Raw genomic sequence first — 72,089 nt, forward strand, 5'->3', positions numbered from 1 at the left:
AAGCTTAAATCACATATCAAACCCTACACACTAATAGTGGGAGATTTCAATACCCTACTCTCATCAAATGACAAGGCATCCTGACAACAACTAATAGAATAATGAAAATAACATACATTATGAACATATGGATCTAACAGCTCTCTATAGAATATTTATAAAAACACAAAAGAACATACCTTCTTCTTAGCACCTTATGGTCTCTCTCCAAAATTGACCATATTATTAGTCCCAAAGCAAGTGTCAACAGATACAGGGAAATTGAAATAAAGCCTTGCATTATGTCAGGCTTCCACAGATTAAAGTGGACTACTACAACAACAGAAACACTGGAAACGTATATATGCATGGATATTGAACAATTGTCTGCACAGTGATCACTGGGTCAGGGAAGAAATAAAGAAAGAAAACACTTTTTAGAAATCAAAAAAATGAAGGCTCAGCATACTCAAAATGATGGGACTCAATGGAAAAAGTGCTAAGTAGAAACTTCATAGAACTAAGTTCATGTGTATAGATAAATCAGAACGTTCTCACACCAGCAATTTAAAATTACACATGAAAGCTCTAGTTAAAAGAAAGTAAGCAGACAAAAGAGGGGTAAAAGCTAGGAAAAAATCAAAATCAAGGGTGAAATCAATCAGAAGCAGAACAATAAAATAAATCAATGAAACTAAGAGCTTACTTCAAAAGTTTCTAATACACAAAATTAGAGAAGCTTAATGATATGGGTGATTTTCTACAAGACACTACTAACAAAATTTAAACCAAGGCCAGGTAAACTATTTAAACAGCCCTATAGTATCTAAAGGAATAGAAATTAAAATTCCCCCAACCAAAAGAAGCCCAAGGCTAGATGGTTTTAGTGCAAAATTCTACCAGAGTTTCAAAGAAGAGTTAATAACAAAAATCCTCAGACTATTCCAGGAAATAGAAGTAGAAGGAACACTGCCAAATTCATTGATGAACCAAAAGTCACCCTGTTACCCACACCACACAAGATTCAACAAAAAAGAGATCTTCAGACAATTTCTCTTACAAAGACTGATAAAAATACTCAATAAAAATTTTGCAAACAAAACAGAGTAACAGTTAAAAAACATCTTCCATGCGTTATCTGTGTCCCAGGTAACCCTGCGGCACAGCTCTCCATAGCAAAATCCCACCCAGAGAAAGGTGGTATCCCAGGGATACTGATAAACATAAGATAACAGGCTCACAGAGGGAACAGGTTCCAGTCAGAGACAGTAAGACCAACTAATACCAGAGATAACCAGACGGCAAGAGGCAAAGTTCAAGAACCTAAGCAACAGAAACCAAGGCTATTTGGCATCACCAGAACCCTGTTCTCCCACTAAAGCAAGTCCTGAAAACCCCAACACAACAGAACAACAAGATTAAAATTTAAAATCAAATCTCATGATGATGATAGAGGACATTAAGAAGGACATAAATAATTCCATTAAAAAATTTCAGGAGAACACAGGTAAACAGGTAGAAGCCCTGAAGGAGAAAACACAAAAATCCCTTAAAGAATTATAAGAAAACACACATAAAAAGGTGAAGGAATTGAACAAAATCATCCAGGATCTTAAAATGTAAATAGAAACAGAGAAGAAATCAAAAAGGGAGGTAACTCTGGAGAGATCAGGAGTCATAGACACAAGCATTACCAACAGAATACAGGAGATTGAGGAGAGAATCTCAAGGGCAGAATATATCATAGAAAACAGTGACACAACAGTCAAAGGAAATGCAAAATTTAAGAAGCTCCTAACCCAAAACATCCAGGAAATCCTGGACACAATGAGAAGATCAAACCTAAGGATAATAGGTACAGAAGAGAATGAAGATCCCCAACTTAAAGGGCCAGTAAGTATCTTAACAATTATAGAAGAAAACTTCCCTAACCTAAAGGAAGAGATGCCCATGAATATAAAAGAAGCCTAGAGAACTCAAAATAAACTGGGATCAAAAAAGAAATTCCTCTTGTCACATAATAATGAAAACACCAAATGCACAAAACAAAGAAAGAATATTAAAAGCAGTAAGGGAAAAACATCAATCAACATAGAATGGCAGACCTATCAGATTTACACCGGACTTCTCAAAAGAAACAGTGAAAGTCAGGAGATCCTGGAAAGATGTCATACAGATGCTAAGAGAATACAAATACCAGCCCAGGCTACTGTATTAGGCAAAACTGTCAACATAGATGGAGAAACCAAGATATTCCACGACAGAACCAAATTTACACAATATCTTTACAGCCCTACAAAGGATAATAGAAGAAAAACTCCAACACCAGGAGGGAAACTACAGCCTAGAAAAGCAAGAAAGTAATCCTCTTTCAATAAAACCAAATGAAGAGAAACAAATAAGCATAGTTCTACCTCTAACTAAGACTGGAAATAAATTTTCCAAGCAAATATTCACAAGACACAAGCTCAAGTAGTCATTCTAACATTGAATAAAATTGACATTTAAAAAACTTATCAAAACGTTAAGGAAAGACAAACACTTCATACTTATCAAAGGAAAAATCTACCAAGATGAAATCTCAATACTGAACATCCATGCTTCAAATGAAATTGTACCCACATTCAAAATATAAACTACACTAAAGTTCAAAGCACACATTTAATCTCACAAAATAATATTGGGAAACTTCAACAAGCTGCCTCATCAAAATAAACTAAATAAAGAAACAGTCAAACTAACAGAAGTTATGAACCAAATGGATTTAGCAGATATCTATAGAACATTTCATCCTAAAACAAAGGATACACCTTCTTCTCAGCACCACAGGTTACCTTCTCCATAACTGACCGTATAATTGGTCACAAAACAGGCCTTGACACATACAAGGAGATTGAAATAATTCCATGAATCCTATCAGATTACCATGGACTAAGGCAGATCTTCGATGACAACAAAAACACCAGAAAGTCCACACACACAAAGCTGAACAATGTTCTACTCAATGATAACTTGGTCAAAGAAACAATAAAGAGAGAAATTAAAGACCTTTTAGAATTTAATGAAAATGAAGGCACAGCATACCTAATCATGGGACAAAATTAAAGCGGTGTTAAGAGAAAAACTCATAGCTCTGAGAGTGCCTCCAAAAAGAAACTGGAGAGAGCATACCCTAGCAGCTTGACAGCACATCTGAAAGCTCTAGAATAAAAAGAAGCAAATACACCCAAGAAGAGTAAACAGCAGGAAATAATCAAACTTAGGGCTGAAATCAAACAAGTGGAAACAAATAGAACTATTTGAAGAATCAACAAAACCAAGAACTGGTTCTGTGAGGAAAATCAACAAGCTAGATAATCCCTTAGCCAGACTTACCAGAGGACACAGAGACAGTATCAAAATTAACAAAATCAGAAATGAAAAGGGAAACATAACAACAGAAACCAAGGAAGCTCAAAAAATTATCAGATACTACTGCAAAAGCCTGTACTCAAGAAAACTGGAAAATCGGCATATAATGGACAATTTTCTAGACAGATACCAGGTACCGAAGTTAAATTAGGATCAGCTAAACAGTTTAAACAGAACCATAACCCCCGAGGAAATAGAATCAGTCATTAAAAGTCTCCCTTCCCCCCCCCCAAAAAAAAAACCTCAGGACCAAATGTGTTTAGTGCAGAATTCTATCAGACCTTCAAAGAAGACCTAATACCAACACTCTTCAAATTATTTCACGAAATAGAAACAAAGGGAACACTATCCAGTTTGTCCTACAAAGCCATAGCTATGCTCATATTTAAACCACACAAATACCCAACAAGGAAAGAGAATTTCAGACCAATTTCCATTATGAGTAGATTCTATGCAAAAATGCTCAATAAATTCCTGTCAAACCGAACCTAAGAACACATCAAAATGATCATCCATCATGATCAAGTAGGCTTCATCCCAGAAATGCATGTATGGTTCAATATACGAAAATTCATTGTCATAATCTGCTATAGAAACAAATTCAAAGAAAAAAGCTACATTATCATCTTATTAGATGCTGAAAAAGCATTTGACAAAATTAAACACCACTTCATGATAAAACTCTTGGAAAGATAAAGAATTCAATGCCCATATTTAAACGTAGTAAAAGCAATATACAGTAAACCAGTAGCCAATATCAAACTAAATGGAGAGAAACTTGAAGCAATCCCACTAAAATCAGAGACTAGAAAAAGCTACCCACTCTCTCATTAACTATTTACTATAGTACTTGATGTCCTAGCCAGAGCAATTAGACAACAAAAAGAGGCCAAAAGGATATAAATGGGAAAGGAAGAAAACAAAATATCAGTACTTGCAGATGATATGATAGTATACTTAAGTGACACCAAAAATTTCACCAGACAACTCCTACCAGCTGATAAACTGCTTCAGCAAAGTGGATGGATATAAAATTAACTCAAACAAATCAGTAGCTGTCCTCTATTCAAAGGATAATACCACTTCTGGGCATATACAGTAAATGCTCAAACATCTATCAAAGACAGATGCTCCACTATGTTCATAGCCTTATTTATAATATTCAGAAGCTGGAAAAACCCAGATGTCCTTCAACAGAGGAATGGATAAAAAAAAACTGGTATATTTACACAATGGAGTACTACTCATCTATTAAAAACAATGACTTCATAAAATTCACAGGCAAATGGATGGAACTAGAAAATATACTGAGTGAGGTAACCCATGTACAAAATAACACACATGGTATGTACTCCCTGATAAGCAGATCTTGGAATACCCAAGATACAACTCCAGAACACATGAACCTTAAGAAGAAGGAAGATCAAAGAGTGGATGCTTTAGTTCTTAGAAGGGTGAACAAAATACCAAAGGGAGGAATACAGAGACAATGTGTGGAACAGAGACTGAGGGAAATGCCATCCAGAGGCTGCCCCACCTGGGGATCCATCTGATAACAGACACTAAATTCAGACATGATTGCTGATGCCAAGAAGTGCAGGCTGACAGGAATCCAATATAGGTGTCCCTTGAGAGGTTCTACCAGATTCTGACAAACATAAACGTGGAAACTTGCAGCCTACATTGGATTGAGCATGGGGTCCCCAGTGGTAGAATTAGAGCTGAAGGTGTTTGCAACCTCATAGGAAGAAAAGAAATATTAACCAACCAAACTTTCCAGATGTCACAGGTATTAAACTAACAACCAGAGTACCCATGAAGAGACCCATGACTCCAGCTGCTTATGTAGCAGAGGATGGCCTTTTATGACATCTATGAGAGGAAAGGCCCTTGGTCCTGTGAAGACTCAATACTCTAGGGTAGGATGCTATCATGGAAGGAAGGCACGAGTGGGTAGGTGAGTGGGGCAGACCCCTCACAGGAGCAGGGGGAGGGAGGATATGAGAGGGGTTTTCAGGAAGGGAAGCTGGGGAAGGGGATAACATTTGAAATGTAAATAAAAAAATATCAAATAAAAACTATGAAAAAAATCATCTCTTGTGATCCTTGTAGGCTTTATCCCAGGGATGCAGGGATGATTTACTATATGAAAATCCATCAATGTAAACTACAATATAATCAAACTGAAAGAAAAAAATGACAATATCATTCCATTTGATGCCAAAAACACCTTTAATGACATCCAATACCAATTCATATTAAAAGTATTAGAGGCATCATGAATACAAGGCACATTCCTAAACATAATCAAAGCAATATACAGCAAGCCAATAGCTAACATTAAGGTAAATGGAGAGGAACTTAAAGCAATTCCACTAAAATTAGGGAAGAGAAAAATCCATCCACTTTCTATTCAATATAGTACTTGAATTTCTAGTCAGAGCATTAAGAAAAGTAAAGGACATCAATGGATTCATACTGGAAAGTAAGACATTAAAGTATCACTCTTTCAGGATGATACAATAATATAATAATAAGCAGCCACAAAGGTTCAGTCAGAGAATGCAGACAGTTGATAAACACCTTCAGCAAAGTGGCTAGGTACAAAATTAACTCAAAGAACTCAGGAGCCCGTCTTTTTTTTTTTTTTTCCGGAGCTGGGGACCATAACCCAGGGCCTTGCACTTGCTAGGCAAAAGCTCTACCGCTGAGCTAAATCCCTAACTCAGGAGCCCTTCTTAATACAAATTATAAAAGGACCAAGGAGGATGTTACAAAAGAATAATAAATAAGAAAACAATGATGAAAATATTTTAAAAGGAAATACACATTCCATGGAAAAATCAACTAATTGGCAAATTTCAAAAATAGTTTTTAAGAAAAGGTTTATCATTTAGATATTCCACAGAAAATATTCTTCAGGACCTAATAGCTTCATAAGAAGTCACAAATATAATATCCCTGAATTTCTTTCCAGAATGGTGAAGGTGGCATTCTCCAAAATTCTAACAAGGATGCAAGTTTTCTAGTAGGACCAAGCAATGACAGAATTGGCATGAGCTATGTTTTCTCTATTATAAATTTTAATAAAAAATGTAGGGTTGTAGAGACAGTGAGGAAGATGTTGCAGTGAGAGTCTCTGGAGCATGGAACAATTACTCTTTTCTCTGTGTCACGAGTCTATTCAACTTTCCCCCCAATTGATATGTGTATTAGAAGCTGACTAAGTATTCCATACTGGACACCAATCTCCTGGTTGGGGGTCCTACATCCAAGTGCTTTTTTTAAATCATTATTAACTTGAGTATTTCTTATTTACATTTCGATTGTTATTCTCCTTCCCAGTTTGTCAGCCAACATCCCCCTAACCCTCCCCCTTCCCTTTTATGTGGGTGTTCCCCTTCCCACCCTCCCCCCATTACCACCCTCCTCCCAACAATCAAGTTCACTAGGAATTCAGTCTTGGCAGGACCAAGGGCTTCCCCTTCCACTGGTGCTCTTACTATTCATTGCTACCTATGATGTTGGAGCCCACGGTCAGTGTTAGTCTTTGGGTAGTGGCTTAGTCCCTGGAAGCTCTGGTTGCTTGGCATTGTTGTTCATATGGGGTCTCGAGCCACTTCAAGCTCTTCCAGTCCTTTCTCTGATTCCTTAAACGGGGGTCCCGTTCTCAGTTCAGTGGTTTGCTGCTGGCATTCGCCTATGCATTCTGGCTGTCTCTCAGGAGAGATCTACATCCGGTTCCTGTCGGCCTGCACTTCTTTGCTTCATCCATCTTGTCTAATTGGGTGGCTGAATATGTATGGGTCACATGTGGGACAGGCTCTGAATGGGTGTTCCTTCTGTGTCTGTTCTAAATGTTGCCTCCCTATTCCCTACCAAGGGTATTCTGGTTCCCCTTTTACAGAAGGAGTGAAACATTCACATTTCGGTCATCCTTCTTGAGTTTCATGTGCTCTGTGCATCTAGGGTAATTCAAGTATTTGGGCTAATAGTCACTTATCAATGAATGCATACCATGTGTGTTTTTCTGTGATTGGGTTACCCACTCAGGATGATATTTTCCAGTTCCATCCATTTGCCTATGGATTTCATAAAGTCATTGTTTTTGATAGCTGAGTAATATTCCATTGTGTAGATGTACCACATTTTCTGTATCCATTCCTCTGTTGAAGGGCATCTGGGTTCTTTCCTGCTTCTGGCTATTATAAATAAGGCTTCTATGAACATAGTGGAGCATTTGTCTTTGTTAAATGTTGGGGCATCTTTTGGGTATATGCCCAAGAGACGTATAGCTGGGTCCTCAGGTAGTTCAATGTCCAATTTTCTGAGGAACCTCCAGACTGATTTCCAGAATGGTTGTACCAGTCTGCAATCCCACCAACATTGGAGGAGTGTTCCTCTTTCTCCACATCCTCGCCAGCATTTGCTGTCACCTGAGTTTTGATCTTAGCCATTTTCACTGGAGTGAGGTGAAATCTCAGGGTTGTTTTGATTTGCATTTCCTTATGACTAAAGATGTTGAACATTTCTTTAGGTGTTTCTCAGCCATTCGGCATCCTCAGCTGTGAATTCTTTGTTTAGCTCTGAACCCCATTTTTAATAGGGTTGTTTGTCTCCTGCAGTCTCACTTCTTGAGTTCTTTTGTATATTTTGGATATAAGGCCTCTATCTGTTGTAGGATTGGTAAAGATCTTTTTCCCAATCTGTTGGTTGCCGTTTTGTCCTAACCACAGTGTCCTTTGCCTTACAGAAGCTTTGCAGTTTTATGAGATCCCATTTGTTGATTCTTGATCTTAGAGCATAAGCCATTGGTGTTTTGTTTAGGAAATTTTCTCCAGTGTCCATGTGTTCGAGATACTTCTCCACTTTTTCTTCTATTAGTTTGAGAGTGTCTGGTTTGATGTGGAGGTCCTTGATCCACTTGGACTTTAGCTTTGTACAGGGTGGTAAGCACGGATCGATCTGCATTCTTCTACATGTTGACTTCCAGTTGAACCAGCACCATTTGCTGAAAATGCTATCTTTTTTCCATTGGATGATTTTGGCTCCTTTGTCATAGGTGTGTGGGTTCATTGCTCGCTCTTCGATTCTATTCCTATGATCTTTCTGCCTGTCTCTGTACCAATACCATACAGTATTTATCACTATTGCTCTGTAATAACGCTTGAGTTCAGGGATAGTGATTCCCCCAGGAAGTCCTTTTATTGTTCAGGATAGTTTTAACTATCCTTGGTTTTTTGTTATTCAGATGAATTTGCAAATTGTTCTGTCTAACTCTATGAAGAATTGGATTGCAATTTTGATGGGAATTGCATTGAATATGTGGATCGCTTTTGGTAAAATGGCCATTTTTACTATATTAATCCTGCCAATCCAGGAGCACGGGAGATCTTTCCATCTTCTGAGGACTTCTTCAATTTCTTTCTTCAGAGGCTTGAAGTTCTTATCGTACAGATCTTTTACTTCCTTGGTTAAAGTCACACCGAGGTATGTTATATTATTTGGGACTATTATGAAGGGTGTCATTTCCCTAATTTCTTTCTTGGCTTGTTTCTCTTTTGGGTAGAGGAAGTCTACTGATTTATTTGAGTTAATTTTATACCCAGCCACTTTGCTGAAGTTGTTTATCAGGTTTAGTAGTTCTCTGGTGGAACTTTTGGGATCACTTAAATATACTATCATATCATCTGCAAATAGTCATATTTTAACTTCTTCCTTTCTAATCTGTATCCCCTTGATTTACTTTTGTTGTCTGATTGCTCTGGCTAGAACTTCAAGAACTCTATTGAGTAAATAAGGAGAGAGTTGGCAGCCTTGTCTAGTCCCTGATTTTAGTGGGATTGCTTCAAGTTTCTCTCCATTTAGTTCAATGTTAGTGACTGGTTTGCTGTATATCGCTTTTACTATGTTTAGGTATGGGCCTTGAATTCCTATTCTTTCCAGGACTTTTATCATGAAAGGGTCTTGAATTTTGTCAAATGCTTTCTCAGAATCTAATGAAATGATCATGTGGTTTTGTTCTTTCAGTTTGTTTATATAATGGATTATATTGATGGTTTTCCGTATATTAAACCATCGCTGCATGCCTGGGATGAAGCCTACTTGATCATGATGGATGATTGTTTTGAAGTGCTCTTGGATTCCGTTTCTCAGAATTTTATTGAGTATTTTTGCGTTGATATTCATAAGGGAAATTGGTCTGAAGTTCTATTTCTTTGTTGGGTCTTTGTGTGGTTTAAGTATAAGTGTAATTGTGGCTTCATAGAAGGAATTCAGTAGTACTCTATCCGTTTCAATTTTGTAGAATAATTTAGATAGTATTGGTATGAGGTCTTCTATGAAGATCTGATAGCATTCTACATTAAACCCGTTTGGACCTGAGCTCTTTTTGGTTGGGAGACCTTTAATGCCTACTTCTATTTTGTTAGTAGTTATGGGGTTGTTTAAATTGTTTGTCTGTTCCTGATTTAATTTGGTACCTGGTATCTGTCTAGGAAATTGTCCATTTCCTGCAGATTTTCAAGTTTTGTTGAATATAGGCTTTTGTAGTAGGACCTGATGATTTTTTGAATTTCCTCTGATTCTATAGTTATGTCTACCTTTTCATTTCTGATTTTGTTAATTTGTACACACTCTCTGTCCTCTAGTTAGTCTGGCTAAGGTTTTATCTATCATGTTGACTTTCTCAAAGAACCAACTTTTGGTTCTGTTGATTCTTTCTATGGTCCTTTTTATTTCTACTTGGTTGATTCCAGCTCTGAGTTTGATTATTTCCTGCCTTCTACTCCTCCTGGGTGTATTTGATTCTTTTTGTTTTAGAGCTTTTAGGTGTGCTGTCAAGCTGCTGACATATGCTCTCTCCTGTTTCTTTCTGCAAGCACTCAGCGCTATGAGTTTTCCTCTTAGCACAGATTTCATTGTGTCCCATAAGTTTGGGTATATTGTATCTTCATTTTCATTAAATTCTAAGAAGTCTTTAATTTCTTTCTTTATTTCTTCCCTGACCAGGTTATCATTGAGTAAAGCATTGTTCAACTTCCATGCATATGTGGACGTTCTTCCCATATTGTTATTAAAGACCAGGTTTAGGCCGTGGTAGTCTGATAACACACATGGGATCATTTCTATCTTTCTGTATCTGTTGAGGCCTGTTTAATGACCAATTATATAATCAATTTTGGAGAAAGTACCATGAGGTAGTGAGAAGAAGGTATATCCTTTTGCTTTAGGATAGAATGTTCTATAAATATCTGTTAAGTCCATTTGGTTCATGACTTCTCTTAGTCTGTCTATGTCTCTGTTTAATTTCTGTTTCCATGATCAGTCCATTGATGAGAGTGGAGTGTTGAAATCTCCTATTATTGTGTGAGGTGCAATGTGTGCTTTGAGCTTTAGTAAGGTTTCTTTTATGTATGTCGGAGCCCTTGCATTTGGAGCATAGATATTTAGGATTGAGAGTTCATCTTGGTGGATTTTTCCTTTGATGAATATGAAGTGTCCTTCCTTATCTTTTTTGATGACTTTTAGTTGAAAATTGATTTTATTCGATATTAGAATGCTACTCCAGCTTGCTTCTTCAGACCATTTGCCTAGAAAGTTGTTTTTCAGCCTTTCACCCTGAGGTAGTGTCTGTCTTTGTCTCTGAGGTGTGTTTCCTGTAGGCAGCAAGATGCAGGGTCCTTATTGTATATCCAGTTTGTTAATCTATGTCTTTTTATTGGGGAGATGAGTCCATTGATGTTGAGAGATATTAAGGAATAGTGATTATTGCTTCCTTTTATATTCATATTTGGATGTGAGATTATGTTTGTGCTTTTCTTCTCTTTGTTTTGTTGCCAAGACCATTCGCTTCTTGCTTTTTCTAGGGTGTAGCTTGCCTCCTTATGTTGGGCTTTACCATTTATTATCCTTTGTTAGGCTGGATTTATAGAAAGGTATTGGGTAAATTTGGTTTTGTCATGGAATATCTTGGTTTCTCCATCTATGTTAATTGAGAGTTTTGCAGGATACACTGACCTGGGATGGCATTTGTGTTCTCTTAGGGCCTGTATTACATCTGTCCAGGATCTTCTGGCTTTCATAGTCCCTGGCGAGAAGTCTGGTGTGATTCTGATAATGTCTGCCGTCATATGTTACTTGACCTTTTTCCCTTACTGCTTTTAATATTCTTTCTTTGTTTTGTGCATTTGGTGTTTTGACTATTATGTGATGGGAGGAGTTTGTTTTCTGGTCCAATCTATTTGGAGTTCTGTAGGCTTCTTGTATGCCTATGGGTATCTCTTTTTTTAGGTTAGGGAAGTTTTCTTCTATGATTTTGTTGAAGATATTTACTGGTCTTTTGAGCTGGGAGTCTTCACTCTCTTCTATACCTATTATCCTTAGGTTTGATCTTCTCATTGAGTCCTGGATTTCCTGTATGTTTTGGACCAGTAGCTTTTTCGTTTTACATTATCTTTGACAGTTGTGTCGTTCATTTCTATGGAATCTTCTGCTCCGGAGATTCTCTCTTCTATCTCTTGTATTCTGTTGGTGATGATTGTATCTACGGCTCCTTGTCTCTTCCTTTGGTTTTCTATATCCAGAGTTGTTTCCCTGTGCCCTTTCTTTATTGCTTCTATCCATTTTTAATTCCTTTAACCATTTGATTGTGTTTTCCTGTAATTCTTTCAGCGATTTTTGTGATTCCTCTCTATAGGCTTCTACCTGTTAATTCATGTTTTCCTGCGTTTCTCTAAGGGAGTTCTTCATGTCTTTCTTGAAGTCCTCCAGCATCATGATCAATTATGATTTCAAATCTAGATCTTGCTTTTCTGGTGTGTCTTCAGCTGTTCCTATGGGCCTGTGTCCTGAATCCACCAGGCAAGTCGCTTGGAGCAGAAAAGTTGGTCTTACCTGTGGACCCGCAGCTCAAGTTGCTCATGGGGGCTCCTTTTGAGCTCTTGGTGAAGGAGGCAACCAGGAGGGCCACATTTTCTGGGAGCCCCCGTGCACGGGGGTCCTAGATGGCATTGGGTGTTTTCCTCTGGAGTCAGAAATGTAGGCAGAGTGTAGTCTCTTCTGGCTTCCCAGGCGTGTCTGCTTCTCTGAAGGTTCAACTCTTTCCCACGGGATTTGGGTGCAGAAAACTGTTGATCCAGTCCCTTTAGGTCCAGGCGGTGCATGGAGCGCAGGGGACCTGCCACTTAAGTACAAGTGCATTTTTATATAAGAAAATCCAGTAGCAATATCTATCTTTCAGCAATGTATAGAAAAAAAAAGCAAACAGATTCCCCTTAGTACAAATTTTACAGGTATAAATATTGAATCTAATAAGTCCAGTTACAATGAATTTCTAGAGTCTGTTGCTAATCATAAAGGGGCATGGATGCTTGTGTGTATTCCCATGGAGACTTTATGGGAAATCCGATGATACATAATGTTCCTTTGGGACTTGACATGTGATTCTACTGAAGTGATCTTATAGTAAGATCTTGTTATTATGTGACTTATAGGCATAGGTAAAATTGTTGAGTAGTCACGGTCCTTTCTTTGTATGAATTCTCGTCTAACGCTAGCTGGATCTCTGAAGAAAATGCCAAAGGTCAATACCACCAATCACAGGTTCAAAATAGAGGAAATAATGCTACAACAGTGAAATTTATTTTGAAAATCTCAAAAAGAAAAATTACTGATAATATACATGCATATGTTAATCTAATTGTTCACATATATGCATATGATAAATTTTAGTTGTTTCCACACAATTCCTTTATGTTCTCCCCCTCCCTCTTTTGAAATCCTTTTTTCTTCCCTCAAGTACTCTTTTCCTCTCTCTCTCTCTCTCTCTCTTTTTCTCTCTCTGTTGTGTGTGTGTGTGTGTGTGTGTGTGTGTGTGTGTGTGTGTGTGTGTGTGTTAGTGTCCCACTGGGTTTAAATATGATTGCTTATGTGAATGTGAGTGTGAGTTAATTTGTTCAAGTATGGCCTACTTAATAGTAGTTACACTTCTGAAGAAATTCTAGCTTCTTTTAACTGATAATCATAACTCATAGAGGAGTGGGCTTCCTGAATCCTTTCCTCATCCAAATGAACGTTGTTGGGATCTTATATTTGGTAGTTCTATGTACCATGAGTTCATGAATTTAGTAGCTATGGTATATGCAGAAATACCATTTTGCCAAACATGCAAACACCTATATTCCAGTAAGTTCATATTCTGTGCTTTAGATTTTGTGAAGAAGTTCAATATTTATGTATAATTATAATAATAATATACATTAATAATGTATAATATGGTATAATCATAATGATAATAACAAAGGCTGGTTGGTTTGGGTTTCAAACGGGTTCATGTACACTATCTCTGCCTTTGGTTTCTGTCTTTAGAACAGATGGGTGTACACAGCAATGGCATTATTTCTCTGCTGAACACTTTCATGTCTGTAGTCATGAATACCCACTGCAGTGGTTAGTTTTCTCCAGCTGTTCTTGCAGTGGGTATGAGTTGGTTTCCCAACACACACATTGTGGCTAAAAAACATTTCTAACTACAGTTTCAGAAGACATGGCATCTGAGGCCTCTGCAGGCACTAGGCACATACATGGCAAACATATATACCTCCAGGAAAAATAACAATACATATTAAAATAAAAATAATAAATCTTAAAAAAGGAGTCAGTCCTTTTTGCTGGAACATGGGGAGGCCCAGGTGTCTAAGGGGATGACTGTAGCTGAAACTCCTAGCAATGGGGAATATGGACCAGGCAGGACTCCCAGTAAAGGGATAAGGACAGTCACCTACCCACAAAAACTTCCACTCAAAATGTGTCTATCTCTATGTGATGTGCAGCAACAAAGCAGAGACAGAGAAAATGGTCAATCAATGACTAATCCAATTTGAGACCCATGAACCAATGCTTAATGCTATTAATGGTACTCTGTAATGCTTGCAGACAGGAGTCTAGTATAACTGTCCTCTGAGAGGCTCTGCACATGCAGAGGCCAACAGTCAAACATTTGATGGAGCTCAGGGTGTCCTGTGGAAGAGTCAGGGGAAAGATTGAGTGCTGAGGTCCAGCATCAGAGTGAGGAGGATCCTGAGAAAGGGTTGAATGGGAGCAGTGCTGATTCAATAAAAACAGAGTCAATAGTGGACATAAGCTGTCAGTTCAAGCTCTTTCACTGTCCAACCATTCTCATCATTCTTCCTGACCAGAAAGCCTAAACTCAGGATTTGATTTACTAAAGCTAACCATCAAAGCTTAACCATTGTTAATAATTGTTTTAGAAATCATTTAATTTACATATTTTCTAAGAATATGACTCATTAACCCACCACCCCTGCCTTCTTAATACAAAGCAAAAGCACATTTCCTTATAGTACTTACACTGCCTGTTCTTCATGGGTAGCTGAGCACAGCTCTTGAGTTGTCCTAGTAGAAAACAGAGAAGTCTTTAGTAACTATTTTCATGTAAGAACAGAAAGGTCACAGATTACTAAAGTTAAAATAATTTCTTAGAAAGTTTGAAAATTTATGCAAGTAAAGCAGCCAGCTTCCTCTGAGCTCTCTTTAGGCATTGTCATGTCCAATCTCTCAACTAGCTAGGAGAACAAAGTACTAACTTTTTATGTGCTTGTATATCATCTTTTAATTATTTAATCTTTGTTTCCTTATCCTAGCAATTCCTGCGCCTCATGTCCAAAATTGACCTCTTGATAAACATTAATTCACTAGTCCACCATTCTTTTCCATTAAACCTTATTCTCCTAATTTGTTTTAGATAACATACAAGCTTTCCTACTGTAAGATTAACCCACTTATTATTTGCTTGTTTTTTATGCATTCCTCCTTTTTTTCCTATCCATGCCTTGTCTTCTTGAAACTACTTCAACTCTCTATCCTTCGTGTCCCCAAGTTCACCCTGGATAATTAATACAGCAGACATTGAACTGGAGGGTACACTTGTTTCCTCATATAATTCCAAGTTTGGCCAAGTCATGTAATGAATGATTTCTACAAAGGATCTTGTAGGTTTTTATGGTCTCTGTGGTTATGTTGTCTAGATCCTAAGTTGAAGGCCTGTTCCTTGTTCTGCACAGCCCCATGATTGCCTCCAATCATCATTTCTGAGAAAAATATCGGTTCAGTTTATTGTGGGAATGATAATCTATGAATAAAAGGGGGAGTATATGCCCCAGAAAAAGAGACTAAAAGTAAAACAGAAGAGAGAGCAGATAAGCTTCAGGGCAATAGCAATCATCAGCCCATGTGAAGGTCAATGACCTAGGGATGCTCCAGGGGCAGGAACTATGTCACACCACTTCTTACTCAGCCTTGTCAGATTGGCAACTGAAGGAACTGAATTGGGTAGGGACTCCTCAGGAAGACCAGCAGAGTCAACTAACCTGGACCCTTGGTAGCTCCCGGCGACTGAACCATTAAGCAAAGGGTGAGCATTGTCTAGACCTCGTCTCTAGCATAAATGAAGCCGATGTGCAGCTTGATTTTCATGGAGGTCTTCCAATAACTAGAGTGGGGACTATCCCTGAATCTGCTACTTGCCTATAGATCTCACTTCTAAAACTGGCCTGCCTTATCTGGCCTCAGTGAGAGAGGCCATGCCTAGTCCTGTAGTGACTTGATGTGCTGGAGGGTGAGGGGGGATTAGGAGACGACTTCTCAGAGGAAAAGGGAAAGGGGAAATGTGGGGAAGATCTATCTACTGGGGTACTGGGAGAAGAGAGGAGCTGACATTGAGATATAAAGCTGATAAATATATTTAAAAACAATTAATTAGTAATTAATTTAAAAGGCTCTTACTAAAAAATCTAAATAGTTTTGGTATTTGAGATGTTAAAATTCGTTGTAAATACATCCCAAATATGGCATAGTAATTGATGTCTCCCCATTGGAAACTAATACTTAAGTTTCTAAACATAGATTTGTATAGTAATACCCAGCAAATAATATTTTGATAACAGATGAATATGCAAGCTCTTTTTCCTCAACTCTAAATCCAGGAAAGAATGAAATACTCCAACAAGAGTTTTCATTTACTTCATTGGGAGATTACCACTATACTGAATAAAGATGAATTCGGTATAAATGAGCAGTTAAGATAAGACTTTTTAATGTTGCAACTCAAACTGTGGATTCATTGCACAATTGCTTTCACATATGAAGTGCCTGCACTTTTATATATGTATTCATATATAGGTAATAGTTATAATACACACAAATGACATTATTGTTAATACTATGGATAACCTATGAAGTGTAATTTTCTTACCCTCAGTGTTGATTCCTTCATTTAGAGTCCAGTCTTCTCTTTGGTCTGAAATCATCTGCACTTGGTGTTCCTTTTCGCTCCCAAGAGACAAATGCATATTGTTTCTTTTTTGATTGTCCAAAGAAGGTTAGATTCTCCCCTCATGTCATAGAAATATACTATCAAAATATGCACGAAGTACAGTACTGGATTGACCTGGATGACAAACAAAAAAGAATTTACAAGCTATGGACACTTAAAAAAATAAAATATTTTCTAAGTATAATCAATTCATACTTCAAAAACTGCGCGTTATCCCAAAATTAGACTTACTTAATAATTGGAGTGTTCAGTTCGGGTAATCATAATTTTGTAGTTTTATTTTCTTGTAAACAACTGAAACAATAGTTTCACATTCTAAAATTTTTTAAAACATTTAAGATCCATTTTAAATCTGAATTATAATATTGATTCTCATGATAGCACAATTTAAATATATTTTCTCTATATATGAAAGATATATATATATATAGATAGATAGATAGATTTTATATCTTTAAAATCTTTTGACTATTTAATAATTAACCTTTTTATTTTAATTATATTATTTTAAAAATTAACCTTGTGTAAACATGAAAATAAAAATAATTTGATTTTTAATCATCAGAGTGTATAGATTACTAATGAATGTGATAAAAGCAAATTTGTGGACTATAAATGTTAACCAGAACTTACTTACATATGTGTAATAGTTATCGTATAATTTGTTGTGTGACAATAATATATGCTTGTTTTTTTTCTGAACAGTGGTAACTTTCTTGCTATATCCTAATTAACCAAAAGAATGTTCATCAGGAAAAATGGAATAATTAACTAATGGACTATGTAACAGAGTCCATTAACATGAACCCACATGTTTACATCTGGGTTGAAACTTTCTAACAATCATGCATGAAATTATTTTTCTTCACTTTGAAGAACAGAAACACAAATCAGTAAGATATTATTTATGGCAAGAAGTAGTCTGTTAAAATATTGTGATATAAAGTAGAAATATTCTGTCCAAGGCTGGACCCCCAGTGTAGGGGAATGTTGGGGGTAGAGGAAGGGGGAGCAGTCGGGGAGGGGAACTCCTTTAGAGGACAGGAAGGGGATGGGATAGGGGGCTTCTGTCCGGGAAACTGGGAAAGAGAATATTCGAAATGTAAATAAAAAATATCCAATAAAAAATAAAGTAGAAACATGAAAATATTTTTCATAGTTTCTATAAGTGTAAAATAAAATATAATTGGATTTTTGAGTTAAATTTATGTGTAAGGAATGCTTACCTATGCAGAGTAATCTAACTTTTGGCACTTTTACATGTTTTACAAGACAAAACAGAATAGATCACACAATTTGCAAATAATATTACAGTTCTTATTTTTCTCATAGGAGATTGATACGTATTCCAAGTCTGGAGCATGAATATAGTGACAAGTTTCTCTGAGAAGGAGCATTCAAATATACAACATATGTTGACTTAGTTTGCAAGCCATTAGGTACCAAGAAAATTTGCATAGTTCAGATGGTATCTATTTCTCTCATCTCATTCCTATACACCTTCTTAGTGCTGGAGTATTGTTCCATTTCCTCCCACACAAAATGCTTATTGTCCCATTTGTCCAGTCATTTGCACTAGAATTCTTTCGTACAAAGAGCTGTGAGAGTTTACCTTATGTCTCAATGTGATTGAGCTAAAGGACATTTAGGAGATTGATAAAGTTCACAACTGTGAATTGCTGTAAGGAAGTGTCTAGAGATATAAAAAGGTGTTGCATTCTACCCTAAATGCAAGCAGCAGCATCCTATACTCTAAACCAAAGAAGGAGAAGGAGGAAACCAGTGTCGGGTATGTATGTTTCTTTCTTTTCCTGAACACCATAAAATGAGCAACTTGTGTCAACATGACAGGAAGGGGAGTGAGTGATTGAAACAGCTTCTTTGGGAAAAAAAGGGGCGGGGACTGCAATATGACTGAGCTATGTAAAGTGCTATTAGTGAACAGTAGTTCTTCTGTAAAGACGATATGCCACTAAAGAAACATAAAGTAAGCATCCCCCAAAATAGACTGAGCCACAAAATGAAGGATAACAGTTTAGGAATTGAAAGCTGAGTTAGAAGTAATTTTAATAGCATTCTCTATTGGGGTAATTCCTTTCAAAAGCCTCCTTAGTCTGAGAATCATTATGAAAACCATAGAACCATGTGGCAAGCTAGCCAGGAGTATGAAGACACTCAGAAGATTTTGAGGCCAGGAAGAGAGGAAGTGGTCATTAGAGTGCACAGATTTCTATAGTCAAAAGAAGTTTCCTTTCTTCACAAGCAACATTGGCCAAAGACATCAGTTGTGCATATAACAATGTCTGATTTCACCCAAAAGAATAGCATGAAAAAAAAACTATAATCACCGTCTGTGATCTTATGTAGGCAGGTGATCATTTTTTTTAATGGCTACAATAAAATGTTCATTTTCTGTGAGCAGTGGAATAAATAACAAAATTCTAAGGCATGATTCTAAGTGATGTTCTTCTCACCACAACTACAAGTATTTCAGAAATATATTTTGTGTTAATTTATTTCATCCTTAAGCTTGATACTGACAACCAAGGAGACTTCTTGAAAGTTGGTTAAATATTAATTTCAAAGATAAAAGGACTGGCACCAAATGAGTCAGGTGACATCTGTATATATGTGAGTTATTAGAGAAACACATTCACATGTCAAACAGATACTTGAGCCAGCTGTAGCAATATTCAGACAAATAAGTTAAAGGTTTCCTTAATACATGAACAAATGCAGGAAGTAAAGGTCGAAGATAATAAAAGTGAGTGCCAAATCAGTCTCTGGTTGACCTTTATGAGAAGAGGTAGACACAGGCACAAGGAGATTAGTGAAGATTCAGCAGAGATTTATATCTTTTTGTTATCCTGCAATGTTGTGTCATTTGGAACCAAGCCCAGGGAAGAGCAATCTGCCAATTTGTATGAAACTCAGCTTTTGTGTTGGGGATGGAAAGCCTGGGGTTTAGTGGTTTCTGGTGTGTTGCTCTAAGTTCCTTGTACTGGGATAAAATAATAAACAGTATAAAAATAGTTCTCTTCCTTCTGACTCATCTTCTTACTAACCAAAAACTGTCATTGTAATGTCAGTGGGGTCATATCATTACCTTCCTGTGTTTGAATTTATCTTTACCCTCCTGTGGATGAGAATTAAGTTCATCTCCAATCTGTCATGAAAACTACAGCGTTCAACATGAAACACATACTTCATTAATTTTATCTAAACATTCGTAACCAAGTATTTTTCATCAATATATCAATCAAAATAACTGACACATATTAAATAGAATGGCTGTCATTCACTTGTAATTCCAGTTCTGGGAGATCTGATGCCCTCCTCTGGCCATTGTGAGATTCTGCATGCTCCCGGTGTGCATAAATTTATTGTGGCACACATATATTATAAACGAATCTTTTAAATGTCACTGAGTTAGAGACGTCGGTAAAATAAAATATAAACATAGGTTAAATATTCATATCTTCCTTTAGGAGTTGGATAAGATCCCAGTGGGGAGAAGGGCTATCAAGTTAGCTTGAGTGAGTGAGAATTTAGGGGAAAGGAAAATGGGGTAAGCACGTTGATTTCTAATTAGGTACAAAAATACAGGGGTTTGACAGAAGAGAATGAAAGGTATGGATGAATGAAAGTGTGGATGAATCCAGAGCCAGGCCACAAAGAAGTTTCTTTCTCTAAATGGTAATTTGGAGCCTCAGGACATGAGAGACCATGAGATGCCTAAGCTATAACATTATATTTACAAGGTAAGGCTTACACAACATGCACAGTAAATATGTCAGAGAAGGGAGAAAGACTTAAAACGTCAAATGACTATCATGCTGACTGTGAGCTTTTATTGCTACGCAACTTGAAAGATGAACCCATAATATCTTAACCACATTCTTGCAGTGGACCTGGGCTTGATTTCTAACACTGACATGAAAGTTCACAACCATCTCCAAATACAGTCCCAGAAGATCTGAAACCCATGTCCAGCCTCCGAGTTTGTTGCATACATATAATACACAGGCACACATCCAGGCAAACACTCAAATGCATAGAAATAAATCTTAATTATTGACAGAAGAATTTCAGCATAGTGACACCAATGTGCCATTGCGAATGGGGAAATTCCAGACCCACTCCTAGATGAAGAGCTACAGGCAATCAGCGAGGATGAGAGACGGAAAAGTCACTCTTCTCTAGGGATGTGCCCTCTGATAGGTTATCAAACCTCAAGTGGTCAGTACTAAAAACACATACATATAGTAATATTGAGTAGATCCAGAAGGTTTTGTGTCTGAGTGTGTAGCAGTAGTAATTAGAAAGGAAGAGGTTATGAATTTGACATGGAGTTGTGGAAGAGGAAACTGTCAGAGGCTGGGATGGGGAAAGAAGTGTTAGCCTGTGCTTTTACTATTTGGAAAATTGAGGTCCTTGAGGTTGAGAGATATTAATGAGCAACGATTGTTAATTTCTGTTGATGGTGGTGGTGGTGATGTGTGTGTGTGTGTTCGCATGCATACGTACATGCAGGTCTCTTATATTGTTGTTGCTTGTGTGGAATTATTTATTTCCTATGTTTTCTTGTGTGTAGCAAACCTTGTTGGGTTGGAGATTTTCTTCAAGCATTTGTAGGGCTGGATTTGTGGATAGATATTTAAGATTAGATTTTATTGGAATATCTTATTTTATCTGCCTGTGGTGATTGAGAGCTTTTCACAAAACAGTAGACTTGGTTGGCTTCTGTGGTTTCTTAGAGGCTGTAAAACATCTGTCCAGGCTCTTGCAGGTTTTAGAGTCTGTTGAAAATTCAGGTGTTATTCGGAAAAATCTACATTTGTATGTTTCTTGGACTTTTTTCTTGCGGCTTTCAATATTCTGTCTTTGTTTTGGAGATTTAGTGTTTTATTATGTTGTGGATGGATTTTTTTTCTGGTTCAATCTGGTTGGTGTTCTGTGAACTTTTTGTATGTTTATATACATCACTCTCTTTAGGTGAGGGAAAATTTCTTCTATGATTTTGTTAAGAATATTTGTTTGGCCTTGGAGCTGGTATTCTTTATCTTCTTCTATTTCTATTCTGAGGATAAGTCTTTTCATAGTTTCACAGACTTCCTGAATGTTTTGTGTAAAGAAGTTTTTTTGACTTAACATTTTCTTTGACTGATATTGATGCATCATTTTCTTCTATATCATTATACCTGAGATTCTCTCTTCTTTCTATCCTTCCTGATGCTTGTGGACTGTGTTGCTTTTTTTTTTTTTTTTTTTTTTTTTTTTTTTTTTTTTTTTTTTTTAGGTTTTTCATCTCCAGGATTCTATCAGATTGTTTTTCTTTATGGGTTCAATTTCCGTTTTCTGATCCTGAACAGTTTTATTATTATTTTTTCACCAGTTTAATTGTATTTGAGGGGTTTATTCATTTTTTTTTTCTTTAAAGGTATCTATCATCTTTATAAGATTGGATTCAAAGTCCCTCTTTTGTGCTTCAGTTGTGTTAGAATATGAAAGGCTTGCTGAAGTAAGATAGCTTTGTTCTGAAGATGCCACGTATTTCCTGGTTCTTGTTGACTGTGTTCTTAACACAGGCCATTAGTCGTCTGTTTGTTCCTGGTGTGGCAGATATTGGGAAGGTAAGACTATTCTGGATTTTCCCAGCGCAGCAGCACCTTGGTTGAAAGCTTTGAACTGGATGTTCTCGGTGTAGCAGGCCTAGCTGTTCCTTGTGTGGCATGCCTGGTGGAGGATAGCAGAGCTGTAGCCAGAGAATGGAGCTCTGGGGGCAGCTCACAGCTGAAAGGAGAGTCATAAATGAGGTAAATGCAACAATCATGTATAAAATTATCAAAGCTGTTCTATTTAAAATCTTAAGTAAAACATCAGAATACAAAAAGATTTGTTCTCAGTCAATATATTCCAAATATTGCATACCTAGTACATCATAAACAGTAGTGATTAGAATGTTTGGTTCATTCTAATTAAACTCTGTCTAGGAAGACACTACTAAACAAGACTTTGATGTAACTGTGGCTAGCTGAAGAAAATCCATGATGGTCTTGCAAACAGTGCCTAGGCCTTTGCGCAGAAGGAGAAGGCAATGCAAAGAGTTATTGACAGCAAAATTGGTTGACTGCTGGTATCCAAAATATTGATACCACTACTAAGCAATATAATGATAAATATAAGTGATAAACATCAGAGACAAGACAGGAAACAAGGTTTTACTCATAGCAAACATGAAACAGTTATTTTAGTATTCTTTTGGCAACATTAGAATGTAGGAACAATGTAAAGAAGGCCACCACAAACTTTCTTGTTGCAGCCCAACAATGGATCCCATCCCAGGATTCTACTTTGTATGACTAGGAATTCATGGAACTTAAGATCGATAAATTAAGTATGAACAGTAAAGATCTTTATGCATAATAGAGTATGAACAAAGAACTCATTCAAAATTCTTTATTATTTTAGTATTAGCAATGAGTCACGATATGATAAAATATTCCTTAGGAAAATTTTCTTGAAATAATGATGTTACTAATGTAATTAATAGAATAATTGCTGTTTTAAGCACTAAGTATAATTCATTCATAGTACATCTCGGATATCCAAATTATAATAGTTGATCCCCAATGAGGTTATTTTAAAATTTGAATTTTATTAATTCTTTGAGATTTTCCTATATATTATTTTGGTATTTATCCATCTCTCTAATCTTCTCCCATGTTACATCCATGTTTTATCCACCCAACTCAGTGTCTATTTAAACCCAAGTCCTATTAATGTTGCTTACCAGAAGCCATATCTTTTTGAACTGTTTTGCTCTCACATCGAATTTCAAACAGATAATTCCCAGTATTGGGAAATCGATGTGTAATCTATTTTAAGCCCTATTCATGTTTTCTGAATATTGCTGAAATCCCATCACAGAACATGGTTTCAATTATATTAGGCATAGGGAATTGTTAAAGCTTAAGATGCTTGGTAATCATAAGCTCTAAGTGTGTGTTAAGAGAAACACACACTCTGTAACAACAACCATAGATATGAAAATCACTGATGGAAGATGTGAAGATTTGTATTATGCTCTTCAGTTATCATTTGCCTTTTCCTGTACAGAAGTAGTTTCTCTTACTGATCATCTTTAGTATCTCCATTTTGCTAATACATTTTTTCAACTAAGGTAAGAACTGTTTGGTATAAGGATTTATCTTGATGTTAGCCTTTCTCTATGAAATAAAGTACAATTTCTTATATAGAGGTAGAGAAATTCTGTAATTGTGTGTCCATCACACTAATAGTAACAATTATACAACTGTATATTATTGTATATTCTGATAACAGTAAAATAACAATAAATAAAATAGTATTTGAAAATATAGTGTGTATTAACAGTTTTTATATAGTTATATCATTAAAGATTTTCAGAAAATTCCAGATTCATAGGTTAAAACAGAACTGAAAGGCAAAGTCACTAAGGAGGTCACTAAGAAATTCACTAAGAAATATAGCTCAACAACTGAGTCTGAACTGTAGCCTAAGAAATAATTGTTGGGGGAAAGAATTAAAAGAAAGTAAGGACAAAGCCAAAACAAAGCAAAAATTCTTAGTGTTGAGTGAGATCTATTTATTCCTTACTTAAGGAATCAACTTGTATTTTCATAATTATTTTCAAGAAGCTCCTCATCTTAAGCATCTCTTTAATATAAAATAAATTATATGGAGATATTTGCACATGTCATGCATAATATTAAGACATAATTATTTTAAATATGCTTAAAACAGTCAGCAGTTGTTTAACATTTCCTAACTGTCAACATGGATGCAGGAATTCCAGGCGGTCCAACCCATTGATGAAAAGCTATAGGCAATTAATGACTGCTGAGAGGTATAACAAGTCTCCTGTAAGAAGCTCCCAGATAATTTCTCAACTCCCAACCACTCAACACACACACACACACACACACACACACACACACACACACACACACACACACACACATATATATATAATTAAATGAATTCTCTAGGTTTTAATTTTATGTTTGTATATAACAATATTAAGGAATAAGAGGACATGAATTTTGGAAGGCATAATAAGGTACGGGAGGGGGCTAAAGAAAGGAGGGAAGAATTGATTAAAATAATAATATATAAAATTCTCAAATAAAAATAAAACTTTAAAATAAAAGATTCAGAAACTTTCCAAATATTAATCCATTTTATTGGATTTTTTAATTTAAATTTCAAATGTTATCACCTTTCCTGCTTTCCTGTCCATAAACACCTATTCCATCCGCCTCCCCCTTCTTGTATGAGGGTGTTCCCCCACCCAGCCACCCACCTCTTCCTGCCATTCTCTTACACTGGAGAGGGGTGTGTGTGGGGGTTCCGTGTTTTGGCGGAACAAAGGGCTTCTCCTCCCACTGATGCCAAATTGCAAAGCCATCCTCTGCTAAATATGCAGCTGGAGTCATGGGTCTGTCCATGTGAACTCTATGGATGGTGGTTTAGACACTGGGAGCTCTCGTTGGCTGGTGTTGTTCTTATGGGGTTGCAAATCTCTTCAGCTCCTTCAATCTTTTCTCTAACTCTTCCAATGGGGACCCTGTTCTCAGTTCAATGGTTTGCTACTAGCATTCGCCTCTGTAATTGTCATGCTCTGGCTAAGCCTCTCAAGAGACAGCTATATCAGATTCTGTCAGAATGCACTTATGGGTATCAGCAATCTTGTCTAGTTTTGGTGATTGTATATATATGGGCTGGATCCCCATGGGGGCAAGCTCAGACTGTCCACTCCTTCAGTCTCTGCTCCAAACTTTGTCTCTCTATCCCCTCCTATGAATATTTTTGGTCCCCCTTTTAAGGACGACTGAAGTATCCATACTTTGGTAGTTCTTCTCCTCGAGCTTCATGTGGTCTGTGGACTGTATCTTGGATAATTCAAGCTTTTGGGCTGATATCCATTTATTACTGAGTGCATACCATGTGGGTTTTATTTGTTTGTTATTGGGTTACCTCACTCAGGATGATATTTTCTAGTTCCATTCATCTGCCTATGAATTTCATGATGTCATTGTTTCTGATAGCTGAGTGGTACTCCATTGTGTAGATGTACCACATTTTGGGTGTCCATTCCTCTGTTGAAGGGCATCAACAGAGGTTCTTTCTAAGTTGTGGCTATTATAAATAAGGCTGCTATGAACATAATGGAGCATGTGTCTTTGTTGTATGTTGGAGCATCCTTTGGGTATATGCTCAGGAGTGGTATAGCTGGGTCCTCAGGTAGTACTAAGTCCAATTTTCTGAGGAACCTCCAGACTGATTTCCAGAGTGGTTGTACCAGTCTGCAATCCCACCAACAATGGAGGAGTGTTCCTCTTTCTCCACATCCTCGCCAGCATCTGTTGTCATCTGAGTTTTTCATCTTAGTCATTCTGACTGGTGTGAGGTGGAATCTAAGGGTTTTTTGATTTGTATTTCCCTGATGACTAAGGATGTTAAACATTTCTTTAAGTACTTCTTAGTCGTTTGATAGGCTTCAACTAAGAATTCTTTGTTTAGCTCTGTACCCCATTTTTAATAGGGTTATTTGACTCTGTGAATTATAATTTCTTGAGATCTTTTTACTTGTTGGATATTATCCCTCTATCGGATGTAGGATTGGTAAAGATCTTTCCCCAATGTGTTGGTTGCAGTTTTGTCCTAATGGCAGTGCCATTTGCCTTACAAAAGCTTTGCAGTTTTATGAGTGTTATGAGATCCCATTTATCAGTTCTTGATCTTAGAGCATAAGCGATTGTTTTGTTCAGGAAATTTTCCCCACTGCCCATGTATTTGAGGCTGTTCCCCAATTATTCTTATATTAGTTTGAGTGTATCTGGTTTTATGTGGAAATCCTTGAACCACATGGACTTAAGCTTTGTACAGGGCAATAGAAATGGGGCGATTTGCATTTTTCTACATGCTGTCCTCCAGTTGAACCAGCACCATTTGTTAAAAATGCTGTCTTTTTTCCACTGGATGGTTTTAGCTCCCATGTCAAAGTTCAAGTGACCATAGATTTCCTTTCTGGTTCTTCAATTCTATTCCATTGATCTTACTGCCCTTCTCAGTACCAAATACCATACTTTTTGTTTTGTTTTGTTTTGTTTTTTAATCACTATTGCTCTGTAATACTGCTTGAGGTTAGGGATGGTGATTCCGCCAGAAGTCCTTTTATTATTGAGGATAGTTTTCGCTATCTTTGGTATTTAGTTATTTCAGATGATTTTGCAATTTGCTCTTTCTAACTGTATAAAGAATTCAGTTCGAACTTTGATGGGAATTGCGTTAACTCTGTCGATTGCTTTTGGCAAATTGGCCATTTTTACTATATTAATTTGCCAATCTATGAGCATGGGAGTTCTTTCTATCTTCTGGGAGCTTCAATTTTTTTCTTCAGAGACTTGAAGTTCTTGTTATACAGATCATTAAGTTGCTTGGTTAGAGTAACACCTTGGTATTTTATGTTATTTGGGAGTATTGTGAAGGGTGTCATTTCACTAATTTCTTTCTCACCCTATTTGTCCTTTGAGTAGAGGAAGCTACTGATTTGTTTGAGTTAATTTTATATCCAGCCACTTTGCTGAAGTTTATCAGGCTTAGTAGTTCTCTGGTGGAACTTTTGGCATCACTTAAGTACACCATCATATCATCTGCAAATAGTAATATTTTCAATTTTTCCTATCTAATTCGTATCCCTTTGACCTACTTTGGTCTGATTGCTCTGGCTAGGACTTCGAGTACTGAACTGAACAAGTAGGTAGAGAGTGGTCAGCCTTGTCTATTCCCTGATTTTAGTGAGATTGCTTCAAATTTCTATTTAGTTTGATGTCGAATAGTGGTTTCTTGTATATTACTTTTATTATGTTTAGGTATGGATCTTGAATTCCTTCTCTTTCCAAGAGTTTTAACATGAACTCCAGTGTTGAATTTTGTTAAATGCTTTCTCAGCATCTAATGAAATGTTCATACTGTTTTTTTTCTTTGAGTTTGTTTACATAGTGGATTATCTTGATGGATTTCTGTATATTGAACCATCCCTGCATACCTGGGATGAAACCTATTTGATCATGATGGATGATCATTTTGATGTGTTCTTGGATTCAGTTTGCAAGAATTTTATTGAATATTTGTGCATCAATATTCATAAGAGAAATTGGTTTGAAGTTCTCTTTGTTTATTGGGTCTTTGTGTGGTTTAGGTATAAGAGTAATGGTGGCTTCATAGAAGGAACTTGGTAGTGTTCTATTTTGAACAGTACTAGTATGAGGTCTTCTATGAAGGTCTGATAGAATTCTGCACCAAATGCATCTGGTCCTGGGATTTTACTGGTTCGAGACTTTTAATAACTGCTTCTATTTCTTTAGAAGGTATGGGACTGTTTAGATGGTTTATCTGATCATGATCTAACTTTGGTCCCTGGTATCCGTCTAGAAAATTGTGTACTTCATCTAGATTTTCCAGGTTTTGAACATGGGGTTTTGTATTAGAATCTGATGATTTTTTTAATTTCTTCAGATTGTTTTAATGTCTCCCTTTTCAGTTCTGATTTTATTAATTTCAATACTCTCTCTCTGTGCCCTCTTGTTAGTCTGGCTAAGGGTTTATCTATCTTGTTGATTTTTCTCAAAGAACCAGCTCCTGGTTTTTTTTGTTTCTGTGTATAATTATTTTTGTTTTACTTGGTTGATATCAGCCCTGAGCTTGATTATTCCCTGCCTTCTACTCCTCTTGGGTGCATTTGCTTCTTTTTGTTCTAGAGAATTTAGCTGTGCTGTCAAGCTTCTAATTTATGCTCTCTCCAATTTCTTTTTTGGAGGCACTCAGTGCTATGTGTTTTCCATTTTTTCCTAATGACAGTGTCCTTTGCCTTTCAGAAGCTTTGCAATTTTATGAAGTCCCATTTGCTGATTCATGATCTTAGAGCATCAGCCATTGGTGTTCTGTTCAGGAAATTTTCTGCAGTGTCCATTGTTCAAGGCTCTTCCCATCCTTTTCTTCTATTAGTTGAATGTATCTAGTTTTATGTGGAGGCCCTTTATCCACTTGGCATTGAGCTTTGTACAGGGCATTAAGGATGGGTCGATTTCAGCAGGTGCTGAAGAGGATGTGGAGAAAGTGGAACACTCCTCCATTGTTGGTGGGATTGCAGACTGGTACAACCATTCTGGAAGTCAGTCTGGAGGTTCCTCAGAAAATTGTACATTGGTCTACCTGAGGACCCAGCTATACCTCTCTTGGGCATATACCCAAAAGATGGTCCAATGTACAACAAAGACACATGCTCCATTATGTTCATAGCAGCCTTATTTATAATAGCCACAACTTGGAAAGAACCTCTGTTGATGCCCTTCAACAGAGGAATGGACACCCAAAATGTGATACATCTACACAATGGAGTACCACTCAGCTATCAGAAACAATGACATCATGAAATTCATAGGCAAATGGATGGAACTGGAAAATATCATCCTGAGTGAGGTAACCCAATCACAGAAAAACACAAATGGTATGCACTCATTGATAAGTGGCTATTAGCCCAAATGCTCGAATTACGCTAGATGCACAGAACACATGAAACTCAAGAAGGATGACCAAAATGCAAATGCTTTACCCCTTCTTTAAAAGAGGAATAAGAATACCCTTGGGAAGGGATAGGGAGGCAAAGTTTAGAACTGAGACTGAAGGAACGCCCATTCAGAGCCTGCCCCATATGTGGCCCATACATATACAGCCACTAGCTAAGATGAATGAAGCAAAGAAGTGCAGGCTGACAGGAACTGGATGTAGATCTCTCCTGAGAGACACAGCCAGAATATGACAAATACATCGGCAAATGCCAGCAGCAAACCACTGAACTGAGAACGGGACCCCGTTGAAGGATTTAGAGAAAGGACTGAAAGAGCTTAAAGGGGCTTGAGACCCCATATGAACAACAATGCCAACCAACCAGAGCTTCCAGAGACTAAGCCACTACCCAAAGACTATACATGGGCTGACACTGGACTCCAACTGCATAGGTAGCAATGAATAGTCTACAGTGGAAGGGGAAGCTCTTGGTCCTGCCAAGATTGAACCCCTAGTGAATTTGATTGTTGGGAGGAGGGTGGTAATGGGGGAGGGATGGGAGGGAACACCTATATAGAAGGGGAAGGGTGGGTTTAGGGGATGTTGGCCTGAAACAGGAAAGGGAATAACAATTGAAATATAAATAAGAAATACCCAATTTAATAAAGATGGAGAAAAAAAAGAATGGGTCCATTTACATTCTTCTACATGTTGACCTCCAGTTGAACTAGCACCATTTGTTGCAAATGCTATCTTTTTCTACTGGATTGTTTCAGCTTCTTTGTCAAAGATCAAATGACCATATGTGTGTGGGTTCATTTCTGGGTCTTCAATTCTATTCCATTGATATACCTGCTTTATTCTGTACCAATATTATACAGTTTTTATCACTATTGCTCTGTAATACACCTTGTGGTCTGGGATGGTGATTCTTCCAGAAGTTCTTTTATTGTTGAGGATAGTTTTCACTATCCTGCATTTTTTTTTACTCCAAATGAATTTGCAAATTGCTATTTCTAACTCTATGAAAAATTGAGTTGGAATTTTGATGGGGATTCCATTTAATCTATAGATTGCTTTTGACTAGATACGCAATTTTGTAATATTAATTTCTCAATCCATGAGCAATGGAGATCATTTTCTTTTAACACTATTATTTTGAGTATCTATAGTTATGTGAAATGAAAATATCTAACCAGATATACACAGTATTTTATCAAATGCTTAACTGACAGATTTAACACTCATTACACATGTATGCAATGCTATTGAGAAAAACAATGATTTCAATTTGTGAAAACCAACCACTTAGGAGTTATGCTGATGCTGCCAGTTCCAAAGATAATGGCAAATATAACAAAAGTAGGTTCAACTGTTGAGAAAATCAAGAACATCAACTGAAAACACATGTTATTAATTATTACTAACACTTACTAGTAAATTGAAAGGTTCTTATCTTGTAGTGTTGGTGGCCAGCCCTGATACTTCTTTTGTGGTTCCTTGTGAGGTAGTGTAGGGGGAAGAGCATCTGCAAGGGCAAGAATGGATCTTGTGAGATATTTAGGGTTGATGTTTAATATTTAAACTTTTACCTCTCTTAAGTCTTAGTCAATTTGCTGTTGTAGCTGACTTGCCTGAGTTCCTCTAAGGCCAGAAGCAACAGTGCCTGGAGTTTAGCACTTAAAATAGCAGGGAATTAAATAAAGTACCCTTTTGTGTATTTCCAAAGGAGTTGTGGGGTTCTAACTTTGAGCCAGCTAGTTGAAGTCTCAGAAATAAAGCAGGGATACTTTGAAAAAAGTGATTTTAATCTTTATTTCTAAAATCAGTCTAAAATGTTTTCTATGAAATTTTTATAAGAAAGTTCTTTGAAAAGGTCAAATATTCTGACCTAGAATTGTTTCTGTCTAAATGAACTGCGCGGACAAAAATGGAGAGGAGACTAAGGGACATGCGTTCCAGTGACCGGCCCAACTTCGGATCAATCTGTAGTGGAGGCTCCAAGGTCTGGCACTATTAATGATGCTGTTATGTGCTTACAGATAGCAGCCTAGCATGGCTGCCCTCACAGAGGTCTAACAAGCAGCTGACTGAGACAGATACTTACACACAACTATTGGACTATAGTCAGGGTACCTTGTGGTTTAATTAGGGAAATGCTGGAAGGAGAGTAACCCCATAGGAAGACCAGTCTCAACTAACCATAACCCCTGAGATCTCTCAGACACTGAACAACTTACATGAGCTGGTCCAAGGCTCTTTCCACCACCTGGATACATATACAGCAGAGGACAACCTGATCTGTCTTAGTGAGAGAACACTTGTCTAACCCTGGAGAGATTTGAGGCTCCAGGGAGTGGAGAGGTCTGATGGGGGTGAGGTGGCGGTGAATATTCTTAGAGGGTAAAATAAGATTGCAATGAAGAATTGTGGGAGGGTGACCGTGGAGGGGGGCAATGGCTGGACTGTAAAAAAATAAAAGTAATAATAAAAAGAAAAACGTAAAAAAATCTACATAAAGCACTATCAGAACTTAATATCATAGTTTTGTATGACACAAGATTGTAATTTAGAAAAGGATTCTCTCTAAAATGTTTTTCTTTAGTTCTGTTGAAAAAGTTCTCCCTGCTTGCTTCTCCTAATCTTCGTGTTGCCAAGATATAAACTGGAGAACAGTTGAGATACAGAGGAAAAAACGATGGTTTATTTTGGACCATGGTTGAAGAAGCAGAAAAGTCAATATCCTGATGCCTGATGGCATCTTACTGTAGAACCCCAATAAATGTTGAAGAGAGATTCCAAAGGAAATGAGAGCATGCATTGGCTTTTTCACCACACTGGCAGTTAATGATCCAGTGTTAAGACAAACAAAAGGAAATCATTGTTGCTTTTCAAAGGCCCCCATAACTCTTACATAGTTACACATATCGGTGAAAATGGATAAGTTATGTATAAGACAAATGTCTGAATTATTCAAAATTACCTTTACAAAATGTTTTTCTATAAACTGAAAATGCCACTGTAGAATAGATTCTATTTCTGCATCTAAAAGAAATGATATTGTAGAAAGAAGGACTCTGAGAGGACTCTGTTCTCTAATGTTGTATGTGTTGGCTAACAGTGTTTACTTATATCTGGCCCTGATCAAGATTTCCTTGGATCAATAAGTGCCAACAGTCTCAGCATCCTGAGGAAGATTTATCTACCCACTGACATTTAATGTGACTTATTATAGGTGAAAGTGTTTTTCCTAATCATAGATGATAAAAAGTATAACATGATTTAATCATTCAGGCATGTGTTTCTAAGTGAACATATTAGCTATGCTTATATGATTTTATCAAATACCCAGAAACATTGAGTTTACCTATCCAGAAAATGGCATTTGTTTTCTTCAGTGACCTTAACATTATTCCTGATAGTCTTAAAACTAGCACAAAAGGGAACTTAAAGCTAAAATAGCTAAAGTAAAATATTAACAAACAAGTTACAAAATGGTCAAAATTATGTGTTTTGTTTACATGAAATAGTTAAACACAATCATCTGAGTACTAAAAAGTATAAAAGAGAAATATTATGTGCACTATGGTTATCTTTACAGATTTCCAAACTTATCACAGAAAATAAGAAGGTGATTTAGTAGTATAGCACATTTAAGCTTATTTTGTATCTTGAAATACAATTAAAATATGTATTAAGTAGCTTCTGTTCTCTCATACATCTTATTCACATAGACAGGCAACTTTAAAGACATGTTATAATGTATATGACAATGTGAGTCTCTAGAAATACCTCTTAGTACTGTACTATGTACATGCTATTTGAGATGGGTAAATAATTCTCTCAGATTTATTAAAACAATTTTCTTAACATCATTGCTTAGGATATTTGCTGTCAGTATTTTATCCTGCTCCATTTTTGTGATGTAAGAAAAATCTTAGAAATCATAAAACCTTGTGCAGATCTACACACTAAATGATATCAACTTGATACATTCATTAATGTTATGTTCAATATCATTCTACCAGAAAATAAAGGCCAATACTGGTGGCTTTAAACATAACTGGAATTCTTTGTTAATATACTCTTGAAGGCATTGTTGCATTGAATTAGCAAAGGTACAAGTCACACTTGTTTTCTAAAGCATTCAACAACTTCCTAATTAGGTTTGAACACTTTAATTTCTGGGAGGAAATCTTGAATTCTCAGGAGATCCTGAAAAGTATAAGCTCATACTCATTTGCAAAGAGACAATTTTTTAAAATCATGCATGTGTGTGTATCTATTGGCTTCTGTATTGAGGTGTATTCATGTAATATTCATAGAGGCTAGAAAGTATCATATCCCTGTCAGTTACAAGCAATAATAAGGCACCATACGTAGCTGGAACAAATCAAACTCATTATTCTATGTAACAGCATGAACTACTCGTAACCCAAGTCATCTCTGCAGCCTCCTTAAAAGAAAAAGATCCTCACAGCTCTGATAAGATAAAAATTATTTGATTAAGAGTTTTCAAAGCATCTACTGACAAATATACAGGTACTTTGTATCACTAGATGAGCAGGAATGAGCTAGTAAAATTTGTTTCTAATAGTCATACACAGAGTCATCACATGATGTCAAAATGTTAGATGACCAGCAATAAAATCTGGCATGACAAATTCTGCGTCATACCTGACTAATCAAGAAGTGCTTACACAACCAGACGGTACCAAAACAGGAACTATACAGAGTACATATAGAGAGCTCGAACTCCTGTCTGATGTTACCTTTCTTCTTCCAGCAGGACAATACCTCATTCTGCTCTGAAAATAGAAGTAAGTAGCACTCCTTTATTATGAGATCAAATTCCTAATGCCAATACATTTATAACTCAGCAACGTGAAATTTTACACTTAATAATGCATGTGTGGTTGTTAACAAAATCATATTAATATTTTTATTGAGATCAATTGTTTTTATTTAACCATATAAAGCTAAATACATCATTTATGCAGCTTTTTTATTATCTTGGAAATGCTTTTATACAGAGATAATGGGAATGAAACTTTTTAATTCTAAAACCAGAAATAATGTCTACAATTTTTTCCCAAGTAGTTTTGTTAGAGGTATCTTTACTAAACCTATGATTTAAAAGTTAGGGATTTTATTTAAAGTATTTTATATACAATGATGTAAATGTTATAGAATATGGAGGAGAAGGTTCCCTTGCTAGTGATTTTAAATTGGTCAAAAGAACATTATAGCAGTGAGCATGAAAGGAATGTGCTATTGATGAACATAAGCAGAATATGTAACTTGTCCATAAAATACATTCAAGGCAAGCACAAAACAAAACATATAATTTTTGTGGTCATAGGTGAATGTATTCTGGTGGCTTGTAGATTATTTACATGTATAATTGTGTATATATCTTATATGACAAAGCATATAGAACTTTGTGTTTGGGGATGACAAAAATGTTTCTGGAGAATATTGAGGTATCATGAACTATTTAATGTCAATCAGAAATAAACTATGTGCTACTGGAGAAGATTATAATTCCAAAAAGCATTTATGGATGTTTTCTTTTATGTGTCTAAATCATGAGTTCATCCAGTTTATATCTGAACTTACAGTGCCTGCCAATCTACCTAAACTGAAGTTGGATAAAAAGCAGTTGAAGTTACAATAAGTGTAAATCCCAAAAGGTATTAGATAATGGAATGCTAATTTATGAGAGGAAGGGTGAATTGCAGAAATGAGTGTCAAAAATTTCAAGAATTGCAGATCAGGCACAGTTTAGAACTTCAGTCCTACTGTCTAGCAAATTCCATAATGATTTCTAGCAGTTTAGCAGAACTTTAGTTCTCTGTTAACTGATTTCTACCTCAGCAAAACATGACAAAGCAAGCAATGTGGACATAAGAAATTACATTGGAATTTAGGAAATATTACAGAGGATAATTGGAAGCCTGTGACTAGTTATAATCATGCTATTTTTCCTGTAATGTGCTCATCCTATGTACTTCTGCTGGGTTTTATTGACATAGTTCCATGTCTACATAACCTTTAAAGCATTTCAATCTCTGGCTTTCAGAACTGAAGGCTTTGAAACCATATACATGCTGCTGCTGCTACTTGAATTCTCGTAACACCTCATTATTAAATCTCTAATACGGAGATGGCTCATGTGTGGAGTGAAACATTGAGTCACAGTATTCCCAACTAGGTTTTTATGAGTTTGAGATGAAGCCCACAGAGTGTCATATGACAAGTGACACCAAGCACATTGTCACTATATCTATGTTAATGTGAGTCCCTAAGTTAGGACAAGGGGTGCTTTGACATATTTCATAAAAATTACTCATTTATGCATTGTATCCATCCCACATAGGACCTCACTTATTAATTGTAGAATAAGAAAAACTTTTCTTACTAGTTAGGGAAAATTGTTAAATAGTCATGTAAAAATCAAACTGTGAGTGCTGGCAAGGTGGCTCAGTAGACAATGCATCTGTTATACAAGCATTGGGGCTAGAGTTTAAATCACCACTGCCCAATGTAAAATTCAGATCGGTATTGCTGCATGCTATTTATTTCAGTGTAGGCAGAAGGCTGAGACAGAGTGTACCTGGAGCAAGTTATACAAATTGAGCAAGTCAGACCAACTAAAATGGTGAGGTCTGACCATTCTGAGCTCCATCATAGGGTGGAGAGCAATTGAGGAAGACACCCACTGTCTGCCTTTGGTCTCTACATTTGAGCATACATACATACATACATACATACATACATACATACATACATACATACTTGCATACTAGCATACATTCAAATGTGTGTGTGTGTGCGTGTGTGTGTGTGTGCACGTGTGTGTGTGTGTGTGTGTGTGTGTGTGTGTGTGTGTAGAGGGAGGATGAAGGTGTTTATAGACTACCATTAATAAGAGAATGTGTTGCAAGTTATTTAAATGGTTTCTTTCCTATTTTTGAGCATACAATTAATTTATCCTGCATTTACCATATATGTAAAATAGGATGATGAAACTCTATGATTTTGGAGTTTTAGTCTTGACCAGACATTGACAGGAAGTGTGTTAATACACTGGACACATAAGCCAAGTTAAGGACATTGGCTGAAAAATAGAGCAGAGTTATGTGTGGTAGCATACAGATATGTGTCAACACTTGAAGATTCTGAGGCAAGGTTGTGAAATTGAAGCCAGACTGGGCTACGTAGTGAAATCTTGTTTCAAAAGGAAGCGAAAGAACTTTTAGTGAACAAACAACAAACAAACATTAGATCCTCAGTAGAGAACATTCTGGTTGGTTTTATGTTAATTTGATACAGCCAGGGTTACCTGAGAGGAAGAAATACCACTTGAGAAAACATTTCCAAAAGATTATGTTGTACGCAGGCAAATTTTTAGGAAATTTTCTCAATTACTGATTGAGGAGGAAGGCTCAACCCATTTTGTTTAGTGCCACTCCTGGGCCGGTGGCCCTAAGCTCTATAAGAAAACAAGCTAAGCAAATAATTGGGAGCAAACCAGTAACATTACCCAACCAAGGTGTCTGCATCAAACTTGCCTCTAGCTTCCTTCCGTGTTTGAGATTCTACTTTGGTTTCTCTCAGACTGTGGTTTGGGATATCTAAACCATATAAATCCTTTCCAAGTTGTTTGTGATCACTCTGTTTCATCACTGCAATAATAACCAGAACTAAGTTATAAGATTTACCTAGGTTTTTACACACATCAGACCTGACATGAGAGATATGGCACATTCTCACTTCTAATCAGAAGATGTGTTCAAAAGAATACATTTATAATCGGGTAGGAAACACTTATCCAGAAAGGCCTTAGCTGCACCATCATAGTACCATGTTATGGTAAATTAGAAGCTATTGATATTCTTAGAAAGACACAGAATTGCTAGACATCTAGAACCTGAAAAGAGGACCAACATAGATTTCAGTGTCTAGGAGGAGACTCTAATTGCTCAGAGCATTCATAGATGTGTTACTCAGAACTCCATGTACTAAACATCATAATGCTAATCTTTGTTTTCTTCTTTGTCGTCTAGCCATGGCATTAATGTTAGTGCTGTTGTTCCTGGCTGCTGTATTGCCCCCATCTCTTCTTCAAGATACCTCTGATGAATGGGTAAGGCTTAGTATCTTCTCGGAACAATTTAGGCAGCTATGAAGGCTAGCCTAGTAAGCCACTAGATCACTCTTCAAAGTTTTAAAAGACCAGAGTGTGTAGTAAGTCAAAGTATTCATTGATATTTCTAAGCAATTGACATTACTTTAAAGCTGAGGCTAATGAACCTGTAGCTTTAATTACAGGTGAATATTAACCATGGTCAGTACGGTTGGTTAAATTAAAACGATTAGGTTCATGTAATATCTAAATGAACAGGCATACATTCTTTACACAAAATATATATCAAAGAAAAGCCTGGAGACAAATAATAATAATAATAATAATAATAATAATAATAATAATAATAGATTTTGTATCAAGAACAATTGTATTTTTGCTATATGATTTAAATATATATTAATTTAAAATAATTCCTTTCCTTTTAATGTGGTCCAAGAAATTAAAATACCAATGGCGATATTTGAATTATATTTGTATTTGATTTTTCAGGTCTCTGGATTTATTTCCTGCAATTTCTGTTCTAAGATTTGCTATTATTTTATTTAATCCATTTCAGTGTGCTCCCCACAGAAAATCCATGTTGTATTCCAAATGGCACAACTTCATCATATATATTTCTCTATCTCATTTTCATTGAGAGTGTGCATAAGATTATTTGTCCATTTTCAATTTTGAAAGTTTGCTAGGGTTTATACTAAAAAAGTACTTGCCTGGAATGCATAAATCCTGAATTGATCCTCAACAACACACACACACACACATCTCTCTCTCTCTCTCTCTCTACTCTCTCCCTCTCAATCTCTCTTTCCTATCTATCTCTCTCACACACATTGAGTTATACACATCTACATGAGTCAAATATTAATTATTTATAATATCTTCTTATATTTGGATAATCCTAGCGAGACTTAGTTATCTTTTTAAATGGCAGAGTATGTAGGACAACAAAGATATTCCCCATCTGGTCAGAAAGCTACTAAAAGTCAAAAGCATTGCAGATTGCTGTGGTCCTCATGTTCTCTGCCCTGGGCATTGGAGACAACTGGAATTCATCAAGAATAGGGAGTGCCAGTAACTGGATAAACCTGTTTTGGAATAGAAATTATCTGTTATTTTTTTGTTACCATAACCAAATTAGTAATCCTGACACTATTAACTAGGTGTTCACTCAAGTTGCTTGTATATTGAGTTGCTTTCGTAAAATGCTTGTGTTTTACAGCTCCTTTGAAACATCTATTCTTCCTCCCTTCTTCCCTGACTCCTGGCTTCTGTCTCTCTTCTATTGGTATCCTTTTAGAAAGTTTCAAGATACAAATAGCAGAACAATTCAGAGTCATCTTTGATGAATGATGGTTTCTTTGAGAGTTACCATGAAGAACTGATTTTCCTGTCACTCATTTCTGTTCCCCTGTCTTAATTTGTGATGTTGCAATTATTCGGTCATATTGCCTATCCAATATAAACTCTTTAACAATTTTTCTCCTCATACTTCCTTGTTTCTACTATCTCTTTAGAAAACATTACCATCGCCTGTTAAGAAAATAACAGCACACTTATTGTCTCGTGGAGTTTTTAGTTACCAAGGAAGGTAGCATAAAAAGCACAAAATAGCGCCTTTCCCAGAAACCATAATTTATGTCTTTAGAAAAGTAACAACAACCTTAAGTAGGGTTTTCAGGTTAAAATGTAATATCTAAGGAGATATTCCTTAGTGAATAAGCACATTTACTGCTCTTGCAAAGTACTGTCTCTTTGGTTTCTATTATCTACCTCAAGTGGCTTATATCCACATGTAGCTTCAACTCAAAGGGATCTGCTACCCTCTTCTGGCCTCTACTGGCAACGTACACATTTACACAAATATATTCTTAATTGAAAACAAATTATTTTAGAAAATGGGTCCATTTTCTTTTACTTTTATAGGACTTTTAAAATTTACATTTCAAATTTTATTCCCTTTCTCAGTTCATGAACATAAGCCCTCATCCCATCCCCCTTCCACTCTTCTATAAGGGTGTTTCCCCCATCCACCTTCTCCGGCTCCCCCTGATATGCTCTACACTGGGGGGTCCAACCTTGACAGGGCCAAGGGCTTCTCCTTCCATTGGTACACAACAAGGCCATCCTCTGCTACATATGCTGCTGGAGCCCATGTATAGTCTTTGCATAGTGGTTTAGTTCCTGGGAGCTCTGGTTGGTTGGCATTGTTGTTCTTTCGGGGTTGCAAGCACCTTTAGCTCTTTCAATCCTTTCTCTAATTCCTCCAACATGGGTCCCTTTCTCAGTTCAATGGTTTACTGATAGCATTCGCCTCTCTATTTGTCATGCTCCAACTGTGTCTCTCAGGAGACATCTATATCCAGCTCCTGTCACCATGCAATTCTTAGCTTCATCAATCTTCTCTAGTTTTGGTGGCTGTATATATATATGAGTGTGTGTGTGTGTGTGTGTGTGTGTGTGTGTGTGTGTGACATGTGGGGCAGGCTCTGAATGGCCATTTCTTCATACTCTGCTCCAAACTTTGTATCCATATCCCCTCTTGTGAATATTTTTTTCCTCATTTTAAGAAGGAATGAAGCATCTGTACTTTGATCATCCTTCTTCTTAAGCTTCATGAGGTGTATGGATTGTACCTTGGGTAATTTGAGTGTTTAGGCTAATATCCACTTATCAGTGAGTGCATACCATGTGTGTGTTTTTTTGTGACTGGGTTACCTCACTCAGAATGATATTTTCTAGTTCCTCCATTTGTCTATGAATGTCATGAAGTTACATTGTTTTTGATAGCTGAGTAGTACTCCATTGTGTTCAAGTACCACATTTTTCTGTATCCATTCCTCTGTTGAAGGGACTCTGGGTTCTTTCCAGCTTCCAGCTATTATAAATAAAGCTGCTATGAACATAGTGGAGCATGTATTTTTGTTGTATGTTGGAGCATCTTTTGGGTATATGCCCAGGAGTGATATAGCTGGGTCCTCAGGTAGTTCAATGTCTAATTATCTGAGGAACCTCCAGATGGATTTCCAGAGTGGGTGAACCTGTTTGCAATCCCACCAACAATGGAGGAGTTTTCCTCTTTCCCCACATTCTTGACAGCATCTGTTGTCACATGAGTTTTTGATCTTAGCCACTCTGACTGGTGTAAGGTGGAATCTCAGTGTTGTTTTGATTTGCATTTCCCTGATGACTAAGGATGTTGAACATTTCTTTAGGTGCTTCTCAGCCATTCAACATTCCTCAGGTGAGAATTCTTTGTTTAGTTCTGTACCCGATTTTTAATAGGGTTATTTGGCTCTCTGGAGTCTACCTTCTTGAGTTCCTTGTATATTTTAGATATTAGCCCTCTCTCAGATGTAGGATTGGTAAAGATCTTTTCCCAATCTGTTGGTTGCCATTTTGCCCTAATGACAGTGTCCTTTGCCTTACAGAAGCTTTGTAGTTTTATGAGGTCCCATTTGTCAATTCTTGATCTTAGAGCATAAGACATTGGTGTTTTGTTCAGGAAATTTTCTGCAGTGCCCATGTCTTCAAGAGTTTTCTCCACTTTTGCTTCTATTAGTTTGAGTGTATCTGGTTTTATGTGGAGGTCCTTCATGTAGTTGGACTTAAGCTTTGTACAGGGTGATATGAATGGGTCGATTTGCATTCTTCTATATCCTGACCTCCAGTTGAACCAGCATCATTTGTTGAAAATGCTCTTTTTTCCATTGGATGGTTTTAACTTCCATGTCAAAGATCAAGTGACCATAGGTGCATAGGTTCATTTCTAGGTTTTCAATTCTATTCTTCTGATCTACCTGCTTGTCTCTGTACCAATACCATACACTTTTTATGCCTATTGCTTTGTAATACTGCTTGAAGTCAGGGATGGTGATTCCCCCAGAAGTTCTTTTATTTTTGAGTATAGTTTTTTCTATCCTAGGTTTTTTGTTATTCCAAATGAATTTGCAAATTGCTTTAACTCTCTGAAGAATTGAGTTGGAACTTTGATAGGGATTGCATTGAATCTGTAGATTGCTTTTGGCCAAATGGCCATTTTTACTATATTAATCCTGCCAATCCCTGAGCATGAGAGATCTTTCCATCTTCTGAGATCTTCAATTTCTTTCTTCAGAGACTTATGTTCTTGGCATCCAGATCTTTCAGTTGCTTGGTTAGAGTCACACTGAGGTATTTTACATTATTTGGGACTATTGTGAACAGTGTCATTTCCTGTTTCTTAATGAATAAGGATTTTCTAGCAATGACTTAAAAACGTTCATTCTTTCTGTCTTAGAAATCACTAGCTATGAGAAATCCCTTGGCTCAAGGCATTCGTTAGTGACTTAAGAACATAAAACAACAGCTAGACATGGACATTTATCAAATAAGGGCAATACAGTGTGATTAAAGCTACGCATGCAACACCTGCAGAAACTTGAGGGCACTAAGCACTGCAGGAAAGAGAAACAACTTATCCCAGCAGTAGCATAAAATGTATCTGAGGGTCTGTCCACCTCTAGTTAAGTTATAACAACTTGCTCTATACTGTAAAAAAAAGAGAGGATTTGAAGTATCCTTCTATCAGCAAGGAATTTTATATCTCTGCCAATTCACAATATCACTCTCCCCATTTGTCCCACACAAACACAAAAATGTAAAATTTAGTATCAGCTTCTAAATTTTAAAGCCAGCAATCCTCAAGCATTTTTCAAGAACCCACTGCCTATAAATTGACATGGAGCTTATATTTGATAAAACTCTTCACAGTGATTACAAAATCCTATTGCATATAAAATTTTCTTAGTGTAATAGATAATTGAATGCACATATGCAGTGTTTGTAGACCTTTATTGTTTTATGAGCTTCCAAACTCCGTCAGAGTTTGACTATTTCAAAGGTTAATAATATATGTATTTCATGCCTTAACACTTCCTTGCTACAGCCTAATTGTATGCGATGACTTAAGTTTCCCTACCATGCATGACTATCATATGCTTTTCTTACATAAAAATTGACATTTGTAGCTGGAACAGAGTTTTCAAGTTTTTTTTTTTTACTTTTACTTTGACATGCCATGAATTCATTCTTTATTCTCAATATTTTGTTTAAAATGTTTCTAATAAAAGGTAATGGATGTTCCTAATGTTTAGTTTCAAGGTCAATGACTAATATTGTCTGAGCACTTTAATAATGATCTTCATTCACCTTAGCCACCATTCTCACCATTTTATGTAACCTTATCACACACTAATGTGACTTTCCTTTCATTTCCCTTTAGGATAGAGATCTTGAGAATTTGTCAACCACTAAACTGTCAGTCCAAGAAGAGATCATAAACAAGCACAACCAATTGAGACGAACGGTTTCTCCGTCTGGTAGCGACTTACTAAGAGTGGTGAGAGCTCACGTCAGGACAGTGCATTTGTAGAGCTGTGTTTGGAGCCTGCTGATTGCACATGGCTTCTCTTGTGTGGTTTAAAAGGGTCTGGCTCTATTTTAGCCTCTATTTAAGAAAAATATACTTACTGCTTTATGTTCACGAGTATCTGTGTATGTTTGTGTGTCTATATATTCTGACATATATTTAAGGTCAGAGTTCTTTCTCTCCTTCTATGTTTTCAGCCATGATACGATTAGAATAGAATTTATTAAATTCTCTTTATAACAGTGATTCATTGATGTTATGGAGCTGTACCGACTAAAGTTACAGAACTAAAAATAAATTTTTTGACCTAGTTTAGTGACAAGGCACTGTGTTATTGTCTTTCTCTCTCTTACTATAGGGTCAGGACATCTCTACTTTATGATTTTTCATCTAAACCGTCTTCTGTCTTGGATCCAGATCCAAAGTCTATATTTCTCTCTCTCTCTTTTTTTTTTCGGAGGTGAGGACCAAACCCAGGGCCTTGCGCTTGCTAGGCAAGCTCTCTACCACTAAATCCCCAACCCCCTATATTTCTTTTAAATTCATTCAATGTATAAAAATGAAACTAGCATTAATGAAGCAACTTTTTACAGGTATAAAACTAGTCTTAGTACTTCCCCATAGTTAGTGTGACTTGTAGCAGTTCTGTAAAATATTTATGGTTCTTGTTTTGATTTCAGGAAGTCATTAGACTATTAAATATTTTACAGTTTTTACTGGGACATCAGAGGGAGGCTGTGGGTGAGAGGGCATGGGTGGATGAGCAGGATCTGGAAGATGGGGAAGAAAAGCATGCAAAAATAATCTTATTATGAATGGCACAATGCAAGTTGATAATATATATGCTAACATACAATTTAGAGATATACTCGATTGTATATAAATTATGATGAAAGAAGTCAAATAGTGCCTACAGAAATCTTGCAAGGATCTAAGTCAGTCCTACCAGCCTGCCTGACAAGACAATGTGCCTTTGAGGTTTGCATTATTATACAGCCATCTTCTTTCCTTTTTCTCTTTAGGAATGGGACCACGATGCTTATGTGAACGCTCAGAAATGGGCAAACAGGTGCATTTACAATCACAGTCCTCTACAACACAGGACAACCAGTATGTACACTCAAATTCACTTACTTTTGAATGGATAGTAACACAGGAGGGTCCAGTTTCTGGTACTGTGCTAACAAAAAGTTTCAAAGGAAACACCTATTCTGATACTGACTTTTAAAAACTTTTTGAAGATCTCAGGACCAGGATGGCTCAGAAAGGCTCTGTCTTGTGCTTATTGGGTGTTTTATATTTTACACAAACTGTCTCCCACAATTCCAGCTTTGTGTCTTGTAACTAGATCACAAGTAAAACAAGGTAGGGAATCATCTCATTCTCTCCTTTAAAGATTAAAACCGTTGTCTGGATAAAACTAGTTACTAATTAAATTAATATGACAGGGATTTGAAATTAGAATCTCCTTTTAATTTTATCCTATTATTTTTATTTATATGCATATGTGTCTTGTGTATATATGCACATGTACAAGTACAGAAGAGTGCCTCGAGAGAGCAGAAGGCAGCACTGGATTTTTAGGAGCTGAAGGTAGAGCAGTTATAACCCATCCTATATGGATGCCACAAGTTGAATTACAGTCTGTTACAGTAGCAGGATCTGCTCTTATCTGGTGAGCTGTTTTTCCAGCCCTCTGAAATTAGAATTTCTAAATTACCATCATTTAAGCTAGCCTCTTATCTGGTTTTAGTTTGTTTTCTTCTTTTTGTTTTTATATTGTTTATTTTGAGTCTGGGGTTCTCTCTGTATTCCTGGATGTTCTGGAACAAACTCTGTAGACTAGGCTAGCCTTGAACTCATAGAGATCTGCCTGCCTCTGCTTCTAGATTTCTGGGATTAAAGGCATATACCACCATACTTGGCTCACGTACATTACCTTATGATGTGGCTTGTTTATTTGTACAACATATAATTTAGATTATAAAAATGTATTTAATCTGAGCAGTCAATTCTTCATTTTTCTCAAGAAATATCAAATATTCTCATTACCTTTCATTACTTCCTTTACTGTTTTTGGTTGAGTGTGATACAAGTCTCACTGTATCATCCAGGATGTCCTCAAACACATAATCTTCCAATGTCAGCTTCCTAAATGCTGGAATTGTGTGTGTGTGTGTGTGTGTGTGTGTGTGTGTTTAAGAGAGCAGTGTGTATGTGTCAAACTCTGTCTTCAATTTTGGTGACAGCCAATTATGTACACTCTCTGTGGCTGAAAATTATATTAAGTTAAAAATAAATTATAAGACAATCTTTACATCAGGAAATATAAATATTATGAGAAAATAAAGAAATGGACTATGAGATGGAATAGTTATTGAAACATTAGAAATGGTAATCTCTGGATGAATTTGAACATAATTTAATCATCCATTTTTAAGGTTGTACTTCTTAGCTATTAATATTTTAATAATATAATGGTTGCAAAGTTTAAATAAAATGCTTTAATATTCAGTTAAAGTATAAAATAATTTTGAATTTGCAGAGATTATGAAAGATACTAAACTATTATTGGGTGTTAAAAGTTGGTTTCCCCCCATTCTTGGAAGAATATTTAGCTCATGAAATTTCAATTTTCTAATTAAGGCATTACCTATGAACTTCAAAACTATTGTTCCTTCTGTTTTAATTGCTTTGTACTTGTAGTTTTTAAGTAATGAGTATAAAGAAGTCTTGCACAAAGCAATAATGCTAAATATGTAACATTTCACATAAAAATCTCTAGTTAGAAGAGGAGAAAAATTAAAAATCTTTTCTAAGAGTACAAATCAACATTTGTTACATATGACACACACACACACACACACACACACACACACACACACCAGAAATATACTCCTCCAAACATATTCACATAGGTATGAAGAATTTAATGTGTTAATGAGTCAATCCAAGTAGAGAAGCTACTGAAAAAAAAAAAAGACTTCCTTATCTATTCAGTTCATATGGTGTTCAGCCCACACATTGTATATCTGTGGCTACTGTTCAGATGAATGATCAAGTCTGAAGCATACCTCTTCTGAAATAACCAAAAGTAATATGAGCAATGTCTTTAAGAACAGGAATTCTGATTTGTATAGACTCCCTCTCTCTCTTCTCTCTCTCTCTCTCTCTCTCTCTCTCTCTCTCTCTCTCCTCTCCTCTCTCTCTCTCTCTCTCTCTCTCTCTCTCTGTGTGTGTGTGTGTGTGTGTGTGTGTGTGTTTTCCTGCTGACTTAATGAATGTTCTATTTTTTCCTACAGCATTAAAATGTGGTGAGAATTTGTTCATGGCAAATTACCCTGCATCGTGGTCTTCTGTAATCCAAGATTGGTATGATGAATCCCTTGATTTTGCCTTTGGTTTTGGCCCAAAAAGATCTGGTGTTAAAGTCGGACACTATACTCAGGTAAGACAACATATTTTCTCCGTGAGTGAGAGGCAAGAAAATGTTTTGAAGTACTTGACCAGGGCTGTACCTCAGCTTTGTTTGCCTCCTGAAGGAAAATGGGAACAGTCTTCCTGAAGTTTTCTCTCCAGACCCCTTGACAGCTGATTTGCAGACAAATCAGGTGACTGCTTTAGCAAGGATTATACAACTGTGCCTCAATCCTGGTTGCTGTCAAATAGGGCCTACCAAAGAAAGCTAAGAGAGAAAGTGTTATGGGGATCCTGAATGGCTGATTGGAGAGAAGATCCAGATATTATATAGGCAGATATCTTAGTCAAGGGTTTTGTTGTTGTTGGTGGTGGTTTTTTTGTTTGTTTTTTTTTCTTTTTTGCTCTGATAAAATATCATGAGAAAAAAACAAACAGGGGAGGAAAGGATTTATTTGGCTTATACTTTCACATTGCTGTTCATCACTTAATGAATTGAGGACAAGAATTCAGACCTGGCAACAGGAGCTGATACACATGCCATGGGGGGTGCTACTTACTTCTGTGCTTTCTATACCTTGCTTAGCCCACTTTCTTATAGAATTCAGGACCACCAACCCTGGGATGTCCCCACCTACAATAGTCTGGGCAGTCCCTCATTGATCAGTAACTATATGCCACATGTATTTCTCAGGAGGCTTTTCTCACCTGAAGATCCTTCTTGTCCAATGACCTGGTCAAGTTGCTACACAAAACTTACCAGTACCACTGTCCCTTGTTAAGTTGACACAAAAACACATAACTCACTTTTAAGCCACAAACTTTCTTTCCTTATTCGTTCCCTGAATCTTACATTAAAACATAAGTAACTTAAAAAGTCCCACAGTTTTTACAAATTCAAAAGCATTAAAATTTCAGTCTCTTTAAAATGTCCAATCTTGCTGACAATCAAAAATCTCTTCAAAATATTTAAAGTCTTTCAGTTGTGCATGGCAATAAAAATCAAAATTAAATAAAATACATGTTTCAAGAGGGAAGAAGCAGCACATGGTCATAATATGAACCATAAACCAACTACACCCAAAGGTATAAATAACTCAATGTCTAGTGTCTAGGATCCAGATATGATCTTGGGCTCCTCCAAATGGCTTGTGTCACCTCTTCCCTGGGGCACACACGGCTTGTCCTCAAGGCTTCAGCTAGCTCCAATTTATTGATTCTGCTGTCACTGGTGGTAGTTACATGGTACCTTCAAAATGCTGAGGTCTTCTGCTGGTACTAAGCCTCAAATTCATTTCATGATCTCTTCAGTCCTGGGCCTTCAACTGCCACTGTGACTGCACCTTCCTCAGTTGTCTCTCCTGACCGCTTACAATGGCAACCTTTAGTTATTCTCCATGACCCTTTCATGCCTTCAAACTAGTACCATTTGTGTGACTCTTTTACATTACCAACTACAGCTGCTAGTAAAAGCTACAACGTTGGCCATATCTGGAACACAGCTTCTCTGTGCACTCAGGAAACACTTCCCAGCAGGTTCACCTCAGTGATGCTAGTCTCTTCTTAATCACCACTATTCTCATCTCCAGATAACCAATATCAGTGGATGCTGAAACACAAAGGCTTACGTTAGTAGTTGTGGTATCTTGTTAATGACTGCTGATTTTTCAGTTCCAGCTAACGACAACCACAGTATCTTAAAGCAAAATAGAAGATGGCCCTAACAGAATCTTTAATCTTCCATTTGAAATTTAACACACCAGGCCTCCCTCTTCTGTACTGTTCAACATTCCAAGCTCCAAAATCTTCCCACAGATCTCTTAATATACAATGGATCTTCTAGCTCAAAGTTTCAAAGTCCTTCTACAGTTCTTTCAAAAACATGGTCAAGGATGTTACAGCAATACCCAACTATGATGGTACCAAAATTTGCAATAATCAGGGTTCTATAGAATCATGTAACTTGTGGACAAATTCTCTCTCTCTCTCTCTCTCTCTCTCTCTCTCTCTCTCTCTCTCTCTCTCTTGCCCATTTTATGAGATATTAAAACGACATGCTTAAAGGACACCTACCTCTTCTAAATTTACAACCTGCATTTGTGTGGTTGTATGAGTGTGTAGAAATAGTTATATCTTGGTGACATTATTATGACCTGATTATTTTTCATGCATTTGTAGTTGTGTAAGGGACAGTCTTATCTTATTAGGCATTATTGTCACCTAGTTATTTTCATTTGGACATGGAATATGATTTTTGTCAAAATAACGAGGGGTGGATTATGATGGATATTCTTGGTTGCCAACTTGACTATATCTGAAATGAACTACAGCCCAAAATGGACAAAGACCTCTTGTCTTGAACTGGGGGCCAGAAGACAATGTCTTTCATCAGGAGCTTGAAGCTGGAAGACACAAGCTTTTGATGCAGATCTTGAGGTGGGATGACAGACACTTTTGATCTGTTTCAACACATACCTTTAATGCAGATATCGAGGCACATCTTTAATCTGGGACATACCTTCTGCTGGAGACCTATATAAGACAAAGGAAGAAGGAAGAGTTCATTCATTCCTCACCTGATTGTACTTCCTTGTCCAGCACATCTACTGAAGCCTACTTCTTTAGGATTCTGGCTTATACAGAAGGCCAGCTGAACTATGCAGCCTTGTAGAACTGAGCAACTACTAGATTTTTGGACTTTCCATTTACAGATGGTTATTGTTTTGTTAGTTGAATTGCAGCCTGTAAGGCATTCCAATGCAAATGAACATTCATTTCATAATATAGCAGGAAGCAACTCCAACTCCTTGATCCGATCAAATTCTGCAGGCTAAGATACTTGAGCTTAAACCTGGTTTCAGGAAGGAACCAGGAAATTCAAAGTCACCTCTCCACATACAAGCACTCACCACTTACGACTTTCAGGAAATAGACATAATTACTGGTTTGACCAGTAGGATTTGCAAGTCGGTCATGATCCCTGTCCACATGGGAAGGAAGAAGCTCATGGCCATGAACTAGAGTCCAACTGAAAACCTCTTTTGTGATTCTGGGAAAAATTCATGGTCACTTTGATGGCTGACTAAAAATTGACCTGACATCCACCAGGTTAAGCTCTTGTAGTTTAATGTCACATGCCTGGAAGGTTGGAAACAGAGAAATTGTACATCTCACCAGGGTCCTCCAGGTATCCATGGACTCTCTGATGTCTTTCGTTATGACCTGAAGATCACTGGCCTCAGCACAGCGTTCTGCGTTCTCATCATCTTGGAAACTGTCAAAAATGGATTTAAAGAACACCAGAGTCTCTGAGATTGGCTTGAAGCAGTTGTTAGCCTCCCTAATCTCCCGAGGTGTTTCCTGTAAGCTTTGCTGAAGTAGCTGACTAAGATCAGGCTCTGAAGGCTCTTTTAACATTTGTAATCTGATTGATACATAATTTAAGTATGTCTAGAAGGCATATAGAAACGAAGTAAACAAAAGGTGTTTAATTTTACATTTATAATTTTTTCTTCACATTATTTTCCTCTCTGACACATGCTTCATATTCATCTCTGGGTGTATAGGTTGTTTGGAATTCAACTTTCCTGGTTGCATGTGGAGTTGCTGAATGCCCTGACCAACCATTGAAATACTTTTATGTTTGTCACTATTGTCCTGGGTAAGTACGCACATTAGAGTTCATTTTGACCAAGATCAAATGCAGTTTACCATTTTTAATTATGGTCGTGTAAAAACAGATTAAAGATATATATTATACAAGGAAAGTGAAATACAAACTTTTAAATATACAAAGAAAGAAGCTACTGGAATCTATCCAGCTGTCTAGTCAAATAAGCAGCATCTGAAACCTAGGAGATTCAGATATTTAATGAAAAGAAACAAGTGACAGCTCGTGCAAAACTTTGTCTTTTCTATTTTTAGATTGCTCATAGACTCTATATGCTGTGTTCTACATATAAAGAAACAGTTCTGCTGTAAACCCTTGGACTGTGTGCGTGAACACATGCGTGCGCTCGCGCACACACACACACTCACACCCACCTGCCATCCCCCATACATATGCCACCTTTGGTAGCATGAAGAATCTGACTTCTTTGTATTTTCACATGAAAATCAGTGAAGTGATAATTTTACTTAGGCACAGTCCAGCCACTATCAGAGTATTGCTACCTTCAGATTACATATTTTTTTAATAAAACTTAATAATTACTAACATCATTTTTATAAGAATAAAATCTCATACCTTCCTGGTACCTTCAGACAAGACCAAATCTTCATAAGCATAGGATTTTTCACAACTAAGTTCTTGATATTCAACCTGTCATCTTGGTGACGTGTTCTATATTACAGGATTTATGGCTTTTTTCTGTACCTACCTAACTTATAAAAGTAGCTTTTACATATAACCGGTACCCTATATTGCACTGCCTTACAAATTTTCCAGGTTTATCAACAAAAGGAGAGAGTGTTTCAACATTATAATGTCTGTAGAAATTTAGACTCTTATTTTTCATATTTCAGCTAAATGAATGGATTACTTATCTCCTTATATCTTCTTCATCTATATCTGAATACTCTTAGGAAATTTTGGTTTTTTGTTATGGTATAGCTACAGCTTTTAACAACAGTACAAAAATATATATAATAATATACATATATACATATGAATTATTCATATATGGCTATATCTCTAAATCTATCTATCTATCAATCTATAATAATTTTGTGATATATGAAAGCATTAGTGTGTAAAAAGAATAATTAAAATCATCTGATGATTTTGTATATCAAATTTCAGTGGCAATTACGTAGGAAGACTATACTCACCTTACACAGAAGGAGAACCTTGTGACGGTTGTCCTGGTCATTGTGAAGATGGGCTGTGCAGTAAGTTTATTAACATACTAATAAAATAGCATAACATTACAATCTGCTTTAAGTTTTAATAGCATTACCTTACCTGCAAGAGACAAAAATGTACTTAACACCATTTACATTTTTTCCATGTATTCATTTATTTCCTTTACATCCCAATCGCAGGCCCCCTCCTCCTCCCTCACATAGTCCCTTCCCACCCCTCTCCTTCACCTCTGAGAAGGGGGAGGTGACCACCTGGGTAGCAGCCCACCATGGCACCTTAAGTCACTAAATCACAGCAGGACTAGGCACATCATCTCCCACTGAGAACAGACAAGGCAGTCTAATTAGGGAAGCTGAATCAACAGAAAACAGAATAAGGGCAAGATACCACCAGGTGTTGTGGAACCTGTATGAAGACCAAGCTGTGTATCCGGTACATACAGTAACATTATTTTTTAAACTACAGATTTTCTTTTGTTTAGGACATGTGTACTTTTGACATTGAAAAACATAATATTGTAGGTGGTTTAAAGAAACATTAAAAATCAGCGCACACTTTTAACTGTATTGGAATTATTGCTGTTGGAGTCTACAAAAGTATTTCTGAGGATGTAATTTAATAAAATTTAAAGTGAAGTTTCTTATCCTCAAGGTTAATAAGATCCTAAGGTTGGCATTTTAAAAGAGAAAGCAATATGAATTTAAGGAGTTAAAATAATAGAACATGATTCAGCCCAATGAAAGAAGACAGATATTAAATTTTCAAAGTACTTGCATAATTATCACCATTTTAGTCAGGTTATTCCTAATGCTTATTTTTTTATATATGAATATTTGGTTGTATTTATGGGCATGTATTTATGTGTACCACATTTGTGCTTGTTTACCCTGGAGGCCAGAAACAGGCATTGGAACTGAAGTCGCAGTTGGTCATAAGCCCCCATATGGATGGTGCAAACAAAACCCAGGTTCTCCATAAGAATATCAAAGCCTCCTAACCCATAAGCCATATTTATAGCAGCTAGATAGCCCAGTTCTTCATAGAGTCACTCGATTTTTCTCTTAAGTTTTTTTCGAGTTAAGAAATCAATTTCACAAAGCTGCAGTTTAAAAGGTATCCATTCATTTGCTCAATTTCTGTGTCCTAATTCATATAAGTTTTATCTTGTTACTGTTAACACAGGAAAATAATAATGAAGTAAGGGATGTTTTTATTCTCTATTTCAGCCAATAGTTGTGGATATGAAGATAATTATTCTAACTGTGGCGATCTGAAGAAGATGGTGAGCTGTGACGATCCACTTCTTAAAGAAGGTTGCGGAGCTTCATGCTTCTGTGAAGACAAAATTCATTAAATTTCCAGTCCACATAATCAGGACCATGTAGAAAAGGAAAATACCCTCTACTTAGTCTTATCATGTCCCACCAAAAATATGTAGGTTTAGTACACTGAAATAATTCCAAATGGTAAAGATTCTGGTTCTTCTCCTATTTCTCTCTATTTTGCATAAGTCATTTACCCCAAAATATTTTAAAATAACAAAATCAATACCACCTTTGGAACTGGCCATATGAAATCTGTGACACATTTATGGAATCAAATCTAGCCCATGATTATATATTATTTGTCTGTATGACTTAAGTCACTAAATCTCTGGCTTGAAAATATGAATCATGTTCCCAGAGCACAATGAAGTAAGAGAACAGATAGCATATAGTCCCTCGGCATTGGCCAATCACCTTTTTTTTAGTTCTACCTCCATTTTTAGCTAATTATCTCTGGAGAAACATTCACATTAATTGTCTTCTATTTCTTCTCACCATTCATTATTCTTCACATTCATCAGAATTAGTGGTTTAAATTCTAAACTACCATTTATGTTTTTGTTGTTGGGTCTTTTAAGAATGATATTAAAATGTAACTTAATAAACAGAATTTGCTTGTTCAGGGGTAATGACCTTGGTTGCTTCAGAAAAAAAATAAATCTTAATCTTAGCATATTAATCATTCCCTAGTATTTGTTCAAACTGGTTATTTGGGGTTTGTTTACTCCAATACGATATTTTAATATCTATGATATATTTTATTTAATTTTTATTTACATTAATGTTGTCAGCATTCAGAAGAGTTCATTTTAATCAATGTATTCATCAATTAATAATCAATAGTGGACCTGTTTGGCAAGTACTCCTGACCTTACCATGCCATGCTATATCCAATGTACAGACCTATCCTAGCTCACACATCTTTTGTGTAGTCTGGTGAGTCCTGTGGAGCTTAGCTCACTCATAAAATCTCCAAATTCAGACTCAGCTATCCTAGTTGCACATCCTGTGTCCTGGGCTAACTCTGAAGCACCCTAGAATATAACATAAGAAATAAAACTAATGAAAGTAATCAGAATTCCCTAGTCACAATGCAAAAACAAAATATGTGTTGCTGAAGTACCATTACCCTATCCTCACTACCAGTCATACAGAAATATTTCCCAAAAAGAATTTATGCGAAAAAAATCAAGGAATTTGAGAATTTTTAGGAAGACATGAACAAAAGTCTCAAAACCAAGCAAGCAAGCAAGTAAGCAAGCAAGCAAGCAAGGAAAACCATGAATATACTGACAACTGAAATTATGAAAATAATTCAGGATTTAAAAACTCTGTTCGGTAATAGAAAGAAACTCCATCTGAATTTATAATGGGGCTAAGAAACTAACAAAAACTCGGGGAGGGCGTGGTTAGAATGGATTAAGCAGGTGATAGAATATCAGGACTTAAAGAAAAAAAACTGAAGAATTAGGTCAGTCATGCAAAGAATATGAAAAATTAAACACACACACGCCTAGGAAAGAAGCAGGCAAAAAAAAATTGTGTACTATGTAAACACCAAATCTTGTACTTATAGGCATAGAAAAAGATGAAAATTCCTGTGTCAATGCCGTAGATTATCATCTCAACTCTTGTTGACTATTTTCCCAAATTAAGGAAAAACATATTCACACAGACACAGCAAGCACATAGAACTCCAAGTAGAAAAGACCAGAGAGACACTCAGTAAATAGTGTGTTTAAAGCGCTCATTATGTCAAACATTGAGCAAATCCTGAAAGCTGAAAAATAAAGAACACAGGTCAAATCTAAAAGACAACCCATCAGATTGACAGGTGATTTCTCAACAGAAATCATAAAATCCAGAAGAGCCTGGAACAACGTATTTTATATTCTAAAGGACCATGAATGCCAACCTAGACTCCTGTTCTCAGCAAGTGTATCTCAATTTCTAAAGGAAAAATTAAAAAAAATTATCATAAAGCAAAAAGAATTCATGCCCGCCTAATTAGACCTAGAGACTATGCTTGAAATTTCAGACTGAGAGGAACAAGAATAAAGGCAATAGAAAGAGAACAAATGAAATTATAACTACTGAAAACCAATTAAAACTAAGACCACAAACACTCGCAATAACAAACACCAGCAAGAGGAACACCGACAACAAGAACAGTGTGTCTACTTTGTGTTTCCTAAGTACTCCTGGGCATGTGTCCTGTGCCAGACTGTAGTTGATAAACCCAATAACAGTCCACTGGAGAAAACTGTTTTTCTCTATGATCTTTGTCTGTCTTTGTTTTGGGGGACAGGGAGAGAAACAATATGAGTTTGGGTGGATAGGGAATCAGGGAGAATTGGAAGAAGCTTAGGGAGAAGAAAAATAATAAAATCCAAACAGTATATATTTAAAATAAAATTTTAAAGAATGGGCTGGAGAGGTTACTCAGTGATTAGGAGCACTAGCTTCTCTTCCAGAGGACCTGGGTTCAATTCTCAGCAATCAGATGGCACTCACAACTGTTTGTGACGTCAGTTCTATGGGATCTGACATTCTTGCAAACACATATGTACCGCAAAATACTAATGCATAAAAATAAATAAATCAGGGGGAGAGGTAGAGGGAGGGGAGGTGAGAGGGAGAGGGAGAGGGAGAGGGAGAGGAGGGAGAGGGAGAGGAGAGAGAGAGAGAGGAGGGAGAGGGAGAGGAGAGAGAGAGAGAGAGGAGAGAGAGAAGTGGTGGTGCATGCCCTTTATTCCTAGCACTGGAGGCAGAGGTCGTTGATTTCTTTGTATTCAATGCCAGTACTATAAAGCCAGTTCAGGACAACCAGGACTGTTGCAGAGAAAAATTCTGTCAAAGGAAAGAGAAGAAAAAGGAAAGAATAAAAGAAAAGAAAGACTGAAAGAAAAGGAAAAAGAAACAAACAAATGAAAAAAATCAAAGGGACAGTTATCAATACACATCTTTGAAAAAAGTATCTGAAGAGTTATGGCCTCTACCCCACAATCAAAAGCACAGGCTAGTTGAATTGATTAAGAAACAAAATGTATCCTTTTTTTTTTTTTTTTTTACTATGAAACCTTTCTTTTCCTTAAAGACAGGAACTACTTGCTGGTGAAATCATGGGGGAATAAAAGTACTCTGTGGACCAGGAAGCAATAACATGTCCTAGTTCCTGACAAATTAGACTTCAAAATGAAACAAATCAATTTAAAGAAGGATGTTCTATTCTAATCAAGGGAACATTTAAGCAAAAGATATTGTATTCCTAGAGTGTCATTAAAAGCATATTACTTAAATCATTTTCTTTCTTCCTTCTCTTCCCTTCTTCAGTCCTTCCCTTGTGCTCTCCACTTGTTCACTTGCAACAGTCAGTCAATCAATCGATCAATCAATCAATCAATCAATCAATCAAACGCCTTCAGAACAGGCTCTTTGAAATATAGATTATTGTATATTTAAGCCCTAGGAAACTGCATACTCAATGTACCTTTATGACATTCTGGTGAAAACCTAAACTCCTGTTTTTCTGTCACTAGAGTCAATGTCTTAAAAGCACTGTCTACTAGAAAAATATCAAGCCCCCTACTTTTTCTATATTTTAAAATAATATTTTTATTAAAGTATCAATAATAACCATTGGATAATGATAAAATTAATAAAAAGTTATTTTATTATATATTATATTATATTTTACTATATTATTTTATTTTATTATTTTTATAATACAACTTTTAAAAGTATACTCCTAGAAACAGCATAAACAAATTAACACCAATACAATAATAGTAGGTTGTCTTAACATTCCTATAAAAAAAGTCATGTAAAAATAGAAGGTAAATGACACCTTTCACAATAGTCACAAATAACATAAAATTAGAGTCAGTATGACTCTAAGTAAGCAAATGAAATATCTGTATGACAAGAACTTCAGGTATCTGAAAAAAGAAATTGAAGATCTCAGAAGACAAAAAGATTTCTCATGCTCACGGATTGGCAGAATTAATATAGTAAAAATGGCCATTTTGCCAAAAGCAATCTACAGATTCAATGCAATCCCGATCAAAGTTCCAACTCAATTCTTCATAGAGTTAGAAGAACAATTTGCAAATTCATTTGGAATAAAAAAAAAAACCCCAGGATAGAAAAAACTATACTCAAAAATAAAAGAACTTCTGGGGGAATCACTATTTGTGACGTCAAGCAGTATTGCAGAGCAATGGTCATAAAAAGTGTATGGTATTGGTATAGAGACAGGCAGGTAGATCATAGGAATAGAATTGAAGACTCAGAAATGAACCCACACACCTATGGTCACTTGATCTTTGACAAAGGAACTAAAACCATCCAGTAGAAGAAAGATAGCATTTTCAACAAATGGTATTAGTTCAACTGGAGGTCATCCTGAGTGAATTAAACAAACATATGTGGGAAAAAAAACACAGATGGTATGCATTCACTGAGAATGGATATTAGCTCAAAAGCTCAAATGACCCAAGATACATTCCACAGACCTCATGAAGCTCAAGAAGAACGACTGAAATGCAGATGCTTCATTCCTTCTTAAAAAGGGGAACATAGGAGGGAATATGGAGACAAAGTTTGGAGCAGAGACTAAAGGAATGACCACTCGGAGCCTGCTCCACCTGGGGACCCAGCATATATATATATCAAACGTAGATAATATTGATGAAGCCAAAATGTGCATGCTGACAGGAGCCTGATATAGCTGTCTCCTGAGAGTCTCAGCTAGAGCTTGGCAAATATGGAGGTGAATGCTAAAAGCAAACCATTGAACTGAGAACATAGGAGTTAGAGAAAGGATAGAAAGAGCTGAAGGGCCTTGCAACCCCAAAAGAACAACAATGCCAACCAACCAGAGCTCCCAGGGACTAAACATCTACCCAAAGACTACACATGGACTGATCCATGACTCCAGCTGCATATGTAGCAGAACATGGCTTTGTTGGGCACCAATGGGAGGAGAAGCCCTTTGTTTTGCCGAGGTTGGACCACCCTGCTCTCCACCAGTGTAATGGAATGTCAGGTTGGGAAAGGGGGGTGGTCGTTGAGAAGGGGGAACACCCTCATAGAAAAGGGGCGGGGATGGACTAGGGAGCTTATGTACCGGAAGCCAGGAAAGGGAATAACATTTGAAATGTAAATAAAAAATATCCAATTAAAAAAAAAAAGGTCACATCAGAACTAAATAGCATCATATATGCTAGTGAACCTAACAAATTTCTACAGAATATTTTCTGAAACACGGAAATATGCACATTTTACTTAGTCTGTTTATAATGGGTCACATCTTGAGACACAATGTAAATCTTAAGAGATTCTGATAAACTGGCATAACTTTGTGAATTTTATGGAAACATATGCATTGCAAGTTTAAATTCAACCGCAAACGAAGCTCTGGTAGTGATATAAATTCATGAATATTAAGTAACACAATATCGAATGATGAATACATTTTTAAAAATGAGGCCACAAAAATGGTAAATTTTTTTTCTAGTTCAAAATACAAATAAAAAGCAAAACACAGAGAAAAAAAATCTTTCTGTAAATTAAAAGCAGTCCTTGCAGGGAATTCATAGTTCTAAGTGCCTCTAAAGATTCCATAGAGTTAATCAAATTAATTCCTGATACAACTAAAAAAAAATTCAGAAAAGAAAGAAAAAGCCAAAACCAAATCCAGTAGACAGAAAGAAATAATAAGTATCAGAGCATAAATTATTGAAATAAAAAATACAAAAAAGAATCAGTGAAACTAAGGGCTAGTTTTTTAAGCAATAAAGTTTTGTGGTCTTTAAAATAAAAAAAAGATGGAAAGACACTTGGTTCAGCTAACAAGAAAAAATAAAAGTTGATCCACAGTAACAAAATCAGACACTTGCCAGGAGACATTACAATGAACACTAAAGAAACACAAATAAATAGTGTAAATTATTCCTTTAAAAATGTATATTTTACTATGTTAGAATATCTAGATTCAACCAAATGCCAAAGTTAAATTATGTGGAAACAACAAACATAGCTATAAGAATTAGAACAGGGGACACATTAATAAGCCTATGACAAAGCAAACAAACAAATAAACAACACAGAAAGAAAGAGAGAAAGAAAGAAAGAAAGAAAGGAAGAAAGAAAGGAAGAAAGGAAAGAAAGAAGAAAGAAACACTAACAGGAGAAAGAGGAGGAAAAGAAGGAAAAGAAGCAGATGGAAAGGGAAAGGAATGAGGTAGGTAGGGAAAAAGAAACAGAGAGTAAAATAATTCTTTTAATTATATATATTATATTATATATAAGTTATAATATACTATATATAAAATTATATCATATAATATATAGTATTATGTAAAGTATGCAATATATTATATACCATATATAAAATATATTATATACCATATATAAACACATAAATATTATGTATTATATAATATGAATAATATATAATAAAATATTATATATCATAATATGTAATGCATGATACATGATGCATGATATATGACACATGATATAACATAGTAGATAAAATAGTAATTATTAAAATTATTAAGAATACAAAATACTACTATTTATTATTATTATTATTGTTATTATTGTTATTAAGGCCAATATCCCTGATGATTATAGGAAATACCCTCACTATAAACAGAATATGGGCGTTTGTCAAATAGGTCATTGACATGGATCAATTTGGCTTTATTCTGGAGATGTAGATTGAATAAATACACATAAACCAATAAATGTAATAAATCATATAAATTACTAAAAGACAAATGATCATTTTATCTTCTTAATATATATGCAGAAAAGACCTTTGACAACATCCAACAAGGCTTCATGATAAAAGTCCTAGACAGAATAGCATAGGATGGAATATAAAATCTAATAAAAGCTTTATATGACAAACCCAAATCCAACTTTATGCTACATGGAGAAATACCCAGTTATTTGATTACATCAGGATAGTACCGGGCTGTCCACTAGCCTCATACCTTTACAACATAGTACGTAAAACTGCAGCTACAGCAATAAGACTAGAAGAAAACCAAATACATACAGATAGGAAAGGAGGTCAAATTATCACTGTTTTTCAATGATATATTATATATATAGATGTCATAAATTCCAATAGAAAAATTTTACAGATTATCAACATTTTAGCAAAACAGGACAAAAATTTACCTTACAAATATTAGTACCCATTCCATACAGCAATAGTAACATACTGAGAGCTATGGGAACGTTGGTGTTCACAATAGTCTCAAAATAAATAAGTAAGTAAACTAACAAATAAAATCTAGCATAAAAGTAAAGAAGTAAAATACCTCAACAATGAAAACTAAAAGAGTTAGGTATGATATTATAGTTTGAAAATACTTCACATTCACAAATTTTATAATTAATATTGTGATAATCCTATAGATCCATGCCATTGCAATCAAAGTCTCCATAAATCATAGAAACAGAAGAATGAAAGTCCAAAAATTCAGTCTAAGCAATCCTTAACAAACATGCAGAGCTAGAGAGACATTGTACCAGTTTCACTATTCAGCCACCCTTAGTGGGGTTTTGAAATTTTTTTTTATTTATTTAATTTCTTGTAGAACCCTTCAACCCAAGGATCACATATTTTATTCATTATTTCTTAATTATACAATAATACAAGGAGTAAGAAAACAAGAAATAAGAAACACAATGACATACCTTCTGAATCTGAAAGAACCGTGATGTTTGTTTCCTTTGGTAGGAACGCTGGCTCTTCTGCAGAAGCGAGCTTTCTCTCACTAAAGCCTAAAAATAAATAGATCGATCGATCGATCGATCGATGAACAAAATAAAAAAAATAAAAGGTAAGGCAACAAAATATATGATTCCCGCATAAAACTAGAATATATCACAAAGTCTAAGGGCAGTCCATGACCTCAACAGAAATTTTAAGGATAAAAAACATGTATGCTGTCTTGCACTACAAACAAAACAAAAACAGTACTTTTTTCAAATATTCATCATTTTTACTGCAGAGAATTTTACACAGTTTAACTAGAAATTGGATGTGGGGACGCATTTTGTAATTTTTCCTTTTTGTAATCTTACGGTTGGCTATTGTTTTTCTTTTCTAATCAATTTGAAAAAGGATATGGAAACAAAAACCAGGAGAAAAACAATCTGACCTTCTAGTACTTTTTATCTGAAGGCTTTCTAATTTCCCAACGCTAACCCCAAGTGCCCTCTTTGACTGTTTAGTATTCTAGGATGGCAGTTTGAGTCTGTACCACGTGAAACTTTCCAAATCAAGATCGACAGGATGGAGGACCAATCACGGAACCGAATTTCCTTTCAAAGTCTACCAATGGCTATTGTACAGGAGACTTTGAACTCACAAAGGAAGGGCGGGGCCAAGACTTAAGCGTTAAAAATCACCACCAAGACAGCCTCCCGGCAGAGGTTGTCACTCAGCACACCATCAAAATGGCTCTTTCTAGTAAGTTGACTCTGGACAAAGTGGATCTTAAGGAAAAAAGAGTCATCATGAGAGTAGATTTCAACGTTCCCATGAAGAATAACCAAATTACAAACAACCAGAGAATCAAGGCTGCCATCCCAAGCATCAAGTACTGTCTGGACCATGGAGCCACGTCCGTAGTTCTCATGAGTCACCTCGGCCGGCCTGATGGTATCCCCATGCCAGACAAATACTCATTACAGCCTGTTGCTGCAGAGCTCAAGTCCCTACTGAACAAGGACGTTATATTCTTAAAGGACTGTGTGGGCTCTGAAATAGAGAAAGCCTGTGCCAACCCAGGTAAAGGCTCTGTAATCCTTCTGGAGAACCTGCGTTTCCATGTGGAGGAAGAAGGGAAGGGTAAAGATGCTTCTGGACAAAAGATTACCGCTGAGCCTGATAAAGTGGAAGCCTTCCGAGCTTCACTGTCCAAACTCGGTGATGTCTACGTCAATGATGCTTTTGGCACTGCACATCGGGCTCACAGCTCCATGGTGGGAATAAATTTGCCCCAGAAGGCATCTGGGTTCCTCATGAAGAAGGAACTAGAGTATTTTTCCAAGGTCCTAGAAAAGCCAGAGAGGCCCTTCCTGGCTATTCTTGGTGGAGCCAAAGTGACAGACAAGATCCAACTTATCAAAAATATGTTAGACAAAGTCAATTTCATGATTATTGGTGGTGCGATGGCTTTCACCTTCCTGAAAGAACTCAAGAGCATGAAGATTGGTGCTTCCTTGTTTGATGAAGAGGGAGCCAAGATCGTCAAAGAGATCATGGACAAAGCAGAAAAGAATGGCGTAAAGATCACCTTTCCTGTTGACTTTGTTACCGGTGACAAGTTTGATGAGCATGCTAAAGTTGGACAAGCCACTGTAGAATCTGGTATACCATCTGGCTGGATGGGTTTGGATTGCGGCCCTGAAAGCATTAAAAACAATGCTCAAATTGTGGCCCAAGCAAAGCTGATTGTTTGGAATGGACCTCTGGGGGTATTTGAATGGGATGGCTTTGCTAAGGGAACCAAAGCCCTCATGGATGAAGTTGTAAAGGCCACCTCCAAGGGCTGTATCACCATCATAGGAGGCGGGGATACTGCTACTTGCTGTGCCAAATGGAACACTGAAGACAAGGTCAGCCACGTGAGCACAGGAGGCGGGGCAAGCCTTGAGCTTCTGGAAGGCAAAACCCTTCCAGGGGTAGAGGCCCTCAGCAACATGTAATTGTCATAATGCATTTGCTTCCTGTTTCCTGCGATCAGTGCCAGAACCAATTCAGTGCTTTTACATCTCAACCTAACCTTTGTCTCAACGTTGGTTAACATCTACTCGGTATCAAGACCCAGGTAAAGGGCTAGCAGTGAGCCATATCAGCCCATCTTAATTCTGTCACGCCTTTGTTAGCCTCTTCAAGATCTCATCAGGATTCCCCACAGTCCTTCCTAGGGAGAAAACATTCTCGTGTCAACTATTAAAGAAGTGAGCTGAGTAAGTTGAATGTGATGTCTTTACTTCAACTTCATTTCTCTCTGAATGTGGGAGACAACAGTCTGCGATTGGAGAAGATGGAGTACAGGCTGTCAGAAGGTTAAATGGTAAAAATGATCCAAATTAACAGAACATCATTATTTAAATATAACTCAGTTATAATTAGATCGTGGTAATATTTTTCCCCTAAATAAGGAAAGGAAGTACTTAGTTAACACAATTTTCTTTTTAAAAAGAAAAAAATAAAATTCACTGATATGTCCACTAATGTGCAAGCTAAAATCAGTATCAGGGTACGAATAAAGAATTGCTTGAAAGCGATAATTAGTAAGGGATAACATTTGAAATCTTAGCTTATGAAATAAATAGAAATGTCATTATCTCAGTATTGAGAAAATAAATCAGTGAAAACTCATTTTAAAAGTAAGAAAGCATGTAAGAAACAGAAATACTTATGGGTTAGTTTTTTTTTTTTAATATTCTAAATCCAGCTGCAAAGAATAGGATGTTTCCCTTAATTTTAATTGTGCATACCTAATAGAGCAGAACAGAAAAGCAATGAACTTTACCTTAAAAGCTGTGCTTCCATGAACCTCCTGCAGGATTTTATCTCAGAAATTAATTTTCTAGTTACAGGTCCAGAACCTCTAACCTGGCACTCCTTCCCGAGTTGCTTTCAGTGATGGACTTTTAGAAATTTTTACTGCCTCTTTCTGCTTGCCCATTTCTACAGTTTTGAGAAGATGAATCCCTTTTATTTCACTTGCCCCTCGCTTCTAAGATGTTTCAATTCTTTTATTTGCAAGGTACCTCTTTGTAGAGCAGGCATTCACTTCTGTGTTTTTCATCCTCTTCCAAATATTAACGTACGCTTTTGTTTTTCTATGATACATTTTAGAATCAATACATTTTAATTACCTAAGCTCGGAAGCCATGTACTATATTATGGGAGGAGAGAGTTACAGAATATAATCAAAGATTTAAAATTTGCAAAGTATGTTTCCTTTTCAAATGTTACTCATAGTTTCATGATTACTTCACACAAAAGATAAGCATGGTTATTAGTCCAGAATGTGGCTCAGCTTTAGAACTTATATTTCTGCATTGTCTGTTAAACTGTGTTTCCTATCATGTCCCTTAATGGACGAGCTAAGTCAGTTTTCTCACTTAGAAACATCATTGATACACACAGATTTATATTTTTTCTTGCTTAAGATCTAAGCCTCCTAACCTCCCACTTTCCCCTCCCCCTGCTTCTTTTTCAGTAGCAATCCAAACCCGTTTGCTTTATGAGCATTGGGTCATCTTTTTGGTTTGCTTGTTTTCCTTTTAAATTATTTTAGTGTGACACTAATTATGCTACCCAGACATCACTATCACTTCACCACCACACAGATTAGAAACAGTTTAAAAGGAAGCAGGATTCATTTAGGTATAGGTTTCAGACAATTCAATCTAGGGATCAAAGTGGTTCACCTTGTTGAAGGCATGGGCTCTTGTCCAATTCCGATGTGTTAGATTTTTTGTTTGTTTTGTGTGGTGTGGTGTGGTGTGCTGTGGTGTGGTGTGTGTGTGTGTGTGTGTGTGTGTGTGTGTGTGTGTGTGTGTCTGTGTGTGTGCGTGCGCGCATGTGTGCGCACATGTGAAATTTTCTCTCTCTCTTTCTCTTTCTTACCAGTTACAAGGAGTTAAAAGAATTCATAGTTTTTCACCTGGCTACAAAGAGTGTCATCCCCCAGTAATTTTAGCTTTATTCCTTTAGAAAAAAGTCTGCTGAGTAACTTCTCCAATCGCTGGCTGCCTTTGACAGTAGCCCCTGTATGTATCTAGATCCACTGGCGCTTAAAGGCTGCCTGCCTCGGTTTACCTACCACATGGGTGACAAAGCCAGTCTTTGGCATGCTTGTGACTGCTGCTGCCCTGGAACTGATCTGCTGTTTCTACTTTACTTTCAATCTCTTTTCTGGGAAATGTACTTTCCTCATTATTCAGAACTAATCACTCCATAATACATGTATTAGATGGGGACTGGAGGTGGTCATGAAGTTATGGAGAACAGCAATAACAACAACAACAACAACAATAACAACAACAAAGCCAAAACCAACCAAACAAAATAAAACCAGGCCTTCCTCCTGGCCTTTAGGGTCATGGGAAAGGATCTAGGCAACCACAGAGGCCATAAAGGCCTTCATGGTCCTTTGTTGAAATAGTTCATTGCGTGACTTAGCCTTGAGTTTGGATTTATGAGGATTTAAATGTACTCTCTGGTTGAATGACTGCTGCATTAATTAGCCAGGGTGAACTTGGGGACATCAAGAATGCAGAGTTAAAGTAGTCTCAAGAAGAAAACATGTGGATAGGAAAAGATTCTATAAAAAAGAATGAGAAAATGATAGATAAGTTTATCTTATAGGGAAAATGCTTGCATATGCTCGAGAATAAATAGCATAAGGAGAGTACATGAGGCCATGGAATTGCTAGGATAAGGAATCACAGATTAGAGGATTAAAAGAGGACATAAAAATTAGTACTTCAGTTTCCTTCGCTGCTTGAATGATTGGAGATAACAATGTCTAGGGAGATATGGAAGAGAACTTAGCTGCTTTACTTGCATAAATTTTAAAATTTTGTAGCAAATTATTTTAGCTTTAGTAATCTGTCACCTGTCTGTTCTTACATGAAAATAGTTACTAAGAACGGCTATCTGCTGTACCAGAAAACTGCAAAAACTGTGCCCAGGTACCTGGAAAGAACAGGCTCTTCTTAAACCTTTAAGGAAATGTGTTCTTGATTTGTGTATAGATTCTGCTTTAAGGAGGGGGGTTGGGATTATGTAAGAATTCCTAAAATTTTAACAATGGTTAAAGCTCTGATGATGTAATTTTAATAAACAAAAGACTGGATTCAGGCTCTTTGGTCAGAAAGCAAAAGGAAGAATGATGAGAATTTAGGGTAAAGAGAGAACACTTGAACTGACAGCTCACATCCACTACTGACTCTGAGTCATTATTGAATCAGCACCTTCCTCACAGTGAGGTTGGACCTTGGCAGGGAAAGAAAAACCGAAACCAACAATGCCTGCATTAATAGCCTCCTTCTTCCTCTTTTGCTTCAGCCTGATGTCTATGCTGCTGCCCATATCCAGGGCAGGTGTCATGGTTGGACTCTTCTCTAAATAATTTCATATTCTTTAAAATTGCTTTTCAGGATGTACCTTGTTCTTGGTGAAACCTTTGGAGAAGCATCCTTGTTTAGCACCACACTTGGGACACAGATTTTAATAATGTTTTCCTCAGAGTAAGAAAAAGTATCATCTCATTAGGTCACCAAAATGGATTAGGAATGTGTGAGTTTGTGATTAAAATCCTCTCAGGAGAACCAAGACCAACAATCTAACAGAGCTGACCCAGGAAAAGTGGAAGTACTCTTATGTAGACATCAAAAAAGATAAAACCCAGTGCTACAGTATGGATGACTCTTAACCTGTATGTGCATTAAGAGGCTCAGCTGCAGAAAATTACTGACTCTACTATGGACTACAGCTCAGTACCCAGTTTTGACATGACTCTATTTGATTACTGATGTTTTTCCTGAAGACCCAGTTCTATTCCACATAACTCAAGGTTGAGGGCAGGCTCAACCCTATGACCCTGTCTCTTGACAATACCAATGCCCATAAAAGTATGCAGCAACAATGGTGGATGTGTACATGGTACTAGGACTAGTTATTTCTAAAAGCAGCAAATCCCACAACCACTTTACAACCAAGGTATCCCATGCTGTGAAAAGTAACCTATAGGCCTTTAGGATAAAAGAAAATGACAATGTCCCCCACTTCACCTTACAGGGAGTGTGCAGCCTGTGTTATGACTTTCCATTCCATTTACCTTGTATTGCCTCTGCAACAGGACAGGTAGTTAAATCACTAGAGGGAGCCAAAGCTCCTTGATTGAGTGAGCCAACCCCACTTTATGAATCTACAAGCTCATGTTTTCCACTTTTAATGGAATGTAAATCAATTGGCTATGTGAAAACACAGTGTACATATCTTCACACTTACCCCTTTGCTATATCCCTCCTATATAAAAAGGATCTGTTATTATATAATTAGCAAATATGTTTAAAATGCAAGTGCTATGTAGTCTTAATACTGCTACTACTATTTAAAAAAAAGAAGAAAGAAACAAAATTAAGATGCCCTACTCCAGTTTTGAACCCATATTCAAAGATTATATGTCTTCCACTTCTACACCAGGGCTGGCAGAACACATACCATTACATATACCTCACTCACCAGCTAGTGTATTCAAATATTATAGCAGATCCCCAAGGACATCATTCACTATTTTGTTCTAGGACAGATACAAAACAGTACTTGGGGCTGCTCTAGTAAACAATTTAGTCAGCTGAGGTCTAAAAGGAATTTGCTCTGTCTCTCACACACATACAACAACTTATTGGAACACATAGAGCTTGTTGACAAATGTTGGTAAATGTTGACAAAGTAAAAGAATTCAGTCCAATTGGTAAGTGTTTAAATAACATAGAACAGTTATAGTTTTCTCAGAGAAATGTATGACAGGGTTGGCCACCAAAGTATCAAATGAGACTGTAGGTCCTGGAGAAGATACTCCAGTGGCCTCTCCCAAAGGTAGAAAGTGTTGGAATTGATGAGCAAATATAATAGGGGTTTAAAGACAACTTTACTGCCTTAATTGTTCAGAGTAAGCCTTAGCCAATCGTGGTCAGGTCAAATGAAGTGAGTAAACAACCTCTAGTTTATGGCCTTCTACCACTCAATGATTACCAGGAAGCAAAGTGCTTATTGTTAATAAATCAAATTTATTATGTCAATAAATCTAGAAATCTTCTGACTGAAGTGAAGGACTCTCATCTCCTCTAGCTGGCATCAAATTATAAGACAATATTTTTTCCATTTGTCTCTCCCAGTAATTGAAAACATACAGTCATTCTCCAACCATCATCTTTAGTCTTTTCCCTGTGATTTTCTCTAATTTTTGTGTCATTAATAACATGAAAAAAAATCTCATCTCCATTTTAGGATATTTCTCACTTCACAAGAGTTCACCCTCAAAAATATATCACTTTAAAAAAATCACATTGACCTTCTTTAACCAATTATTTTTCATAAATACATTTTAAAGTACTTGTTCTTCTTTTAAATTCACAATTTTTTGTTTATTTATCGTTCAAAATTTGTTAAGTGCCATAGGGGAATTTACTGCTAAGCCACACTTTAGATTTATTTTATTTTTCTGAGATTAAATCATTCACTTGCCCCTTTGATAAAAAATTGAAAGCTGAATGAGAATCCAGACTGCCAAGGGTGAATGACATAGCCAGTATATGTAGCACTGACCCTTTCACTTTAGAGATGGCTAGTGTATTTTTTTGTATCCCTAAGCATCATTTTTTTGGTTCCAGTAGCATAAAATCTACATGTTTGTGGCTAGAGAGATTGATCAGTAGTTAAGAGCACTGGACGATAATGTAAAGGATCTAGATTCAGTTTCCAGAATCCAAATGACAGCTTATAACCACCTGTAACACCAGTCCCAGAGAATCAAAACTGTATCTGGTCTCCATGGACAAGAAACATTCACATGTTACATAGAAAAATGCAGCAAAGCACCTAGAAATGTAAGATCATTTTCAGTGAACATGAGATGTTACATATTTCGTTGAGAGTATACTCCACAGTCTGGGACTCTGACCATAGGGAAGTGAGAATGTAAGCACTCAGTGTCCACTTGCAATCCATAAACAACATTATCATTAAACAATGAGACAATGGTGGCTATGTTGCTAATGGAGTTCATCCTACCACTACTATAAACTGATTCTATATTTAAAATGTTGGGTGGGGGAACACCCTCACAGAAGAAGGGGCAAGGGGATTGGATAGGGGGTTTACAGATGGGAAACTGGGAAAGGTGATAGATAACATTTGAAACATAAATAAAAAATATCAAATGAAAATATTTAAAAAAATTATCAGATATTTTCTGCAACATATGATGGCTAAGAGTTAAATTCATTTAGGATATAAAATAGTGACTGGGAAGTTGTGAAATGAATGAGAATTGACATGTTACTAATGATCAAATACATGTAAGGATTAATTTTAGTTGTGTACAACACTGTAATGACACTACAGTTGACAATAAACTTTTGGAAATGAATTTTCATCTGAAGAATGAAAGTTGATGATCCTGAATATGATATAATGACAAATATATGAAAATATCAGCTGTGTCCCTTGACCAACAAATAATGGATAAATGTCTTAAAGTTTACATTAAACACAATGAATGCTTATAATTGTTTATAATTGCTTATCAAGTGTTTCGCTTTAACTGTTAGAGAGGGAAACGTTAATAATGTCTTTTATTTTATACGCTTTATATGTAAATAATTATATTGAAACCCATAAAGACTTTTTCTTTTTTTCTTTACTGGATTTTTTTATTTACATTTCAAATGTCATTCTCTTTCCTGGTTTCCCATCCCCCTTCCTTTCTTTTATAAGGGTGTTTCCCCTCTCCCACTACCCCCCTGACCCACCACCCCTAACATTCCCCTACACTAGAGGGTCCAGCCTTGGCAGGATCAAAGACTTTTCCTCCATTAGTGACCAACAAGGCCATCCCCTGCTACATATGCAGCTGGAGCCTTTGGTCTGTCCATGTATACTCTTTGGATGGTGGTTTAGTCCCTGGGAGCTCTTCTTACGGAGTTGGAAGCCCCTCAGCTCCTTCAATCCTTTCTTTAATTCCTCCAAATGGGACCTTGTTCTCAATTTAATAGTTTGTTGTTTGTATTCGCCTCTGATTTTTGACATGCTCTAACTGAGCCTCTCAGGAGACAGCTATACCCGACTCCTGTCAGCATGTAATTCTTAGCTTCATCTATATTATTTAGTATTGATGGCTGTATATGTATATATAGTCTGTATACCCATGTGGGGCAGGCTCTAAAATGTCATTCCTTCAGTCTCTGCTCCAAACTTTGTCTTCATATCCCTCCTATGAATATTTTTGTTCCCCCTTTTAAGAAGGACTGAAGCATCCGCACTTTGGTCGTCCTTCTTCTTGAGCTTCATGTGCTCTGTGGATTCATAACCACTATTTTACTTGTTCATACGTTTGGTGAAATACATTATGCAATAACGTGTAGGCTATGCTAATGTCTTACAGAGCTGCATTTTGCATATATACCTAGATATAGGTGGAGTAAAAGATTAGGAAATCTTAGCCATGGGGCCTGAGGAAATAAGAAAACAATTCAACTAAATCAATAGGCAAGATGAATTTAACCAGTGTCATTTTGATAGAACTCAGTCCTGGACACTTCTCTAGGTAGAGTGTTCTTCATGACTTCTCAAAGACTGTGACTAATGAAGAATATGTAAGTTGTTGGTGGCCTGAAAGTAGAAATAAGAGAAACATTGACCCTGAAACTAACAATAATAACAAAGTACCAGTTACCTTTGCAGATTAGGCTAAGTGGGTAGCATAGACATGCTAAAAAGGCAGTGTAGATGCAACTGTGTCTTCCAACACATGTTTTAGTGTCTTCTGTTATAGACTTTTCAGTTAGACTGTACCAGTCAAAGCCCATGAGTATAAGAGTAATTTTAAGTAATGGAAAGATATTCTTCTAGCAATGTACAGTGATTATGATATGGTCCTAAATAGAGATTATTTTGATTATCAGCACAAGAGGATTTAGAATCATCCAGGAGATACAATGTGTATGCCTGTGAGTGTATTACTAGTTAGGATTATTTGAGGAAGGACGAGTCTTTCTGTGACCACCCCATATAATGGATACAATGGAAAATGGAGGATATATAGAGAATACTAATATTTCTCTTTCTGTTTCCTAACTGTGGCATAATGTGACCAGTCCATTTCTGTCCCTCTATTAACATGAACTCACAAAAATGCACACATATGTACAGATGTACACATCCATAAACAAAACACATCTTACTATGATGAAATTCTGCCTTTCTCCATAAGCTCAGTCAACATTCTTTCTTTTAAGTTGCTTTGTAATACAACATTCAATCCCAAGTTAAAACTAAATGGAAATTGATAGTAGTGAAACAGAACCAGAAAACAAACAAAATTTTACACTTTTCATGGAGTTACAGTGTCCCCAATGAGAATGGGCTGTAATGTCTTCTGTCTACAGTGAGAAACCAGTATTCATGAAAGGTTATCAATGATTACAGAGTGCATCGATGAAGAACAGATACTCACTTGTACAAAGTCTGATAACAAAGGTGTCTAGAAACAGACATCTGAGAAGATTAAAGTAAACTTGTCACTTTAAATCGACATTTTGTGACTAAAATAGGATGATATGTGTTTAATCAGATTGATAATAATGGTGATACATCTGAGAAAAAAATCCTTCAATTGTTATAAAACAATTACTAACCACAGAGTGCAGAGGAGATAAAATTTGTGTGGATTTCAAGGTATTTGATTTCCCTTATGCATCGTTCATATCACATTGGAACTATAGACCTATCTTCAGTAAGTTGAATCATTTTGCATGAAAGCTGAGTGCAATCTCATAATTCTAAGTGTTAGGTACTGGTTCTTCAGAAGATGAAGAAAAGAACCATGCAGAATATGGAAGTACTGACAACTGAAAAATTCTTAACACATAAGAGTAGTCTGGTTCTATTATTTTACTATAATTTACTGCAAGTAGAGTGTCCCAGTTAGGGTCACCATTGTTGTGATGAAGCATCATAAACAAAAACATGTTGGGGAACAAAGGTGTATTTGACTTATACTTCCATATCATAGCTTATCACTGAAGGAAATTGGGGCAGAAACTCTAACAGGATTGGAACCTGGAAGTAGGGGCTGATGAAGAGACCATGGAGATGCTGCTTACTGACTTGCTCCTCATGACTTACTCAGCTTGCTTTGTTATGAAAACCGGCACCACCAGACCAGGTATTGTACTACACACAATCGGCTAGGCCCTCCACCATCAATCACAAATTTAAAAACTGTTCTAAAGGCATTCATAAGGCCACCAGTTCAGATTCTCTTCTCTTGATCACTTTTGTTATGTACATTGACATAAAACTTGGCAGCGGACTATTCTTACTTCAAATTTAGATATAAAAATAATTGTCTGATATATAGGTATAGAAATCAAACTCTAGGCCCTAAATCTCTATACAATAGAAGATTATAGTAGTCTACAAAATAATTAGATATTACAATAGGCTTGAGGGATTAAGACTGTGAATCTGCATGGGAAGATGAAAGAACAGAAGGTGCTACCAAATGTTACTTTAGTTTCCTTGCTGAATGATCCCACATTACCCATACTTGTTATAGTGGCTGGCATGGCAAAAACGTAACATTTACTGCTATGAAAACTGCCCCTTGGAGTCTATTTCCTCTTGAAAAGAACATCTGGAGGCTCCCAAAACCCTTGGGAGAGAGATCTCACTGCCCGGACAGGTGGGCACTCCTGAGACTGCAGAGCGGGAGAGACCACCTCTGTCCACT

The 72,089-nt window shown here is 36.5% G+C and overlaps 2 protein-coding genes across 2 annotated transcripts; both read left to right on the top strand.

Annotated features, from left to right (window-relative positions):
* Nucleotides 1–15,747: 15,747 nt before the first annotated feature.
* Nucleotides 15,748–53,198, top strand: LOC116898093 (cysteine-rich secretory protein 1). Its single transcript, XM_032899479.1, has 9 exons — nt 15,748–15,823; nt 34,146–34,176; nt 37,426–37,505; nt 42,769–42,885; nt 43,938–44,025; nt 46,218–46,363; nt 49,899–49,993; nt 51,134–51,222; nt 52,423–53,198. The coding sequence occupies exons 3-9, from the start codon at nt 37,428–37,430 to the stop codon at nt 52,548–52,550; spliced, it is 741 nt and encodes a 246-aa protein (XP_032755370.1). The 5' UTR covers nt 15,748–15,823; nt 34,146–34,176; nt 37,426–37,427; the 3' UTR covers nt 52,551–53,198.
* A 7,762-nt stretch (nt 53,199–60,960) lies between these two features.
* Nucleotides 60,961–62,524, top strand: Pgk2 (phosphoglycerate kinase 2). Its single transcript, XM_032899480.1, has one exon. The coding sequence runs from the start codon at nt 61,003–61,005 to the stop codon at nt 62,254–62,256; it is 1,254 nt and encodes a 417-aa protein (XP_032755371.1). The 5' UTR covers nt 60,961–61,002; the 3' UTR covers nt 62,257–62,524.
* Nucleotides 62,525–72,089: the final 9,565 nt, after the last annotated feature.

The sequence above is a fragment of the Rattus rattus genome, chromosome 4 (assembly GCF_011064425.1).
Source record: "Rattus rattus isolate New Zealand chromosome 4, Rrattus_CSIRO_v1, whole genome shotgun sequence".
NCBI classification, from domain to species: domain Eukaryota; kingdom Metazoa; phylum Chordata; class Mammalia; order Rodentia; family Muridae; genus Rattus; species Rattus rattus.

Coding starts and splice junctions, on each gene's coding strand:
- LOC116898093 (XM_032899479.1), top strand. CDS start 37,428: ATGGCATTAATGTTAGTGCTGTTGTTCCTGGCTGCTGTATTGCCCCCA. Junction 44,026..46,217: donor TCTACAACACAGGACAACCA/GTATGTACACTC, acceptor TTTTTCCTACAG/CATTAAAATGTGGTGAGAAT. Junction 46,364..49,898: donor AAGTCGGACACTATACTCAG/GTAAGACAACAT, acceptor CTGGGTGTATAG/GTTGTTTGGAATTCAACTTT.
- Pgk2 (XM_032899480.1), top strand. CDS start 61,003: ATGGCTCTTTCTAGTAAGTTGACTCTGGACAAAGTGGATCTTAAGGAA.